At 43.2% G+C, this 72,089-nt stretch overlaps 3 protein-coding genes across 3 annotated transcripts; 2 read left to right on the top strand and 1 right to left on the bottom strand.

Annotated features, from left to right (window-relative positions):
- Positions 1-9,882: 9,882 nt before the first annotated feature.
- LOC115191417 (tripartite motif-containing protein 16-like) lies at positions 9,883-26,801 on the top strand. Its single transcript, XM_029749271.1, has 6 exons — positions 9,883-10,479; positions 12,813-12,908; positions 24,704-24,937; positions 25,654-25,813; positions 25,939-25,998; positions 26,230-26,801. The coding sequence occupies exons 1-6, from the start codon at positions 9,883-9,885 to the stop codon at positions 26,739-26,741; spliced, it is 1,659 nt and encodes a 552-aa protein (XP_029605131.1). The 3' UTR covers positions 26,742-26,801.
- A 3,363-nt stretch (positions 26,802-30,164) lies between these two features.
- On the top strand, positions 30,165-40,072 carry LOC115191441 (tripartite motif-containing protein 16-like). The gene is made up of 7 exons (XM_029749292.1): positions 30,165-31,237; positions 33,115-33,210; positions 34,695-34,696; positions 38,398-38,629; positions 38,992-39,151; positions 39,277-39,336; positions 39,573-40,072. Exons 1-7 carry the CDS (start codon positions 30,641-30,643, stop codon positions 40,070-40,072), a joined length of 1,647 nt encoding a protein of 548 aa, XP_029605152.1. The 5' UTR covers positions 30,165-30,640.
- A 6,634-nt stretch (positions 40,073-46,706) lies between these two features.
- LOC115191413 (tripartite motif-containing protein 16-like) lies at positions 46,707-58,239 on the bottom strand. Its single transcript, XM_029749269.1, has 6 exons — positions 57,593-58,239; positions 54,587-54,682; positions 48,228-48,461; positions 47,637-47,796; positions 47,452-47,511; positions 46,707-47,215 (listed from the first exon to the last, which is right to left on the bottom strand). Exons 1-6 carry the CDS (start codon positions 58,187-58,189, stop codon positions 46,707-46,709), a joined length of 1,656 nt encoding a protein of 551 aa, XP_029605129.1. The 5' UTR covers positions 58,190-58,239.
- Between the last annotated feature and the right edge of the window lie 13,850 nt (positions 58,240-72,089).

Genomic DNA, 72,089 nt, shown 5'->3' with positions numbered 1-72,089 from the left:
CAGTTTTAGAAACTTTAGAGTGTTATCTATCCAAATCTACTAATTATATGCATATTCTCGTTTCTGGAAAAGAGTAGTAACCAGTTTAAATCGTGTACGTTTTTTATCCGGCCGTGCAAATACTGCCCCCTAGCCCCAACAGGTTAAGGGCCTCTCTTCTGCCCTGGATGTCTGCCTAGTTAAGGGCCTCTCTTCTGCCCTGGATGTCTGCCTAGGTATGGATCTCTCTTCTGCCCTGGATGTCTGCCTAGTTAAGGGCCTCTCTTCTGCCCTGTATGTCTGCCTAGTTAAGGGCCTCTCTTCTGCCATGGATGTCTGCCTAGTTAAGGGCCTCTCTTCTGCCCTGGATGTCTGCCTAGTTAAGGGCCTCTCTTCGGCCTCCTCCCGTTACCTGCTGCACTGCTCCCCGCCTGCCCTGGTCTGTCTCTCCCAGTCTGGTACAGGTGCCCTCGACACTCTCTCTCTCCCCGGAGCTTTGCTCGCCTACATCACACATTGCTAACTTGTTTACTGATCTGCTGTTGGACTGTTTGATTAGTGATTGTTGCTATGTTTGTATTATTATTTAGGATTTTTTTAGCTCATTTAATGAGGGCTCAGCGTTGTGTTGGCTACATGTCTTAGATTGCTTAGTGCTGTGTTTCTCTCAGGTCAAACGATGAGGCAATAAAGGAACATGTTGCTGTTGTTCATGTTGCTGCTGTCTACCCTTGGCTTTCACAATGTTGGAGATACTTTTAGAGCCCGTTGCTCTGTGAATGAGGAAATATGACTGTTTCTCCCTCGAGTTTTGGGAGAAACCGAACGCTTGCTCTGTGAATGAGGAAATATATGACTGTTTCTCCCTCGAGTTTAAATAGTGTTGTATCTTGTTGTTATAGACCATCTGCTACTGTTGGCTCTCTGGATTGTATTTTCAAATTGTTATCACAGCATGTCAACTCTGAGCTTGCCCTGATGGGTGATGAATCAGGATTGGTTAACATCTAACTCTGATCAACTCTAAATTCGATGCAATACCTATAATCTCACTCAGATTGTCATCAGTGTAACGGGGTTGAATATAAAGGATCCTCTGAAATCCTCTTTGATTGATTTGATCTTAACCAATACTCCTCATCGTTTTAATGCTTCTGGTGTTTTAGCAAATGACATAAGTGATCACTGGGCTATTGCCTGTGTGAGAGATGGTTAAATTCCTAAGCATTCTCCACGTGTCATTACGAAAAGAAAACGGAAGCTGTTTGATATTGCAGGTTTTTTACATGATGTATCTAGCATTGAATGGAATAGAATGGAATGAATTACTGATGTTGAACTAGCCTTTTCTTACTTCCACAATGCATTCCAGGATGTATGCAATAGGCCCCTTTAAATAAATTCAGGATTAAGGGCAGAGAGAACCCTTGGTTTACTGAGGAACGTACTAAAATCATAAGGGAACTAAATGCTATGTGGGCTAAAGCAAGAGGGTTCTGGTTCGGCGGATGATTGGATGGCTTTTAAACGTCTTCGAAATATGGGTGTGGCTATGATCCGAAAAGTGAAAGCAGACCACTACCTGAAATCTACTTCAGATCTTTTAAATAATTCCTCCACATTTTGACAAGTAGTGAAAGGTTTGGAGTGAAAAGAAGAATCACAGCTTCCCAAACTATTGTTGGTCGACACACAGGTAGTAACTGAGAGAACCTCCATTCTGAAAGCCTTGAATCAGCATTTTATAGAAGCAGGAAGTTTATTTGAAAAGGTCAAAAGGTATAGATGAGCCCCTTATGAATTTACCTGACACCCCTGTGCACTCCTTCACCAGGTTCTCCTTCTCATCCCTGACACCCCTGTGTACTCCTTTACCAGGTTCTCCTTCTCATCCCTGACACCCCTGTGCACTTCTTCACCAGGATCTCCTTCTCCTCCCTGACACCCCTGTGTACTCCTTTACCAGGTTCTCCTTCTCATCCCTGACACCCCTGTGTACTCCTTCACCAGGTTCTCCTTCTCATCCCTGACACCCGTGTGTACTCCTTCACCAGGTTCTCCTTCTCATCCCTGACACCCCTGTGTACTCCTTCACCAGGTTCCCCTTCTCATCCCTGACACCCCTGTGCACTCCTTCACCAGGTTCTCCTTCTCATCCCTGACACCCCTGTGCACCTCTTCACCAGGTTCTCCTTCTCATCCTTCTCTGTTTCAGAAGTGAGTAAAGCCCTGAAAGAAATTGATAGAAAAAAATCCCCTGGCCCTGATGAACTAGACCACTGCTTCCTACACCTAGCTGCTGACATCATTGCTCCCCCCTATATTTGTAACCTCACGCTTGTCGTTAAGGAAATCCCCAAGTTAAAACCTGTTTGGGAAAGGCGTTCCGCTAGCGGCACACCTGGCCAACATCCGGTGAAATTGCAGAGCGCCAAATTCAAAAACAGAAATACCCAAAATAAAAATTCATTAAACATACAAGTGTTATACATCGGCTTAAAGATTAACCTCTTGTTAATCCAGCTGCTGTGTCAGATTTCTAAAAGTCTTTATTGCGAAAGCATACCATGCGATTATCTGAGGACAGCGCCCAGCACACAAAACCATACAAACATTTTCCAGCCAAGTAGAGGAGTCACAAAAGTCAGAAATAGCGATAAAATGAATCACTTACCTTTGATGATCTTCATATGGATGCACTCACAAGACACCCAGTTAAACAATAAATGTTTGTTTTGTTCGATAAAGTCCCTCTTTATATAAAAAAAACTCAGTTTTGTTGGCGCGTTTTGTTCAGTAATCCATTGGCTCAAAGGCGGTCACAATAGGCAGAAGAAAAATCCAAGTAGTACCAGTAAAGTTCATCAAAACATGTCAAACTATGTTTTTAATCAATCCTCAGGTTGTCTTTTGTCCAAATAATTTATAATATTTCAACCGGACAATAGCGTCCACTGTCCACTCATTCAATGTGGTCATTCTTCCTCATTCTTCAGGATACAAGCCTGAAACAATTTCTAAAGACTGTTGACATCTAGTGGAAGCCATGGGAATTGCAATCTGAGTCCTAAGCCATTGGATACTGTGTAGACATTCATTTGAAAACTACAAACATAAAAAAATCCCTTTTCCTGGATGGATATTTCTCAGGTTTTCGCCTGCCATATCAGTTAAATGCTCATTGCTATTTTAACAACAGATCCTAAAATAGATCATGATAGGTTTCTCACAGCCTTTTGCAGGGCTCTAAAATCCAGAGATGTTCAGCTACACAAACGTATGGTTGCTTTACTAAAGCGTCAATACAGTCAATATAAATCCGTAGAACAATGCCCCGCTTGTTAAAAAACTATCTGATTAAAAAAGGCAAAAACAAGCGTTAAAAAACTGTATCTAACATCGATCATTCCAGAATACCACAAGAACACATATCCTTAATTAACCAAATGAATGAGACAGGGCCGACATCTCCACCAATAATTCAGACACTTGAAAAGCTGTTATCACAGATACCGGCAGAACTCAATTCCTTAATTAACCAAATGAATGAGACAGGGGCAACATCTCCACCAATAATTCAGACAGATGAAAACCTGTTAGTGCAGATACCTGCAGAACTCATATCCTTAATTAAGAAGAGTGCGTCTAACTCTCAACTGGGAAGAGAGAACAAAATCAATAAATAGTGGACAAAAGAAGCTATGCAAAGATAGGACATTGATATAATAGTGTGTTAAAGTGACCATTGCGGAATATATAAAACGTGTTAAAAGTATTACACATATAGTATATAACGGGGTGTGAAGTGGGAAAATAAAACATACAGATAAACACAAGCTATACTATATGGTTAAAATAAACTCAGACTATCTAAAATAAACAGTGACAACGAATACATAAGGAACAATACCGTGGTATAGTCTATACTACCGGCTAAAGATATTATAGTACCATGAAGAACCACTAGGAGGAAACAGTGGACAGATAAACACTGTGTAGCAGCAGAACCCTCAGGAGATTACAGTCTGAAGGGAGGACAGAAGTGTAAGGTACAGACACTAGGATAGAGTAGGTTTGGAGAAATTTAGTAAAATAGGAACTGGTGCTGAGAATAGACAGAGTAAATCAGAAACGAAACAATAAGTAACAAAAAGATAGGATATAGTAAATAAAGACAAGAAAGGATAGACATTACAAATAACTAAATTAGAAGGAAAAAGGGTATTAACAAGGTGGAACAATCTGCTGTTCATCCCTTGAGTAAGACCGTTAACCTGTTATGGCTAGGGGGCAGTATTTTCACGGCTGGATAAAAAACGTACCCGATTTAATCTGATTATTACTCCTGCCCAGAAACTAGAATATGCATATAATTATTAGCTTTGGATGGAAAACACTCCAAAGTTTCTAAAACTGTTTGAATGGTGTCTGTGAGTATAACAGAACTCATTTGGCAGGCCAAAACATGAGACGATTCTGTTCAGGAAGTGGCCTGTCTGACCATTTCTTTCCCTTCTTGATTCTCTCTATCCATTACAAAGGATCTCTGCTGTTACGTGACACTTCCTACGGCTTCCATGGGCCCTCAGAGCCCGGGAAAAAGCTGAATGACGTAATTCAAAGCCCTGGCTGAAACACACGAGCGCTTTTGCTAAATGGTCTATCAGAGGACAAAGGGATAAGGCGCGTGGCCGAGTCGACCCCGTGCTGTATTTTCTTTCGGCTGTTTACCTAATTGCAGATTCCCGGTCGGAATATTATCGCTTTTTTACGAAAAAAATGGCATAAAAATTTATTTTAAACAGCGGTTGACATAGTTAGTTTTTTTATCCGGCCGTGTAAATACTGCCCCCTACCCCCGACAGGTTAATGTTATTAAACATAACGGGTTTGTATTGTATTGACATAGATTGAGCATCCTATAATAGCAGTGACTAACTGGAGGGTTGGTCATAGGGGCTAGTCTGTATGGACCGTTTGAGACTGGGTTGATCGCCACTTGTCTCCACTGGTCTCCTCCTTCTCCCTCTTGTTACATCCATCGTGCTCATGCACAGGTCCTGTGCTGTAGGAAAGGGTTTTGGTACAAAGGACACTTTTACAACCGTTGTCATATGGTCCAGCAAACTTGTCATTGAGTTAAAGTGTATATCTGTATCAAGCACAAACCCCGAATTATCAAACGTGACCTTGTATGGTTGTCCTTTTGCTGTTACAATTTCGAAGAGGTATCCACATTCCTCTTCATCCATATAACAGATCGCTGCAGCTGGCTATGGGGTATTCGTCTTCCATCTTTTTTAGGTCCTGTATAACTTCAATGTGCTTTGATGACCTTGGGGAACTGCCCGTTGAAAGCCCCCCACCTCCCTGCATCTCACCAGAGTAGGCCGTGATGGCAATAGCTCCTACAGTGACTTCGGGTCTATTTAGGGATGATATTAGCTGCTCTTTAGAGACGGAACCCCACCACTTCTGAGGCCAGTTGCCATATTTCCTTTACTTAGAGACACGGAGTGAGTCGAATTGTCTTCTCCGAAACATAGGCCATCTTCTAATCAGTAACCTAGTTTGCTATATGTGTGTGTGTGTGTGTGAGGCATCAGTGTCTCTGGAGCCAAGGCATTAGTGTGTGATTAAATGACTCCCTCTCTCAGCCTCATGGCACCTGGCCCTGCCTTTACAATATCTAATCTCTGTACAGGAGATAAGCGGTGTGTGTGTGTGTGTGTGTGTGTGTGTGTGTGTGTGTGTGTGTGTGTGTGTGTGTGTGTGTGTGTGTGTGTGTGTGTGTGTGTGTGTGTGTGTGTGTGTGTGGCATCAGTGTCTCTGGAAGGGAATAAATAGTGCAGCAAAGCACCAGACCCCCAGCAGGTAACAGTAACAGACACATTGAAAGCAATGAATAAGCTTAAACCATTTGATAAAGCACACACACACACACACACACACACACACACACACACACACACACACACACACATATCGCCGTCCTGTAGCTACGACTCCTGAGTTGAAATGGTATCAGCGCTTTCGGCTGAGTCGACCGTTGAATATGATGTGTAGAAAGAATGGTTTCCAGGGTCCCCATCTGCCAATGTATGTTTATTTATTTACTCACTATATCCTATCTTATGGTTAATGATTGTTTTGGTCCTATTGTACTCTATCCTCAGCACTAGTTCCTATTTCACGGCTGGGTAGCCTGAGGCTGTTTTTCTCTACAAAGTTTGTGTTTTATCCGTATGTTTTATCTTCTCACTTCACTCAGCGTATATATATACTATATGTGTTTTGTTTAATACTTTTTATTATGTTCTGTGTATTTCACAGTGGTTACTTTAACACACTATTATGTCAATGTTTTATCTTTCCATAGCTTCTTTTGTCTGTTATCTATTGATTTTGTTCCCTCTTCCCAGTGAGAGCTAGATGCACTCTCTTTAACTTAATTCAATATAACTGCCACAGAGGGGCTGCACAGTCCCTCCTCTGGCCCAAATGACACACACACACACTATTCTTCCTTCCTACTCCGCAACCCTGGCCTGCTCTGATATACTTTCTGAACATAGAGAAACTTCCATTCATTCAAACGTTTATTCGCACTCACACAGGTTTTTATTCACATTCGCTCACTCATACTACGTCTTGCCTAAGACGACCTATAGTTTTTAGCCTGACCTGGGAGACAACATTCTACAGGATTTCACGGTATGATGGTTTTCCTTCATATCCTATTCATGTTTACATCCACGTTTTATCTAAAACGACCTATAGTTTTTATTCACATTCGCTCACTCATACTACGTCTTGCCTAAAACGACCTATAGTTTTTATTCTGACCCGCTTCACTTCCTTAACACGGGAGACAACATTCTACAGGATTTCACGGTATGATGGAAATTCTGGCTAAACGGGTCAGTTTTCCCTCATATCCCATTCACCCCCTCCCTGCTATACTCTGTTCCTCAGAGCAGCAACGCGGTGTGACCTACTGATCCGCCGACCCCGTTAGCTAGACGGAGCGGTTTATCCGTAGGATTTGTTTTGCAGTTGAACCTCGCCTAATCGGGTCGACATTTTCCTGCATCCTATCTATTCACCCAAGCAGATCTCTTTCTAATGTTTAAGAGCGGTATCGTGGACTTGTTTTATTTGTGTTGACATTATGTCCAGGCAGCTGCAGCCCCACACCAGGCCAGGCAGTCCAGCCAGGGAGAGCAAACAAACGCACCAATTGGGCCACACAAGATCCCCAGATGAATGGCCCAGCATTATCTTCCAACCCGAGTTCCTTGCTTGCCTACGCCTGATAACGCACACATCTGTTCCGGTTTTGGATCATAATGGTGGCAGAACCCCCTAGCTTATACAACTAATAATACATTCATTGCATAATTATGCTTCACATGGCTGTCAATTTGCTACCATCTTTCTCCTGTTTTCTCCTGACATTAGTATGTTAGAAGGCGGAAAAGTAATTATGTTTTCAGCTAATGCAATCTTTAGCATGACATCCTACTCAGAGATGGTAATTGTATTACATGCCCCCACCTCTTGTCTACATTAGTGGCTCAGCATATCCGCTGCCCCTAGTTACATTACATTAACTCCCACAAGACTGCCAGAGGTCCGAACAAATCCTTGTCAGTATAACCTCTCTGTCAACAATAACATAACTCTGACCTTACTGTTGACAAATGGAACCAGTCTCCAGTTGGGGGAAAGTTTGTGTCAGTATAACCTCTCTGTCTACAATAACATAACTCTGATCTAACTCCCTCTGCTGAGACGGACCCTCAGTCTGCTGCTCTCTCCCTCTGCTGAGACGGACCCTCAGTCTGCTGCTCTCTCCCTCTGCTGAGACGGACCCTCAGTCTGCTGCTCTCTCCCTCTGCTGAGACTGACCCTCAGTCTGCTGCTCTCTCTCTCTGCTGAGACGGACCCTCAGTCTGCTGCTCTCTCCCTCTGCTGAGACGGACCCTCAGTCTGCTACTCTCTCCCTCTGCTGAGACGGACCCCTAAGTCTGCTGCTCTAGAGACTGAGAGGTATAGAGACATACTGTCAAGGTGACAGGTATCCTAGTGGTTTAGAGACTGAGAGGTATAGAGACTTGTCTCTATAAGACAGTTTCATTTCATCTGGTTTCAGAAATAATGTATAGGATATGTTCATAACCCCGTCCACCTATAAGATGTGGGGGGATCTGTACGACTAAGAAGAGATACAAAGAACTCTGATTGTAAAACATCTTCTCTTTTTAGTCCTAGATATGTCTAGGGTTACTGCTGAATGTAGTACCTCTAACCCTGATCCTAGGCCTAACAGCAATAACCACACTGTAATGTTAGAACACATGTGTGTATTATAAGGCATTATAAAGGTCATTAAAATAATTATAGTATGTACTTCATAGAAACTGTTAACCTTTATATATTCTAACAACTCACATTTTGTTAGATGTATTCCATATTAAGGGTCCTAAACTAGGAACTAAAATATTTGTCTCCCTCTAGACCATGGGTGTCAAACTCTGGGGTAATTATATTTGTCCCGCGAGACAATACCAAATTACTACTAGCCGGTATTATACAGCGCATTCACCGCTAATACTACGAATCCCATAATGCACTGCTGTTGTTTTCGCGCGCCAATCAGGACAGGACCCAGAAACGCCCTCTCCTCTGTGACAGTAGTCATAGCAACATAGACGCTACAACTGTCAGCGCGCTATCCCTTCCCAAAAATGGCGAAAAGAAAGGCAGAAAACAGGAGCTTTCTGGACAAGTGGGAGGCAGAATATCTGTTTACATATGTAAAAGACAAACCTGTTTGTTTTGTTTGTGGAGTCAACGTGGCTGTAAGTAAGGAGTACAGCATTAGACGACACTATGAAACGAAACACCATGACAAATACAAGGACCTGGACATGACTCAAAGGAGCCAGAAAGTAGAGGAGATGAAAAGAAGTTTGGTTTCACAACAGAATATGTTCAAAAAAGCCACATCACAAAGTGAGGCTGCTGTAAAGGCTAGTTATATAGTGGCAGCAGAGATCGCAAAATCAGCCCGGCCCTTTAATGAGGGAGAGGTCGTGAAAAAGTGCATGATGAAAGTTTGTGACCTCGTATGCCCAGAGAAAAAGCAAGCATTTTCAAACGTGAGCCTGAGCAGGAGCACAGTAGCTGATCGCACATGTGATCTTGCCACCAATCTGTTTGACCAGCTGATGGAAAAGGGAAAAGATTTCGTTGCGTTCTCCCTCGCTGTGGATGAGAGCTGCGACGCATCTGATACTGCTCAGCTGTCAGTCTTCATCCATTTTATTTGTAAAATTATTAGCCAGTGGAAAAAGTTTATTTTGGTATTTAAATCAGAAGGCTGCAAATAGAAAAGAGGCATACGATTTTTATTTAAATTATATTTATTTAATAAATGAATGCCATTGATGTGTTTTTTCATTTGAAATTCGATTTTGCGTGTCTCCACTATTAAATGATATATTGTATGGTAATAAGCGATGCTTGTTCCATATTCAATGTTAAAGCAAAACTTGTTTGGGTCCATATTAAAAGGTTCATTTGTTCAATGTTGGCCCGCGACTTTGTTCAGGTTTTACATTTTGGCCCACTGGGTATTTGAGTTTGACACCCCTGATCTAGACGTTGTATGCAGATCTCTCTCTCTCTCCCTCCCTGCACCCCTCCTTCCCTTGTTCCCTCCCTCTAACCCCTCCTTCCCTCTAACCCCTCCTTCCCTCTAACCCCTCCTTCCCTCTAACCCCAGCCATCTGGCAGAACAAGGAAATCCCTCCCCCTCCCACAAACTCTCTTCTGTGGAAACTAAACTGATCTGAGTCTCTGTGTCGTCTGTCTGTGTGAGAGTGAACAACCGTCCAAATGGCTCAGCAGGGAGTTCTGCTGGACCAGGACCAGTTCCGTTGTTCTGTCTGTCTGGATCTACTGAAGGAACCGGTCACCATCCCCTGTGGACACAGTTACTGTAGAAGCTGTATTGAGGGCTGCTGGGATCAGGATGTTCTGAAAGGGGTCTACAGCTGTCCTCAGTGCACAGAGACCTTCACTCCAAGGCCTAATCTGAGGAAAAATAACATGTTGGCTGAGATGGTGGAGAAACTGAGGAAGACAGGACTCCAGGCTGCTCCCCCTCCTGCTCTGTGCTGTGCTGGACCTGGAGATGTGTCGTGTGATGTCTGCACTGGGACCAGAAAGCGGAAAGCCCTCATGTCCTGTCTGCCGTGTCTGGCCTCTTACTGTGAGACTCACCTCCTATCTCACTATGAATCTCCTGCTTTGAAGAAGCACAAGCTGGTCAAAGCCACCGCACAACTACAGGAGAAGATCTGCTCTCATCATGACAAACTGCTGGAGGTTTACTGTCGTACCGATCAGCAGTGTATCTGTTATCAGTGTGTGATGGATGAACATAAAGGCCATGATACAGTGTCAGCTGCAGCAGAGAGGACTGAGAAACAGGTAAGACCAGAACAACTTGTTGGTGACTGTCTGATAAACAAAGAGTTAAAGATACAGTAGGAACTGAGGCTGTTTGAATATGAGACCATTCAAATGAAATGGATCCACAAATATGAACACAACCTTGAGTATATAGATATGTTAACCCAGATTCTTCAAATGTATCACCATTTTCTAAAGTCTGTTAGGTTCTGAACACACAGAGTGAAAACTCAAACCAAGTTTATTCACCCACTGGGTCATACAGCTGCAAAGACAATGTTTGATGACACAAGAACATGTATTTATAACCTCATACTAGGCGGGGTCAACTGTTACACAACTAGACAGCCAATACATCTCTGTTGCTAGGCAGGAACTGAACTGGTTCCTCTCACTGGTGTAGTCATGGCCCTGCCTGATGCTAGAACCTTGGTGGGTGTGGAAGTGTATGTGTGTGAGATAAGACTGTAGTAGGAGGGTCGTTGGGGTGGGCCCCTCTGGCCCCCCTCCCAGAGGCTTCTTCTCACTTCATCTGTTGACTTGAACTCGAGACGAATTCCTGGCTCCTCCCTAGTTCTGCAGCTGGCCTGCCTTATCAGAGACTAACTAGACTGTTGAATTCCTGGCTCCTCCCTAGTTCTGCAGCTGGCCTGCCTTATCAGAGACTAACTAGACTGTTGAATTCCTGGCTCCTCTCTAGTTCTGCAGCTGGCCTGCCTTATCAGAGACTAACTAGACTGTTGAATTCCTGGCTCCTCTCTAGTTCTGCAGCTGGCCTGCCTTATAAGAGACTAACTAGACTGTTGAATTCCTGGCTCCTCCCTAGTTCTGCAGCTGGCCTGCCTTATCAGAGACTAACTAGACTGTTGAATTCCTGGCTCCTCCCTAGTTCTGCAGCTGGCCTGCCTTATCAGAGACTAACTAGACTGTTGAATTCCTGGCTCCTCTCTAGTTCTGCAGCTGGCCTGCCTTATCAGAGACTAACTAGACTGTTGAATTCCTGGCTCCTCCCTAGTTCTGCAGCTGGCCTGCCTTATCAGAGACTAACTAGACTGTTGAATTCCTGGCTCCTCCCTAGTTCTGCAGCTGGCCTGCCTTATCAGAGACTAACTAGACTGTTGAATTCCTGGCTCCTCTCTAGTTCTGCAGCTGGCCTGCCTTATCAGAGACTAACTAGACTGTTGAATTCCTGGCTCCTCCCTAGTTCTGCAGCTGGCCTGCCTTATCAGAGACTAACTAGACTGTTGAATTCCTGGCTCCTCTCTAGTTCTGCAGCTGGCCTGCCTTATCAGAGACTAACTAGACTGTTGAATTCCTGGCTCCTCCCTAGTTCTGCAGCTGGCCTGCCTTATCAGAGACTAACTAGACTGTTGAATTCCTGGCTCCTCCCTAGTTCTGCAGCTGGCCTGCCTTATCAGAGACTAACTAGACTGTTGAATTCCTGGCTCCTCCCTAGTTCTGCAGCTGGCCTGCCTTATCAGAGACTAACTAGACTGTTGAATTCCTGGCTCCTCCCTAGTTCTGCAGCTGGCCTGCCTTATCAGAGACTAACTAGACTGTTGAATTCCTGGCTCCTCTCTAGTTCTGCAGCTGGCCTGCCTTATCAGAGACTAACTAGACTGTTGAATTCCTGGCTCCTCTCTAGTTCTACAGCTGGCCTGCCTTATCAGAGACTAACTAGACTGTTGAATTCCTGGCTCCTCCCTAGTTCTGCAGCTGTCCTGCCTTATCAGAGACTAACTAGACTGTGGAATTCCTGGCTCCTCTCTAGTTCTGCAGCTGGCCTGCCTTATCAGAGACTAACTAGACTGTTGAATTCCTGGCTCCTCCCTAGTTCTGCAGCTTGCCTGCCTTATCAGAGACTGAAACTAGTTGCCCTTTGTCTCCCTCTTTAGGAACATTGATATTCAACAACAACATGTTTGAACAGAATATTTCAGCACTTCCCCTTGTCTCTCTCAGTAACTTTCCAACACCAAGTTCCTATCCACCCTTCATTGACCCCAACATATACATTCCTTATACACGTAAAGTCATCAATACGTTATAGTATAGTAACATGAATAAGTATATTTCTAGCTAGAATCCAACAAGTCAAACATCATTATCATTAGTTATCAAACATCATTATCATTCGTTTTCAAACACCATTATCAGTCGTTATCAAACACCCAATCAACTCCCTGTTAAAACTATAATCATTCACATGACTACATAATGATATAATTTCAGACAGACACTTCCTCAATATTTTGATCCTTATCTTCTATGGGTCCTATGTCACATTACTATACTATTGATCTACTGGACAAATAAAGCTTGATAGCTCATTGAAGAGTGATTCTCCACAGAGGCAGCTGGGGATGAGTCAGCAGAAGGTCCAGCAGAGATTCCAGGAGAGAGAGAAGGAGCTGAAGGAGCTCCAACAGGCTGTGGAGTCTTTCAAGGTGAGTATTGTTGACCAGAGGAGACACACCATTTCACTTATCTCCTCCAGTCAGAGAGAGAGAGAGGGGCCCCTCTCCAATCCCACTGACCCCACTGTTGAGAACAGGCTGTCTGGACACCTTTCAGAGAATTGACTGCTTAATGTAACTGACAGGATATGAACACAGGTCTACCGCGGGAGAAACCAACATCTTGACCATTACACCAAGAGGACATTCCCTATTGGGCCGACACTGATTTAGAAGTCACAGGCGGGGCTACTTCATCACATAACCATGAGTAACCATGACTGACTCATGTCCCCTATACATTAACATGGAGCACTCTCTCTCTCTCAATTTAATTCAAAGGGCTTTATTGGCATGTGAATCATATGTTTACAAATGAACAGAAATGAACAGTAAACATTACACTCACAAAAGTTTCAATGGAATAGAGACATTTCAAATGTTATAAATCAATTGGAAAACAGAGTTTTTTTGTGGTTTCACGGTGGGTGGGACTATCGATATTTGTTTGTGTTTCTTCTGACCAGAGAGAGTGGTTGCTCCGTGTCACGCAACTTGGGTCAAGATCTGTTTCTTGTTTTGCTCTTAGGAACAGGGCACCATTGAAAGGAGTGATTTCTGGGGTAGCGTTAGTGTGGAGGTGGAGCAATTGAAGTTGAAGGCTCTTGGTGTTTGTGATGCCCACCGTTTGGTGTGAAGCAGACCAGGTGGTGAGCGTGGTGAAACAGAGGAGTCACTGTCAGCATTTGAGTCTTTACCCGACAAAGTCATGTTGGGATATATCAGTTATCCTGTTAGAGTCTTTGTGTTGAATCCACTGAGCTGTTTCAGGTGAAACGTTTATGGTCATGTTGCAGCAGTTTGTAGGAGGGAGATTCCAAAATGTGGGAAGTGTGCAGGAGGTCATGGGATAGAGGATTGTGAAGTTTCAGTGGATAAAGTTGCGTCAACTGTAGGGGTGTCCATGTTGCTGGGGATAAGTGGTGTCTGGTGAGAGAGAGGCAGGTTAAGGTGGCTAGAGTCAGAGTAGTGCAGAAGATGGCGTATGCTGAGGCAGTGAAGAAAGTAGAGGAGGATGGGTCAAGGCTGAGGGATCCTGAGAGGATCCCTGTGAGTAGTAGATCTGTGACAGCACAGAGGAATTGGCCAATGAGTGATATAAGCTTCAGTAAGGTTGGCTTCTTAGAGTTCAAAGCAATGATTATCAACTGTACCGCAGAAATGGAACGTAAATCACAGACAATAGATGTTGTGGTGGCAGCTGCAGAAAAGTATTTGGTCATACGAGATTTGACTTCAGAAGAGTTCCAGGGTGTGTTGAGTGGTGGTGTCCCGTCCTCCCAGGTCATTGGCATGGTGCAGGAGCAGATAGGGTCAAAGTAGTGGAACGGGGTAGTGGGTTTTTAATGAGTGTAGGGTTAGTTGGCATGGTGCAGGAGCAGATAGGGTCAAAGTAGTGGAATGGGGTAGTGGGTTTTTAATGAGTGTAGGGTTAGTTGGCATGGTGCAGGAGCAGATAGGGTCAAAGTAGTGGAATGGGGTAGTGGGTTTTTAATGAGTGTAGGGTTAGTTGGCATGGTGCAGGAGCAGATAGGGTCAAAGTAGTGGAATGGGGTAGTGGGTTTTTAATGAGTGTAGGGTTAGTTGGCATGGTGCAGGAGCAGATAGGGTCAAAGTAGTGGAATGGGGTAGTGGGTTTTTAATGAGTGTAGGGTTAGTTGGCATGGTGCAGGAGCAGATAGGGTCAAAGTAGTTGTCGTGACGTTGTATTAGTTAATGTGACGACTGTTGCTCATCGAATGATTAACAGTTTATAATTACGTGATTAAATGAATTAAGCAATGAATCAAGCAATTATTAACTCATTAACCTGGGGCACCATGGGAACATTGTTTTGATTGAGTTTCTATTTCCCAAATTAACTCAAAGGATATCAGAATATCGATTACAACAGTCGCTAAATTAATCAATTTCCTCTACAGTCTCATTATCTGAAAGTCGTATAATCCGGGAATCTGCACGGACCCGGGCTTTACCACTGAATTTACCACACCAATCTTAGTTGATTATTTATTTACTAGCAAGCTAAAATGATGATAAAAATGCACATACACAAAACACAGTCTAGCTATTGATTAGGACTTAGTACAACGGGCCAACACACTCTGGCGCTTGTTACCCAAAATGGGGATTTTAAAGAGAGAGAAAGAAAGGAAGTACACGAGAGAAATATACATTTGGGTTCATTTGTCAGCCATGCTTATTTAAAATTAGCCTTGCCCCGAACTGCCGCTCTTATGGGTCAGAATATAATGATGTAATTACGTGTTGTAGTTCTCAGGTGGGAAGCTCCGCGTGGGTCGTTTAGGCTTCTAAATGACGCAGTTCTACGGCGCAACTCTCCGGTTGTCCTCACGATGTCAGTGTCCTTCTTGGCTAAGTGGTCTGATCCTCACCCTTGATCGGAAAGGGGTCTTCTGAGGACAGACAGCTCTGTAGCTCAGAGCTCACAGCTTCGGCTCGAATGGTGTCGATACCACGATTCAATCGAGAGTGGAGGCTGGGTGGTTCGGCTTGAATTCACCCGCTTAGACACAGCTACTCGTCCGTAGCTCGTGTAGAAAAATATTTCTTTGTCTTCAACCTTGTGTTTCGTTTTGGGGTTCGTCGACTTTGTTAGACCTTCGCTGCAGCTTGGGGTCAATAGTCTTCTATGTTAATTCTCCAATCTCCTGTCTTATACCCTCGGGTCAGAGGTGGGTGTGACAGCCTTTAGGGCGATTCTCTGGGCGGACCAAGTACAGGGGCAAGGCTTAGATTTGGCTAAAAATCCGATTTTAGACACTAACTTCACATTTCATCTTTGCCAAAACATTCTGTTTGATTTGGATATTTTCCAAACAGCGTACAATGTATAAACATCAGGCATATACTGGGAAAACTCTTAAAGGTACAATGTTTTCATAATAACGTCATCTCTTAACCTTTAAAAACCAATACAAAAGTTACATACATTTTAATATTCCACTTTTCGTCATAACCACCATTGTGGCTGACGGAAACCATTGTTCCAAAGTTCCTTTATTGCATGTTTAAGGTTCTGAGGCCAGTTCTCCATTGTTAGGACAAAGGAATTTCTCTGTATTATGGGCATGAGGTGTCATAAAACCCCCACATCTTCAGACCCCTAGATCTCTCCTCCTCTGTTGGGGGTTTGGGAGATAATCTGTAGGGTGGTGGTCTCCTGTATCCTGACCTGATCAGGACAGTCATGACATAGTGGAATGGGGTAGTGGGTTTTTAATGAGTGTAGGATTAGTTGGCATGGTGCAGGAGCAGATAGGGTCAAAGTAGTGGAATGGGGTAGTGGGTTTTTAATGAGTGTAGGGTTAGTTGGCATGGTGCAGGAGCAGATAGGGTCAAAGTAGTGGAATGGGGTAGTGGGTTTTTAATGAGTGTCGGGTTAGTTGGAAGGGTGTTTTTTTATTTAAAAAAATATGAGATGTTCCTTTTCCCATTTTGTATCACAAAGTAAAATAGATTTATATTATAGTCCAGTTGGGGGCGATAATACAACATATTGGATGCCAACCGCCGTTAAACTCCAAAGAAGAAGAAACTTTATATTATGTCTATGTACAGTGTTGTAACGATGTCTCTCTCTCTCATTCCATCACTTTCGTGGTAGTTGGTTGTGTGGGTCTCTGGTTATGAATGGGGTGCTGACAGACAATCGTTGATGGATATTTATAGAGCTCTGATCAGGACGACAATTGATTACGGGTGTATAGTTTATGGAACAGCAGCAAAGACTTAAGCTGGACAGAATCCAGTATATAGCTTTAAGGATATGTTTTGGTGCATTTAAATCAACATCTGTATGTGTCTTACTAGTGGAGGCAGGTGAGATGCCTTTGGGTTTACGACGTAATAAATTGTCATTATCTTATTGGGTTGCAAGGCTGTGAGGTTGAGCATCCCACTGCTACTGTTCTAGATGACTGTTGGGAATATACTAGTAGACAAGGCAGTGGTTTTGGTTGGACAGTTGTAGGTATCAATGTTATTATGGAGAAATGAGAGAATGGGTGTAGTAGTGAGATTCTGCTGGGTCCCAGCACATTCAGGTGTGGAAGGGAATGAAATTGTAGACCAGTTATCTAAAAGAGCTTTACTACAAGATATAATATATATTAATGTTCCACTGGGTAGAGGTGAGGACAAATGTAAGATCAGAGACATTTTGATAGATGTGTGGCAGAAGAGATGGGGACTCTGGGCACAAGGGACGGCATTTATATGTCCTCTAAAGGTCGGTGGACCAAGGTTCAAAGGTCAGATTAGGAAGGAAGAGGTGGTGTTTACTCGATTGTGTTTAGGACATTGTACATTGAACTGGTCCTTACATCTGGTTGGCAGCATGTGAATGGTTTGTGTCTGGAGGGTATTGTCAATGAAACGGTGGACCATGTGTTGTTATATTGTTGTAAGTATGTTGAAGAGAGGGAAAGATTGAAGGGTAGGGTCATTGAGGTTGGATGGGGTGGGGGGGTTGGAAGGGATTTGGGGGATGGAGGAGGGTCTATTAGAAGTTAGTAGGACTCTTTTTTATTTTCTTAGAAGTACTGAGTTAGATAGGAGGATTTAGAAATGGTTTAAACCGTCATTGAACACACTCCAGCACAGTAGGTGGCGCCATGCACCTTAGCGTTGGTTTGAGGACCACCATTATATCATAGAAGAAGAAGGTGTTGTGTGAGGGTTTTGTGGTTCCTGAGGAGGGCTACTATTCTTTTTGCGTATTTTCCAAATGTATTTTGTAGTTGTTAAGGGTTTATATATTAGTTTCCACTGTTTATCGGTTAGAGTTGAGGGGGGAGTAGGGTAGTTTGTTTGGGAGGTGTGATGTCCTCAACCGAGTGGAGAAGAAACGCTGTCTCTTCAGGTGCATTCTGGAGAATGGTGTGGAGGAATTATTGATCATGGTCGGTGAACAAGTGGGAGAGGAACATATACACTCTGTGTCCAGAATGAATAAGACGGTGGTTGTGGTAATGTAAAAGGTGAGTCTTGTTGCCCGGCTAGTTACCAGTATGATTTATGTGAGGGGTGTTGGTGCTGATTTCGATAAGAGTAGTGGTGTCTAATCTGCCTCCATTTATTACGACCGAACAGATCCGCAAAGAGTTGGTTCGTTTTGGTCAATTTACAAGTGCTTTTCGTTTCGTGGCTCTCGGCTGGGTGTCTCTTTTCGTAGACTAGTGTTTGTTTCTTAACTAAATTCAAGGTTAAACAGGGGAGGGGTGGTACACAGGGTTTGTTTAGGGCAGACAAGCGCGACCAGCCAGCAGCGGGGGCTAGGACTAGGCTGGACACTACATTTTTTACCACATTTACTGATAAAACTCGTTCATTGCATCCGCCAAGGAGCCCAGTTATATAATATTACCATATGTCGCAGCTGTTTGGCGTAGTTTTGAAGTTAACGCGAAAAAGCGGGTCTTATTTTAGGTCATGTTTAACCATGCCAGCTCCTATTAGTTGTATTGAACAAACAGGTCTTATTTTAGGTCATGTTTCTCCCTGCCAGCTCCTATTAGTTGTATTGAAAAAACAGGCCTTATTTTAGGTCATGTTTCACCCTGCCAGCTCCTATTAGTTGTATTGAAAAAAACAGGTCTTTTTTTAGGACATGTTTCTCCATGCCAGCTCCTATTAATTGTATTGAAAAAACAGGTCTTATTTTAGGTCATGTTTCACCCTGCCGGCTCCTATTAGTTGTATTGAAAAACACAGGTCTTATTTTAGGACATGTTTCACCCTGCCAACTCCTATTAGTTGTATTGAACACTGTCACAAGTGCTGTACAGAAACTCTAACTGTACGTATAACCTATTTTAGCCTGAACCCTAATTCTAGGGTAGGGTGGCCTACAACTATTTTAGTAATAATATTATTTTAGTAATTACCATTTTAGTACTAAATAGCATTTATTATTTTTTAAATAAAACCTATGTCAGCATTTGCTTTTTATTAGTTAGTTTATTATATGTTTCACCCTGCCAGCTCCTATTAGTTGTATTGAACAAACAGGTCTTATTTTAGGTCATGTCTCACCCGCTTTTTATTAGTTATTTTATTATATGTATTATTGCATGGCAGAACACTTGATAAACAGGACTCATTTGTTTTATATGTTAAATGTGGTTTGAACTGGGTGACATAGTAACCTCTATGTGAAAGTCCAGCAATTGGCGTGGGATAGGTGGGGCAGGTTTGAGACTGATCTCTCGAATTAAATACACTTTATTTCTCAGCTGCCTCACCAATGTCTTTAAGTGAATTAATAACTTTTAATTGGTAAATATTTCCAATAGATGGCAGCATAAGACCACAAAGCATCAGTTATAGGCTACAAGCAGCAATAAGATTGACATAAAATAGCATGCAACCAAAGACTACAGTGAGGGAAAAAATAATTTGATCCCCTGCTGATTTTGTACGTTTGCCCACTGACAAAGAAATGATCTGTCTATAATTTTAATGGTAGGTTTATTTGAATAGTGAGAGACAGAATAACAACAAAACAATCCAGAAAAACTCATGTCAAAAATGTAAATAAGTATTTGACCCCCTCTCAATCAGAAAGATTTCTGGCTCCCAGGTGTCTTTTATACAGGTAACGAGCTGAGATTAGGAGCACACTCTTAAAGGGAGTGCTCCTAACCGCAGCTTGTTACCTGTAAAAAAAGACACCTGTCCACAGAAGCAATCAATCAATCAGATTCCAAACTCTCCACCATGGCCAAGACCAAAGAGCTCTCCAAGGATGTCAGGGACAAGATTGTAGACCTACACAAGGCTGGAATGGGCTACAAGACCATCGCCAAGCAGCTTGCTGAGAAGGTGACAACAGTTGGTGCGATTATTCGCAAATGGAAGAAACACAAAAGAACTGTCAATCTCCCTCGGCCTGGGGCTCCATGCAAGATCACACCTCGTGGAGTTGCAATGATCATGAGAACGGTGAGGAATCAGCCCAGAACTACACGGGAGGATCTTGTCAATGATCTCAAGGCAGCAGGGACCATAGTCACCAAGAAAACAATTGGTAACACACTACGCCGTGAAGACTGAAATCCTGCAGCGCCCGCAAGGTCCCCCTGCTCAATTTAGCACATATACATGCCGGTCTGAAGTTTGCCAATGAACATCTGAATGATTCAGAGGACAACTGGGTAAAAGTGTTGTGGTCATATGAGACCAAAATTGAGCTCTTTGGCATCAACTCAACTCGCCGTGTTTGGAGGAGGAGGAATGCTGCCTATGACCCCAAGAACACCATCCCCACCGTCAAACATGGAGGTGGAAACATTATGCTTTGGGGGTGTTTTTCTGCTAAGGGGACAGGACAACTTCACTGCATCAAAGGGACGATGGACGGTGCCATGTACCGTCAAATCTTGGGTGAGAACCTCCTTCCCTCAGCCAGGGCAATGAAAATGGGTCGTGGATGGGTATTCCAGCATGACAATGACCAAAAACATATGGCCAAGGCAACAAAGGAGTGGCTCAAGAAGAAGCACATTAACCTCTATGGGCTAGGTGGGACGCTAGCGTCCCCCCCGTGGTGCACTCCATCAACAGCAGGTGCATTTCAAGAGCGGCAAATTTGAATCCAAATAAATGTCAAAATTCAAATTTTTCAAACATACAACTATTTTACACCCTTTGAAAGATTAACATCTCCTTAATCTAACCACATTTTCCAATTTCAAAAAGGTTTTACGGCGAAAGCATAAAGTTAGAGTATGTTAGGACAGTACATTGACAATAGCTGTGTGTAATGTTTTGTCAATTCAAAGACAGGCGTCACCAAAACCATAAAATCAGCTAAAATTATGCACTAACCTTTTACAATCTCCATCAGATGACACTCCTAGGACATTATGTTAGACAATGCATGCATTTTTAGTTCTATCAAGTTCATATTTATATCCAAAAACAGCGTTTTACTATGGCGTTGATGTTGAGGGAAATCTTTTCCCTCCAATACCGCCAGTCAAATCAGCACCACAAATTAAATAATTAAAATTAGAAAACATTGGTAAAATATTATATTGTCATTTAAAGAATTATAGATTTACATCTCTTGAACGCAATCAACTTGCCAGATTTAAAAATAACCTTACTGGGAAATCACACTTTGCAATAATCTGAGCACTGCGCCCAGAAAAATACGCGTTGCGATACAGACTAACCGCCATGTTGGAGAGATCTAAAATCGAAAATACTATGTAAATAATCCATTACCTTTGATTCTCTTCATCAGATGTCACTTCCAGGAATCCCAGGTCCATAACGAATGTAGTTTTGTTCAAAAAAGCTCATCATTTATGTCCAAAAATCTCCGTGTTGTTAGCACATGATCTAAGCCCGCCGGACTTCACTTCATGAACGAGGGGAAAAAATATATTTACGTTCGTTCAAACATGTCAAACGTTGTATAGCATAAATCATTAGGGCCTTTTTTAACCAGAACATGAATAATATTCAAGGCGGACGAATGCAAACTCTTTTAAAATGTATTGGAACGAGGGTACCCAACATGACCTCGAGCGCCAGGTGTCTAATGGGCCATCATCGTTCCAGGGCTCTTGTTCGGTCAGATCTCCCTCTAGAAGACTCAAAACACTTTGTAAAGGCTGGTGACATCTAGTGGAAGCAATAGGAAGTGCCAAAACATTCCTCAGCCCCTGTGTTTTTCAATGGCATAGGTTTAAAGGTAATACAACATATCAGGTATCCACTTCCTGTCAGAATCTGTCTCAGGGTTTTGCCTGCCAAATGAGTTCTGTTATACTCACAGACACCATTCAAACAGTTTTAGAAACTTTAGGGTGTTTTCTATCCATATATAATAAGTATATGCATATTCTAGTTACTGGGTAGGATTAGTAACCAGATTAAATCGGGTACATTTTTTTATCCAGCCATGAAAATACTGCCCCCTAGCCCTAACAGGTCCTGGAGTGACCTAGCCAGTCTCCATACCTTAATCCCATAGAAAATCAATGGAGGGAGCTGAAGGTTCGAGTTGCCAAACGTCAGCCTCGAAACCTTAATGACTTGGAGAAGATCTGCAAAGAGGAGTGGGACAAAATCCCTCCTGAGATGTGTGCAAACCTGGTGGCCAACTACAAGAAACATCTGACCTCTGTGATTGCCAACAAGGGTTTTGCCAACAAGTACTAAGTCATGTTTTGCAGAGGGGTCAAATACTTATTTCCCTCATTAAAATGCAAATCATTTTATAACATTTTTGACATGCGTTTTTCAGGATTTTTTTGTTGTTATTCTGTCTCTCACTGTTCAAATAAACCTACCATTACAATTATAGACTGATCATGTCTTTGTCAGTGGGCAAACGTACAAAATCAGCAGGGGATCAAATACTTTTTTCCCTCACTGTATATGTCCCATGATTTTCTAAAATGGTCAATCATGACTTTAGTTAGCTATATACAGTATCTCTTGTTAGTCCTGTGTTGCTTTTGGGAGATCAAAACAATATTAACTATAGCAGGTATTGAACCCTGGTCAAATAACCACTAGTCAGATGTGCTGACCTCAACCCTAGTAAACATGCATTATAACATCATGTTAATATGTCATATTGGGAGTAAACAGCCTCGGAATAGAATAGACGATGCATCTTCCAGCCCGACAATAAATGACATCATGCAGCCCTCACGGTTAGTAAATGTACCTCAACATGCCCCTCTCTTGTGGGAGAAGGCAGAGTGCTCGCTGCTCGCAGATGGAACAAGCTTTTGGAGGGGCTTGTTGAGTTGGACACTTGAACTTGACCTAAACTAATCTGAACTGTCTTATGCTGCCATCTATTGGAATTATTTAGCAACTGCAGCAGTACTGAATAAAGTGGATATTCTTACTGAAGTAGTAATTACTCAGAATTACAAAATATAAAGTGTTATAGTTCATTTTATCACTAACAACCATAAAATATCCATCTATAGCATAATAAAACTGACATAAACCAAAAACATCATACATTTAGTTAATTATATTAAAATGTATATATTTAAATGGGTGACATTATCTGCCAAAGTAAAAACCCCTTAACATATAAACACAGACACTGGACACAGACACTGAAAATTTGCTTTTTTAATATAAATCTGGTAGATCTCAAAAGAGCCTTTGCTTTGCTGAGCAGTTTTCAGGAGAGTCTGTCTGTGAATAATGAAAAGTTAATGCCACGCTTTTTATATTTTAAATGTAACCTTTATTTAACTAGGCAAGTCAGTTAAGAACAAATTCTTATTTACAATGATGGTCTACCAGGGAACAGTAGGTTAACTGCCTTGTTCAGCGGCAGAACGACATATTTTTACCTTGTCAGCTTGGGGATTCAATCCAGCAACCTTTCGGTAACTGGCCAAATACTCTAACCACTAGACTACCTGCTGCGCGGTCTAAAGCTCTTACCACTAGACTACCTGCTGCCCGGCCCAATGCTCTAACCACTAGGCTTCCTGCTGCCTGGCCAAACGCTCTAACCACTAGGCTACCTGTTGCCCTTTCACAGAGGTCTAGTTCACGTTTACATGTGAGTCATTTAGCAGACACTCTTATCCAGAGCCACTAGGGTTAAGAGCCCAAATCTGCCAAAAAAAAGCGATTTACAGATTTTTCACCTAGTCTGCTCGGGGATTGGAACCAGCCACCTTTCAGTTACTGCCCAACGTTCTTAACCACTAGATTACAAACCACTAAATGTTAAACACAAAGTCAAATGGTCGTAGATAAATGGTAAGCTGGTTAATTAAAAGACTGCTGTTATAACTTTCAGACAGCCATTGTTTTGGGGAAATAGGGAAATGTTTATTTCTCCAATTATCTGTAATAGATGTATTTATTTTAATGGTTTGAAGTTCTACAACATTTTAATCAGGATAACTTATTATTTCTAATGATGTAAGTTTGAGTAGCTTAGTTATGGTTTTTCTGTTTGTTTCACTAAATATCTCACAATGTGTAAATTTAGATGTTTTCATGTCGGACACCATTTTAATCAGGAGAATCTCCTCTTTCTAATGACATAAGGTTGGGCAGCGTCCTCTGCTGTCATCGATCGCTAGACCAGAAATAGTCAGAAGTTGCCCGTTTTTTCCTACTTCCTGGTAATTCAGACATAAACACACTTGGCACCATCGAGGTGCGGGTGATTACTTTCTACACCAGTTGTTATTTTTCAATTTGGTCCTAAGAACAGGTTTTAGTGGTAAAATAAGAAGGTAGACATTTTTTGGTGCCATTTAGGGGAAATGGAATTCTAAGGATCATTCCAGTCAGAAGAGGCTCTGTGAAGGTTCGTTTCAATTCATTTGCTATGGCCTCGCTAGTGTTCCAGCTCAGACAACGTTCTTTGGCCGTTTTGACTCGTTCTATTGTCCAGCCTACTAGGACTCAGGGGGCAGAGGCTGGGTCTAGCTCTGCTACGGGGCAGGCTACTGGAGGGGGTACCAGGAGGGAGGAGAGTAGAGCAGGGCCAAGCGGTGTTCTGTACCTGCCTGTCCAGGAGGGGGGACAAGGCCTGGTGGACATGGAGAGCAGGGTGGCAGCATTCTGACTCAATGAGGTGCAGAGGCTACTGTACCTACTGTCTCTCTCTCTCTCTCTCTCTCTCTCTCTCTGTCTCTCTCTCTGTCTCTCTGTCTCTCTCTCTCTCTGTCTCTCTGTCTCTCTCTCTCTCTTAACAGCGCTCTGCACAGGCAGCAGTGGAGGACAGTGATCAGATCTTTACTGAGCTGATCCGCTCTATTGAGAGAAGGAGCTCCGAGGTGAAGGAGCTAATCAGAGCCCAAGAGAAGGCTCAAGTGAGTCAAGCTGAAGGACTCCTGGAGCAACTGAAAAAGGAGATAGCTGAGCTGAGGAAGAGAAGCACTGAGCTGGAGCAGCTCTCACACCCAGAGGATCACATCCATTTCCTCCAGGTAACTAAACTGCCTTGTTAAATGTGATATGAAATTAACTTAATGTGAAACTATTCATCTCAATCATTATGTTGTCATGTCTGTCTCCCTCTCTCTGTCCGTCCCTCTCTCTTCTCTCTCTGTCCGTCCCTCTCTCTCTCTCTCTCTCTCTGTCTCTCTCTCTGTCTCTCTCTCTCTTTGTCTCTCTCTCTCTTTGTCCCTCTCTGTCTCTCTCTCTGTGTCTCTCTCTCTCTCTGTCCCTCTATCTCTCTCTCTCTCTGTCCCTCTCTCTCTCTGTCTCTCTCTCTCTCCCTCTCTCTCTGTCCCTCTCTCTCTCTCTCTCTGTCCCTCTCTCTCTCTATCTCTCTCTGTCCCTCTCTCTCGCTCTGTCCCTTTCTCTCTGTCTCTCTCTCCCTCTCTCCCTCTTAATCTCTCTCTGTCCTTCTCCCTCTCTCTCTCTCTCTCTCTCTCTCTCTCTCTGTCCCTCTCTCTCTCTCTCTGCCCCTTTCTCTCTCTCTGTGTCTCTCTCTCTCTATCACTCTCCCTCTCTGTTTCTCTCTCTATGCCCTCTCTCTCTCTGTCCCTCTCTCTCTCTCGCTCTCTCTCTCTGTCCCTCTCCCTCTCTGTTTCTCTCTCTGTCCCTCTCTCTCTCTCTCTCTCTCTCTCTCTGCCCCTCTCGCTCTCTTTTTCCCCTTGTCTCTCTCTCTCTCTTTCTCTCTCTCTCTTTCTCTCTCCAGAGTTATCAGTCTCTCTCCAGTATCAGTGTATCTTCAGACTTACCCAGCATCGTTGTCCGTCCTCTTCAGTACTTTGGAGATGTGAGTAAGACTGTGTCTGAACTGAGAGAGAAACTAGAAGACTTCCTTAAAGGAGAATGGACCAAGATCTCCACTACAGGTGTGTTGAAAACAATAAGAACATCAACTTTAGACCAATGAAAGTTCCCTACTAGTCATATACATGTGGAATATGGTATGATGATAACATTCCCTCTCTCTGTCAATGTGTTTGTGTGTCTGTAGTGAATTTAGTGGATGTTGTACTGCCTCCAGAGCCCAAGACCAGAGAACAGTTGTTACAATGTGAGTCTCTTTATTGTGAAGTAACTAACAGTCTCTTTTTACTGACACTCCTAACAATCCCTCTAGAAATATATAGCAATAGTAGATCTAATCAAAGACTGGGTATCTATCTGACTCCTCATATTTCTCTGATTTGATCTCTGCTGTGCTCTAATCAAAGACAGGGTAGACACAGTATCTGACTTAACTTATTGTTCTGACTCCCCTCATTGGTCTCTGCTCTTCTCCCAGATTCCTGTCAGCTCAGACTGGACCCAAACACAGCATACACACTCCTCTCTTTGTCTAAAGGGAACAGAAAGGTGACCTATACAAGCCAAGTCCAACCATATCCTGACCATCCAGACAGATTCACTAACCATTACCAGGTTCTGTGTAGAGAGGGTCTGTCTGGACGCTGTTACTGGGAGGTGGAGTGGACTGGTAATGTTATTACAGCAGTCTCATATAAAGACATCAGCAGAACAGAGAGAGGTAATATATTTGGAGACAATAACAAGTCCTGGAGTTTACAGTACTATAGAGGTGGTTATTGGTTCAGACACAATAATGTTGAGACTAAAGTATCAGGCCCTCAGTCCTCCAGAGTAGGAGTGTACCTGGATCACAAGGCAGGTACTCTGTCCTTCTACAGTGTCTCTGACACAATGACCCTCCTCCACAGAGTCCAGACCACATTCACTCAGCCCCTCTATCCTGGGTTTAGTCTCTATTATAGTACTGCTAAGCTGGTTAAACTGTAGTTGGGTACACATAGATACTAGTCATGCTGGTGTAGTCAATAGCTGAGCTGGTTAAACTGTAGTAGGGTCCACATCGATACTAGTCATGCTGGTGTAGTCTATAGCTGAGTTGGTTAAACTGTAGTAGGGTCCACATAGATACTAGTCACGCTGGTGGTGATGGTCCCCAGATGTGATGATTCATTCTACTCTGTTTCATGTACAATGATTTAACTGATTTGATCTTCAGATGATCTGAATTAAAATAAACATTCAATGTATTCATATTTATTTAAGTGCAACGTTTTAATATTGTACATTTCCATGAATCATGATGTATGGTGTTGATGTATATTGGTTGTCATTCAGAACCATTGATATGTTTTCTCAATTGAGAATTCAGGACTAGTCAGCCCACTACAAGCTGGAATCTCTTACTTTCTACTAAAGTATATGTTCTGGTTTCCCAGACACAGATTAATCCTAGTCCTGGACTAAAAAGCATGTTCAATGTAGATGTCCAGGAAACCGGCCCTAAATGTGTCATCTTTCATCCTCCATTACTTCTCAGTCCAGCAACATTAAACCTGTCCAGCAGGTGGTGGTATTGACCAAACAATAAAACCAGCAGATATCTTGACTTGCCACTCAGTATATCAGTAATGTTCAGAATAGTACTTTAATATCATTGGAGATTGATGGTCTTTTTAATCCACTATCCAGAGTCAGGAACAGATGAAGTTAGGTCTGCTACTGTTCAGTGATTAAATATGATTTATGGTGATGGGAAATGAAAAATACAACACTAAACTTCATCTAGTAATAGTGTTCCTTTGTTATTTATTCCAAGGTGTGTCTTTAACTTGTAAATGGATTGTGTGGAGGTGAGCTAGTGGTGTGGGTGATAGAATAGAATGAAAAGGGAGGAGGGGAGGAAGAGGGGAGGAGTGAAGGGCTGTTCAAGAAACCAGATGAGGAAGAGAAAGATGTTCAGGGGAATTACTGTCTCTGTTCCAAATGGTTCACTATTCCCTACGTAGTGCACTACGGTGCTTCTGACCAGGTCTAAAGTAGTGTTCTACATAGGGAATAGGGTGTAGATTTATTACCATATCATGCTTTAGTGTTTGGCACAAAAAAATATTAGATCTCCACCCTCCCACTTCATGTCTGTCATCCCCCAGTTCTGTTAAGACTTCCTCTCATTGAACTGGGCCTCAATCTAAATGGTCACTTTGTATTGATAGTCCATACTGGGCTTTACTATGGTTCTACATACAGTATCTGTATTGATAGTCCATACTGGACTTTACTATGGTTCTACATACAGTATCTGTATTGATAGTCCATAGTGGTCTTTACTATGGTTCTACATACAGTATCTGTATTGATAGTCCATACTGGGCTTTACTATGGTTCTACATACAGTATCTGTATTGATAGTCCATACTGGGCTTTACTGTGGTTCTACATACAGTATCTGTATTGATAGTCCATACTGGACTTTACTATGGTTCTACATACAGTACCTGTATTGATAGTCCATACTGGTCTTTACTATGGTTCTACATACAGTATCTGTATTGATAGTCCATACTGGTCTTTACTATGGTTCTACATACAGTATCTGTATTGATAGTCTATACTGGGCTTTACTATGGTTCTACATACAGTATCTGTATTGATAGTCCATACTGGGCTTTACTGTGGTTCTACATACAGTATCTGTATTGTTAGTCCATACTGGTCTTTACTATGGTTCTACATACAGTATCTGTATTGATAGTCCATACTGGGCTTTACTATGGTTCTACATACAGTATCTGTATTGATAGTCCATACTGGACTTTACTATGGTTCTACATACAGTATCTGTATTGATAGTCCATACTGGGCTTTACTATGGTTCTACATACAGTATCTGTATTGATAGTCCATACTGGTCTTTACTATGGTTCTACATACAGTATCTGTATTGATAGTCCATACTGGTCTTTACTATGGTTCTACATACAGTATCTGTATTGATAGTCTATACTGGGCTTTACTATGGTTCTACATACAGTACCTGCATTGATAGTCCATACTGGGCTTTACTATGGTTCTACATACAGTATCTGTATTGATAGTCCATACTGGGCTTTACTATGGTTCTACATACAGTATCTGTATTGATAGTCCATACTGGGCTTTACTATGGTTCTACATACAGTATCTGTATTGATAGTCTATACTGGGCTTTACTATGGTTCTACATACAGTACCTGCATTGATAGTCCATACTGGGCTTTACTATGGTTCTACATACAGTATCTGTATTGATAGTCCATACTGGACTTTACTATGGTTCTACATACAGTATCTGTATTGATAGTCCATACTGGGCTTTACTATGGTTCTACATACAGTATCTGTATTGATAGTCCATACTGGGCTTTACTATGGTTCTACATACAGTATCTGCATTGATAGTCCATACTGGGCTTTACTATGGTTCTACATACAGTACCTGTATTGATAGTCAATACTGGGCTTTACTATGGTTCTACATACAGTATCTGTACCTGGAGGGTTTCTGCTCACATATTCCTTTATCTCAAGAACTTTATCTGATTCTCTCTCTCTCCCACTTCCCTTCATGTATTTAAAAGGAAATGACTGGTATATGTAAACTCCCTCTACTCCATGTCAACACCAATCCAATGATTTTACATTTGTGAGGAGTAGAGAAGGAAAGCTACACTTCAGGAGGAAGAAGAGATTATTGGGACGCCCCCATGGAGAGATGATAGAGGGATGTGAAAGAGGAGAGAGGTAATGGTTGTACTCCCCCATGGAGAGGGATATGAAATTGTACTCCCCCATGATAGAGGGATATGAAAGAGGAGAGAGGTAATGGTTGTCTCACAGAATCTATTCACTCCTTCCCATGATGGCCATTTCTATAGACCAGGAAGAGTTGTGTTAGGACAGTGAAATCAGAGCTACAAACAATATAGGATATAAACTATGACATAATTTGTAAACTTTCAATGTATTCCTCTGGGTGGCCTGGTGAGTTCTGTTCCTAGATGGAGTTCTATCAGCCTGGTGAGTTCTGTTCCTAGATGGAGTTCTATCAGCCTGGCGAGTTCTGTTCCTAGATGGAGTTCTATCAGCCTGGCGAGTTCTGTTCCTACATGGAGTTCTATCAGCCTGGTGAGTTCTGTTCCTAGATGGAGTTCTATCAGCCTGGTGAGTTCTGTTCCTAGATGGAGTTCTATCAGAGTGGATGAACTCTGTATATGGGTCACAGTGATGTCAATCACTTTGTACCTGAACACTGATAGCAACAACAACCACAGCAGAGAAGTTGGCTGTGTCTACAGCAGGCAGGCAGGCAGGCATGCAGGCAGGCAGGCAGGCAGGCAGGCAGGCAGGCAGGCAGGCAGCGTTGTTTACTATGACAGTAATAACCACCCTGTAATGTAAAGTATTACCTTATTCTCAATGATCAGTCAACACATACAGTATTCAGTTCACCTACAGTACATTGTATCACTATCAAAGCCCCCCCCTCATTACCACTTATGAATTATTATAGACACTTATAATCGCTGTTATAACACATAACTGTATTATAAGGCATTATAAAAGTCATTAAAATAATTATAATTTGTACTTCATAGAAACTGTTACCCTTTATATATTCTAACAACTCACATTTGTTAGATTTATTCCATATTAAGGGTCCTAACCTGGGAACTAAAATATTAGTCTCCTCGATGTTGCATGCTGTTCTCTCTCCCTCCCTTCCTATAACCCCACCCATCTGGCAGAACCAGGAAGTCCCTCCCCCTCTCACAAACTATTTTCTGAGAAAACGAAACTGATCTGAGTCTCTGTCTCGTCTGTCTGCGTGAGAGTGAACAATCGTCCAAATGGCTCAGCAGGGAGTTCTGCAGGACCAGGACCAGTTCTGTTGTTCTGTCTGTCTGGATCTACTGAAGGAACCAGTCACCATCCCCTGTGGACACAATTACTGTAGAATATGTATTGAGGGCTGCTGGGATCAGGATGTTCTGAAAGGGGTCTATAGCTGTCCTCAGTGCAGACAGACCTTCACTCCAAGGCCTAATCTGAGGAAAAATAACATGTTGGCTGAGGTGGTGGAGAAACTGAAGAAGACAGGACTCCAGGCTGCTCCCCCTCCTGCTCTGTGCTATGCTGGACCTGGAGATGTGGTGTGTGATTTCTGCACTGGGACCAGAAAGCAGAAAGCCCTCATGTCCTGTCTGCCGTGTCTGGCCTCTTACTGTGACACTCACCTCCAATCTCACTACGAATCTCCTGCTTTGAAGAAGCACAAGCTGGTCAAAGCCATCGCACAACTACAGGAGAAGATCTGCTCTCATCATGACAAACTGCTGGAGGTTTACTGTCGTACCGATCAGCAGTGTATCTGTCTGATGTGTACAATGGATGAACATAAAGGCCATGATACAGTGTCAGCTGCAGCAGAGAGGACTGAGAAACAGGTAAGACCAGAACAACTTGTTGGTGACTGTCTGATAAACAAAGAATTAAAGAAACAGTAGGAACTAAGGCTGTTTGAATATGAGATCATTCAAATGAAATGGATCCTCAGCAGAACAAATATGAACACAAACCTTGTTGATATAGATATGTTAACTTCTATGGGCTACGTGGGCACCCCCGGTACACACTATCAACAGCCGGTGAAATATTAGACCGTCAAATTTGAAAACTATTAAATATCATAATTCAAATTTCTCAAACATACAACTATCTTAAACCCTTTGAAAGATAAACATCTCCTTAATTTAACCACGTTGTTCGATTTCAAAAAGGCTTTACGGCGAAAGCATAAAGTTAGATTATGTTAGGACAGTACATTGAAAATGGCTGTACGTAATGTTTTGTCAATGCAAAGACAGGCGTCACCAAAAGCAGAAAACCAGCTAAAATTATGCACTAACCTTTGACAATCTTCATCAGATGACACTCCTAGGACATTATGTTAGACAATACATGCATTTTTTGTTCTATCAAGTTCATATTTAGATCCAAAAACAGCATTTTACAATGGCGGTGATGTTCAGAAAATATTTTCCGTCCAATACCGCCAGTGAATCAGCACAACAAATAAAAAATTACTATTCGAAAACATTGGTAAAATATAATATTGTCATTCAAAGAATTATAGATTAACATCTCGTGAATGCAACCGCATTGCCAGATTTAAAAATAACTTTACTGGGAAATCACACTTTGCAATAAACGAGGTACTACGCTCAGAAAAATAGGCTAGGCGATACAGGGTAGCGCCATCTTGGAGTCATCTAAAATCAAATATAGTATTGTAAATATTCACTTACCTTTGATTATCTTCATCAGAAGGCACTTCCAGGAATCCCAGGTCCACAACAAATGTTGTTTTGTTCAAAAAAGCTCATAATTTATGTACAAATAGCTTCTTCTTGTTAGCGCGTTCCGAAGGCTACTCCAAATGTACGAAGCGCGCGGAACATGTCGCCACGAAAGTGCAAAAAAATAATATTTACGTTCGTTCAAACATGTCAAACGTTGTATAGCATAAATCTTTAGGGCCTTTTTCAATCAGAACTTCAATAATATTCAAGGCGGACGATTGCATTGTCTTATAAAACGTTTCGGAACGAAAGAGTCCCCACATGCACACGCATCATAGTAGTATAGGCCATCAGCTTATGACAAACTTTCCAGGCTTCTCGTTCGGTCAGTTTTTACCGGAGAAGACTCAAACCACTTTGTAAAGACAGTTGACATCTAGTGGAAGCCTTAAGAAGTGATACATGAATTCTAACTCACAGTGTGTTTCATAGGCAAAGGCTTGAAAGTGATTCCACACATCAGATTTCCACTTCCTGTTAGGATTTGTCTCAGGGTTTTGACTGCCATGTGAGTTCTGATATACTTACAGACACCATTCAAACAGTTTTAGAAACTTCAGAGTGTTTTCTATCCAAATCTAATAATAATATGCATATCCTAGCTTCTGCGTTTGTGTAGGAGGCAGTTTAATATGGGCACATATTTTTTTTCAAAATTCTCAATACTGCCCCCTAGCCCCAACAGGATTTAACCCAGATTCTCCAAATGTATCACCATTTTCTAAAGTCAAACACTATTATCATTCTGAATGGCCTTTTATGAGTCCAAAGTTCAGTCTCAACTCATTGATACATGTAGGCTGACTGTAAAACTATAATCATTCACATAGCAACATATACATATAATTTCATACCAATACATTTGAATCCTTCCTCTCTATGGGCCCTATGTCACATTACTATACTATTGATCTACTGGACAAATAAAGCTTGATAGCTCATTGAAGAGTGATTCTCCACAGAGGCAGCTGGGGATGAGTCAGCAGAAGGTCCAGCAGAGATTCCAGGAGAGAGTGAAGGAGCTGAAGGAGCTCCAACAGGCTGTGGAGTCTTTCAAGGTAAGTATTGTTGACCAGAGGAGACACACCATTTCACTTCTCTCCTCCAGTCAGAGAGAGGGAGAGGGGTCCCTATCCAATCCCACTGACCCCATTGTTGGGAACAGGCTGTCTGGACCCCTTTCAGAGAATACACTGCTTAATGTAACTGACTGGATATGAACCCAGGTCTACCGCGGGATAAACCAACATCTTGACCATTACACCAAGAGAACATTCCCTATTGGGCCGACACTGATTTAGAAGTCGCAGGCGGGGCTACCTCATCACATAACCATGAGTAACCATGACTGACTCATGTCCCCTATACATTAACATTGAGCTCTCTCTCTCTAAATTCAATTCAAAGATCTTTATTGGCATGGGAAACATATCTTTACTATGCCAAAGCAAGTGAAGTAGATAATAAACAATCATGAATGAACAGTAAAAATTACACAACATTTATTTTCAAAGGAATAGAGACATTTCAAATGTTATAATTCAAGAGCAAACAGAGAGAGCCGTGCACCAGACTGAGTTCTGGAGGTGAAATGGAAATGAATGAGGGAGAGTTAAGTGAGGTAGAAGGTGTGGAGAAGAGCTCAGAACCAGAGAAGTATTTGGTCAAATGAGATTTGACTTCAGAAGAGTTACAGGGTGTGTTGAGTGGTGGTGTCCCGTCCTCCCAGGTCGTTGGCATGGTGCAGGAGCAGATAGGGTCAAAGTAGTGGAATGGGGTAGTGGGTTTTTAATGAGTGTAGGGTTAGTTGGAATGGTGTTACTTAGTATTTTCATAATTTCCCCTTTTCCCGTTTTGTATCAGAAAGTAAAATAGATTTATATTATTGTCCAGTTGGGGGCGGTAATTCAACATATTGGATGCCAACCGCCGTTAAACTCCAAATAAGAAACGTTATATTATGTCTATGTACAGTGTTGTAATGATGTCTCTCTCTCATTCCATCACTTTCGTGGTAGTTGGTTGTGTGGGTCTCTGGTTGTGAATGGGATGCTGACAGACAATCGTTGATGGATATTTATAGAGCTCTGATCAGGACGACAATTGATTACGGGTGTATAGTTTATGGAACAGCAGCAAAGACTTAAGCTAGACTTAATCCAGTATATAGCTTTAAGGATATGTATTGGTGCATTTAAATCAACATCTGTATTTGTCTTACTAGTGGAGGCAGGTGAGATGCCTTTGGGTATATGGCGTAATAAATTGTCATTATCTTATTGGGTTGCAAGGCTGTGAGGTTGAGCATCCCACTGCTACTGTTCTAGATGACTGTTGGGAATATACTAGTAGACAAGACAGTGGTTTTGGTTGGACAGTTGTAGGTATCAATGTTATTATGGAGAAATGAGAGAATGGGTGTAGTAGTGAGATTCTGCTGGGTCCCAGCACATTCAGGTGTGGAAGGGAATGAAATTGTAGACCAGTTAGCTAAAAGAGCTTTAAAACAAGATATAATATATATTAATGTTCCACTGGGTAGAGGTGAGGACAAATGTAAGATCAGAGACATTTTGATAGATGTGTGGCAGAAGAGATGGGACTCTGAGCACAAGGGACGGCATTTATATGTCCTCTAAAGGTCGGTGGACCAAGGTTCAAAGGTCAGATTAGGAAGGAAGAGGTGGTGTTTACTCGATTGTGTTTAGGACATTGTACATTGAACTGGTCCTTACATCTGGTTGGCAGCATGTGAATGGTTTGTGTCTGGAGGGTATTGTCAATGAAACGGTGGAGCATGTGTTGTTATATTGTTGTAAGGATGTTGAAGAGAGGGAAAGATTGAAGTGTAGGGTCATTGAGGTTGGATGGGGTTGGGGGGTTTGGAAGGGATTTGGGGGATGGGGGAGGGTCTATTAGAAGTTAGTAGTTCTTTTTTTATGTTCTCAGAAGTACTGAGTTAGGTAGGAGGATTTAGAAATGGTGTAAACCGTGATTGAACACACTCCAGCACAGTAGGTGGCGCCATGCACCTTTAACGTTGGTTTGCGGACCACCATTATATCATAGAAGAAGAAGGTGTTGTGTGAGGGTTTTGTGGTTCCTGAGGAGGGCTACTATTCTTTTTGCGTACTTTCCAAATGTATTTTCTAGTTGTTAAGGGTTTATTTATTAGTTTCCACTGTTTATCGGTTAGAGTTGAGTGGGGAGTAGGGTAGTTTGTTTCTGAGGTGTGATGTCCTCAACCGAGTGGAGAAGAAACACTGTCTCTTCAGGTGCGTTCTGGAGAATGGTGTGGAGGAATTATTGATCATGGTCGGTGAACAGGTGGGAGAGGAACATATACACTCTGTATCCAGAATGAACAAGGCGGTGGTTGTGGTAATGTAAAAGGTGAGTCTTGTTGCCCGGCTAGTTACCAGTATGATTTATGTGTGGGGTGTGTTGGTGCTGATTTCGACAAGAGTAGGGGTGTCTAATCTGCCTCCGTTTATTACGGACGAACAGATCCGTAAAGAGTTGGTTCGTTTTGGTAAATTTACAAGTGGTTTTCGTTTCGTGGCTCTCGGCTGGGTGTCTCTTTTCGTAGGCAAGTGTTTGTTTCTTAACTAAATTGAAGGTTAAACAGGGGAGGGGTGGTACACAGGGTTTGTTTAGGGCAGACAAGCGCGACCAGCCGGCAGCGGGGGCTAGGACTAGGCTGGACACTACATTTTTAACAACATTTACTGATAAAACTAGTTCATTGCATCCACCAAGGAGCCCAGTTATATAATGTTACCATATGTCCCAGCTGTTTACCGTAGTTTTGAAGTAAACGCGAAAAAACAGGCCTTATTTTAGGTCATGTTTCACCCTACCAGCTCCTATTAGTTGTATTGAAAAAACAGGCCTTATTTTAGGTCATGTTTCACCCTGCCAGCTCCTATTAGTTGTATTGAATAAACAGGTCTTATTTTAGGTCATGTTTCACCCTGCCAGCTCCTATTAGTTGTATTGAACAAACAGGTCTTATTTTAGGTCATGTCTCACCCGCTTTTTATTAGTTATTTTATTATATTTATTATTGCAAGTCAGAACACTTGATAAACAAGACTCATTTGTTTTATATGTTAAATGTGGTTTGAACTGGGTGACATAGTAACCTCTATGTGAACGTCCAGCAATTGGCGTGGGATAGGTGAGGCAGGTTTGAGACTGATCTCTGGAATTAAATACACTTTATTTCTCAGCTGCCTCACCAAAGTCTTTACATGAATTAATAACTTTTAATTGGTTAATATTTCCAATAGATGGCAGCATAAGACTATAAGTCCTATGATTTTCTAAAATGGTCACTCATTACTTTACAGTTAGCTATATATCTCTTGTTAGTCCTGTGTTGCTTTTGGGTAATCAAAACAATATTAACTATAGCAGGTATTGAACCCCGGTCAAATAACCACTAGTCAGATGTGCTGACCTCAACCCTAGTAAACATGCATTATGACATCATGTTAATATGTCATATTGGGAGTAAACAGCCTCGGAATAGAATAGACGATGCATCTTCCAGCCCGACAATAAATGACATCATGCAGCCCTCACGGTTAGTAAATGTACCTCAACATGCCCCTCTCTTGTGGGAGAAGGCAGAGTGCTCGCTGCTCGCAGACGGAACAAGCTTTTGGAGGGGCTTGTTGAGGTGGATACTTGTACTTGACCTAAACTAATCCGAACTGTATTATGCTTCCATCTATTGGAATTATTCAGCAACTGCAACAGTACTGGATAAAGTGTATATCCTTACTAAAGTAGTAATTACTCAGAATTGCAAAATATAAAGTGTTATAGTTCACTTAGGATATGTGGACAACTACAAATACCTAGGTGTCTGGTTAGACTGTAAACTCTCCTTCCAGACTCACATCAAACATCTCCAATCCAAAGTTAAATCTAGAATTGGCTTCCTATTTCGCAACAAAGCATCCTTCACTCATGCTGCCAAACATACCCTTGTAAAACTGACCATCCTACCGATCCTCGATTTCGGCGATGTCATTTACAAAATAGCCTCCAATACCCTACTCAATAAACTGGATGCAGTCTATCACAGTGCCATCCGTTTTGTCACCAAAGCTCCATATACTACCCACCACTGCGACCTGTACGCTCTCGTTGGCTGGCCCTCGCTTCATACTCGTCGCCAAACCCACTGGCTCCAGGTCATCTACAAGACCCTGCTAGGTAAAGTCCCCCCTTATCTCAGCTCGCTGGTCACCATAGCAGCACCCACCTGTAGCACGCGCTCCAGCAGGTATATCTCTCTGGTCACCCCCAAAGCCAATTCCTCCTTCGGCCGCCTCTTCTTCCAGTTCTCTGCTGCCAATGACTGAACTACAAAAATCTCTGAAACAGGAAACACTTATGCTTACGTATGTTTGTTTTACTCCATGTGTAACTCTGTGTTGTTGTATGTGTCGAACTGCTTTGCTTTATCTTGGTCAGGTCGCAATTGTAAATGAGAACTTGTTCTCAACTAGCCTACCTGGTTAAATAAAGGTGAAATAAATAAAATTGAAATTTTTGTCACTAACAACCGTAAAATAACCATTTATAGCATAATGAAACTGACATAAACCAAAAACAATATACATTTAGTTAATTATATACAAATGTATATATTTAAATGGGTGACATTATCTGCCAAAGTAAAACCCACTTAACATATAAACTCAGACACTGGACACAGACACTGAAAATGAGTTTTTTTAATATAAATCTGGTTGCTCTCAAAAGAGCCTTTGCTTTGCTGAGCAGTTTTCAGGAGTGTGCTGCCTGCCTGCCTTCAGAGGAGTCTGTCTGGGAATAATGAAAAGTTAATAAGTTACTGCCACGCATTTTAGATTTTAAATGTAACCTTTATTTTTACTAGGCAAGTCAGTTAAGAACAAATTCTTATTTACAATGATGACCTACCAGGGAACAGTAGGTTAACTGCCTTGTTCAGGGGCAGAACGACATTTTTAACTTGTCAGCACAGGGATTCAATCCAGCAAACTTTCGGTTTCTGTCTCTCTCTCTCGCTCTCTCTCTGCCCCCCTTCTCTCTCTCTCTCTCTCTCTCTCTCTCTCTCTCTCTCTCTCTCTCTCTCTCTCTCTCTCTCTCTGTCTCTGTCTCTGTCTCTGTCTCTCTGTCTCTGTCTCTGTCTCTCTGTTTCTCTGTCTCTCTCTGTCTCTCTCTGTCTCTGTATCTCTCTCAACAAGCTCTGCTCAGGCAGCAGTGGAAGACAGTGATCAGGTCTTTACTGAGCTGATCCGCTCCATTGAGAGAAGGAGCTCTGAGGTGAAGGAGCTGATCAGAGCCCAAGAGAAGGCTCAAGTGAGTCAAGCTGAAGGACTCCTGAAGCAACTGAAGCAGGAGATAGCTGAGCTGAGGAAGAGAAGCACTGAGCTGGAGCAGCTCACACACACAGAGGATCACATCCATTTCCTCCAGGTAACTAAACTGCCTTGTTACATGTGATATGAAATTAACTTAATGTGAAACTATTCATCTCAATCATTATGTTGTCCTGTCTGTCTCTCTGTGCCTGTCTCTCCCTCTCTCTGTCTGTCCCTCTCTCTCTGTCCATCCCTCTCTCTCTCTGTCCATCCCTCTCTCTCTCTGTCCGTCCCTCTCTCTCTCTGTCCGTCCCTCTCTCTCTGTCCGTCCCTCTCTCTCTCTCTCTCTCTCTCTCTCTCTCTGTCCATCCCCCTCTCTCTCTCTCTCTCTCTCTCTGTCCATCCCTCTCTCTCTCCCTCTCTCTGTCCATCCCTCTCTCTCTCTCTCTCTGTCTCTTTCTCTCTCTCTCTCTCCAGAGTTATCAGTCTCTCTCCAGTATCAGTGTATCTTCAGACTTACCCAGCATCGTTGTCCGTCCTCTTCAGCACTTTGGAGATGTGAGTAAGACTGTGTCTGAACTGAGAGAGAAACTAGAAGACTTCCTTAAAGGAGAATGGACCAAGATCTCCACTACAGGTGTGTTGAAAACAATAAGAACATCAACTTTAGACCATTGAAAGTTCCCTACTAGTCATATACATGTGGAATATGGTATGATGATAACATTCCCTCTCTCTGTCAATGTGTTTGTGTGTCTGTAGTGAATATAGTGGATGTTGTACTGCCTCCAGAGCCCAAGACCAGAGAACAGTTGTTACAATGTGAGTCTCTTTATTGTGAAGTAACTAACAGTCTCTTTTTACTGACACTCCTAACAATCCCTCTAGAAATATATAGCAATAGTAGATCTAATCAAAGACTGGGTATCTATCTGACTCCTCATATTTCTCTGATTTGATCTCTGCTGTGCTCTAATCAAAGACAGGGTAGATACAGTATCTGACTTAACTTAATGTTCTGACTCCCCTCATTGGTCTCTGCTCTGCTCTTCTCCCAGATTCCTGTCAGCTCACACTGGACCCAAACACAGCACGCACACGCCTCTCTCTGTCTAAAGGGAACAGAAAGGTGACCATTACAGGCCAAGTCCAACCATATCCTGACCATCCAGACAGATTCACCAACTACTGTCAGGTTCTGTGTAGAGAGGGTCTGTCTGGACGCTGTTACTGGGAGGTGGAGTGGAGTGGTGATGTTTACACAGCAGTCTCATATAAAGACATCAGCAGAACAAAGAGAGGTGGTGACAATTACAAGTCCTGGAGATTACTGTGCTATGGTGGTGGTTATTGTTTCATACACAATAATGTTGAGACTAAAGTATCAGGCCCTCAGTCCTCCAGAGTAGGAGTGTACCTGGATCACAAGGCAGGTACTCTGTCCTTCTACAGGGTCTCTGACACAATGACCCTCCTCCACAGAGTCCAGACCACATTCACTCAGCCCCTCTATCCTGGGTTTAGTCTTACTGGTACTGCTGAGCTGGTTAAACTGTAGTAGGGTCCACATAGATACTAGTCATGCTGGTGTAGTCTATAGCTGAGCTGGTTAAACTGTAGTAGGGTCCACATAGATACTAGTCATGCTGGTGTAGTCTATAGCTGAGCTGGTTAAACTGTAGTAGGGTCCACATAGATACTAGTCATGCTGGTGTAGTCTATAGTTGAGCTGGTTAAACTGTAGTAGGATCCACATAGATACTAGTCATGCTGGTGGTGATGGTCCCCAGATGTGATGATTCGTTCTACTCTGTTTTTTGTATGTACAATGATTTAACTGATTTGATCTTCAGAAGATGTTATAAATTAAAATTCAATGTATTCATATTTTTGTAATTGCAATGTTTGGACATGGAACAGATAGTAACTAAACTATATGGACTGGTTTCCTGGACATGGAACAGATAGTAACTAAACTATATGGACTGGTTTCCTGGACATGGAACAGATAGTAACTAAACTATATGGACTGGTTTCCTGGACATGGAACAGATAGTAACTAAACTATATGGACTGGTTTCCTGGACATGGAACAGATAGTAACTAAACTATATGGACTGGTTTCCTGGACATGGAACACATAGTAACTAAACTATATGGACTGGTTTCCTGGACATGGAACAGACAGTAACTAAACTATATGGACTGGTTTCCTGGACATGGAACAGACAGTAACTAAACTATATGGACTGGTTTCCTGGACATGGAACAGATAGTAACTAAACTATATGGACTGGTTTCCTGGACATGGAACAGATAGTAACTAAACTATATGGACTGGTTTCCTGGACATGGAACAGATTAAGTGTGAAAAAAGAATGTTCAATGTAGATGTCCAGGAAACCGGCCCTAAATGTGTCATCTTTCATCCTCCCATACTGCTCAGTCCAGCAACATTAAACCTGTCCAGCAGGTGGTGGTATTGACCAAACAATAAAACCAGCAGATATCTTGACTTGCCACTCAGTATATCAGTAATGTTCAGAATAGTACTTTAATATCATTGGAGATTGATGGTCTTTTTAATCCACTATCCAGAGTCAGGAACAGATGAAGTTAGGTCTGCTACTGTTCAGTGATTAAATATGATTTATGGTGATGGGAAATAAAAAATACAACACTAAACTTCATCTAGTAATAGTTTTCCTTTGTTATTTATTCCAAGGTGTGTCTTTAACTTGTAAATGGATTGTGTGGAGGTGAGCTAGTGGTGTGGCTGATAGAATAGAATGAAAAGGGAGGAGGGGAGGAAGAGGGGAGGAGTGAAGGGCTGTTCAAGAAACCAGATGAGGAAGAGAAAGATGTTCAGGGGAATTACTGTCTCTGTTCCAAATGGTTCCCTATTCCCTACGTAGTGTACTACGGTGCTTCTGACCAGGTCTAAAGTAGTGTTCTGCATAGGGAATAGGGTGTAGATTTATTACAATATCATGCTTTAGTGTTTGGCACAAAAAAATATCAGATCTCCACCCTCCCACTTCATGTCTGTCATCCCCCAGTTCTGTTAAGACTTCCTCTCATTGAACTGGGCCTCATTCTAAAATGGTCACTTTGTGTTGATAATCCATACTGGGCTTTACTATGGTTCTACATACAGTGTCTGTGTTGATAATCCATACTGGGCTTTACTATGGTTCTACATACAGTATCTGTATTGATAGTCCATACTGGGCTTTACTATGGTTCTACATACAGTATCCGTATTGATAGTCCATACTGGGCTTTACTATGGTTCTACATACAGTATCTGTATTGATAGTCCATACTGGGCTTTACTATGGTTCTACATACAGTATCTGTATTGATAGTCCATACTGGACTTTACTATGGTTCTACATACAGTATCTGTATTGATAGTCCATACTGGGCTTTACTATGGTTCTACATACAGTATCTGTATTGATAGTCCATACTGGTCTTTACTATGGTTCTACATACAGTATCTGTATTGATAGTCCATACTGGGCTTTACTATGGTTCTACATACAATATCTGTATTGATAGTCCATACTGGGCTTTACTGTGGTTCTACATACTGTCGTGTCTTTGGCATCATTAAACTGAAGACATGTTTATCAAATAACTCTCTGTAATTATTAATACATTAATACACGATTAACTGATTAATCGTGTAACTGTAATTAACTAGGAGGTCGGCACCAAGGAAAATATTCAGATTACAAAGTTGTAATTTTCCTAATATAACTTTCAGATATTATAATATCTGATCGGTTAGTCTTCAAATTTAATGATGTATTTTTACCTCACGCAAGTCTCATTCCAAACGTCTTAAATTGTTGTTATCTGCACAAACCCAGTCTTCACTAAGTTATCCATACATCAATTGTCTTAGACTCCAAAGGGAATTGGAGTTTCCTTCATTAAAAGTTATAGATAGTTATATAACTTTATCTGGGCGTGATTAAAGAAGAGGTATTTGGCCTTGGTAAACGGAGGCTTTCCCTACCGGAACCCTTAAAGGATGAAGAGAATAGAGAGAGCCATGCCCCTGTAATGCCTGGAGCGGAGACCTTAAAAGGTATAGATCAAATAGATGTTGAAGATAATGTTATGCATGACATGTTGACACATGTTCCGGCACGTAACAGGAAAAATGATAGATACATTATGAACAAGATAAAAGACTCAAAGGGGGCCGTTACTTGGAATGACAAAGGAGAGTTTATCTTTCAGGGGGGTGTTGTCAGGGGTTCTCATATGATGGACTTGTTTAAAAGTACCACAGCAGCCCACCAGGTTGCTGATGACAGAAGACCTCCTGGATGGCGTCAGTTTCTTAAAGCCCTGGCAATCCTCAACATTCCCCTCTCAGGTGTTCCAAACTATAAGCTTCACCAACAGATTCAATCTCTAAAATAAAACCTTCCCTGTGGCTCAGTTGGTAGAGCATGGTGTTTGCAATGCCAGGGTTGTGGGTTCGATTCCCACAGGGGGCCAGTACGAAAAAAGAAAAAGAAAATGTATGGAAGGAAATGTATGCATTCATTACTGTAAGTTGCTCTGGATAAGAGTGAAATGACTAATATGTAAATGTAAACCTTCAAAGGGCTACAGCTACTCTCTCAGATGTTCCAAACTATAAGCTTCACCAACAGATTCAATCTTTGAAACAAAACCCTTCAAAGCCCTACAGCACCCCTAAAGATGTTCTTGAAACCCCTCCCCCTTTCAAAATGGTTAATAATACCTCCTTTATGGATGAGTCCTCACCCCTGAACACCTCCAGACCTTTTGAAATGGTTAATAATACCTCCTTTATGGATGAGTCCTCACCCCTGAACACCTCCACACCTTTTGAAATGGTTAATAATACCTCCTTTATGGATGAGTCCTCACCCCTGAACCCCTCCAGACCTTTTGAAATGGTTAATAATACCTCCTTTATGGATGAGTCCTCACCCCTGAACACCTCCAGACCTTTTCCTAATCCTGATCCCTCAGCATGGTTAGACTTTTGATTAAATTCAATACATTTTATTTCAATAAAATGATTCAATTTAATATTTGTGACATTCTTTAAACATTTGATGTGAGCATTCACATTTATTATAATGTACTGTGTCTGTACTACAACCCACCAGAGACGTAGAGACAGCAGGATGACTATAGGGTTACCACCACACAGTCCTGTATATATTAATGTACTATACAATGCATATAATCTCCCACAATTATTAAAATAGCTTTTCGGATGAAGCACATTTTGCAATAATCTAAGTACATAGCCCGGCATTACAGGGCTAGCTATTTAGATACCCACCCAGGTCAGCCTCCACCAAAATCAAATTTCCTATAAGAAAAATGTTCTTACCTTGCTTGTTCTTCATCAGAATACACTGCCAGGACTTCTACTTCAATAACAAATGTTGGTTTGGTCCCAAATAATCCATCGTTATATTCCAACAGCGACGTTTTGTTCGTGAGTTCTAGACACTATCAGAATGCTTCTTCACGGTCCCGCGCGTGGCGCATTGGCGTGTCAAAAATGTCTAAATATTCCATTACCGTACTTCGAAGCATGTCAACCGCTGTTTAAAACCAATTTTTATGCCATTTATGTCGTAGAGAAGTGATAATATTCCGACCGGGAGTATGCATTGAGCCTAAACAGCCGAATAAAATTTCTCCTCAGAAGCGACTCATGCACGCGCATCATTCAAAGGTCCTCTCAGCATCCACTTACAAAAGGCGATAATCTGTTTCAACCTGAGGCTCCCTCGTAAACCTTCAGGGTTTTCGCGGGCTCTGAGAGCCTATTGGAGCCCTGGGAATTGTCACGTTACAGCTAAGATCCTTACTTTTCAATAAAAAGATGCAAGACGCACGACTCCTTGTCAGACAGGGTACTTCCTGCTTGAAACCTTGTCAGGTTTTTGCCTGCCATAGGAGTTCTGTTATACTCACAGACACCATTCAAACAGTTTTAGAAAATTCAGAGTGTTTTCTATCCAAACCTGAACAATAATATGCATATTCTAGCTTCTGAGTTGGTGTAGGAGGCAGTTAAAAATGGGAACATATTTTTTCCAAAATTCTCAATACTGCCCCCTAGCCCAGACAGGTTAAAGACACACCTTGGAAAAAATTACAAAGGAAAACTATTACTAGATGAAGTTTAGTGTTGGATTTTTTTTCTTCCCATCCCCATAAATCATATTTAACTAGTATGGGCTATGTGGGACGCTAGCGTCCCACCTGCGGGACACACTCCCAACAGCCAGTGAAATAGCATGGCGCGAAATACAAAACATCAAAAATACCATAATTCAAATTTTTCAAACATAAGACTATTTTACATCATTTGAAAGATACACTTCTCCTTAATCCAACCACATTGTCCGATTTCAAAAAGGCTTTACGGCAAAAGCAAAACATTAGATTATGTTAGGACACCACCTAAACACAGCCATTTTCAATGCAAGGACAGGCGTCAACAAAAGCAGAAAACCAGCTGAAATTATGCACTAACCTTTGACGATCTTCATCAGATGACACTCCTAGGACATCATGTTAGACAACACATGCATTTTTTGTTCTATCAAGTTCATATTTATATCCAAAAACCCCATTTTACATTTGCACATGACGTTCAGAAAATGTAGTCACCCCAGAAACACTCATCATAAACATTGACAAAATATATAACAATTAATTAAAGAATTATAGATAAACTACTCCTTTATGCAACCGCTTTGTCAGATTTCAAAATAACTTCACGGAGAAAGCACATTGTTCAATATTCTGAGTACTGAGCCTCACCGTCAATGCAAGCTATACAGTTAGCCGTCCAGCCACGGCATCGACAAAACTCTAAAATATGTTAGAAATATTTTCTTATCTTTGCTGATCTTTGGCTGAATGCACTCGGAAGGACTCCCACTTCCACAAGAAATGTTCATTTGTTCGATAAAGTCCATCATTTATGTCGAAATAAATCAGTTTGTTGGCGCGTCCAGATCACCATTCCAAAATGCATGAAGCGCGTCTGTCTACCGTTGATGAAAAGTTATAAAGTTCCCTCAGCATCTTTAGGGTGTTTTTAATGTAAAACTTAGATAATATTCCAACCGGAAAATAGCAGATTCATTACAGAAGAAAAAGAAAAATGGCGTCCCCGCACATGAGGTAAGTGACCCCAGCCAGACCACTGTTCCGGGTGTTACTCAATCAAATTGCATAGTAGAATCCTCAAATAAAGGTTCTAATGACTGTTGACATCTAGTGGACGCCTTAGGAAGTGCAAAATGACCCCACAGACACTGTAGTTTGGATAGAAAATAATTTGAAAAGACTACAACCGTCAGAGTTCCCAGTTCCTGGTTGGACACCTCTCAGGTTTTTGCCTGCCATATGAGTTCTGTTATACTCAGACATCATTCATACGCTTTTAGAAACTTTAGAGTGTTTTCTATCCAAATCTACTAATAATATGCAAATATTTGACTCTGGGCCCGAGTATTAGGCAGTTTACTCTGGGCACGCTTTTCATCCAAAAGTGAAAATACTGCCCACTATACCTAAAGAAGTTAATCCCTGAACAGTAGCAGACCTAACTTCATCTGTTCCTGACTCTGGATAGTGGATTAAAAAGACCATCAATCTCCAATGATATTAAAGTACTATTCTGAACATTACTGATATACTGAGTGGCAAGTCAAGATATCTGCTGGTTTTATTGTTTGGTCAATAGAGACAGAGAACCAACTGAGAAAACATATCAATGGTTCTGAATGACAACCAATATACATCAACACCATACATCATGATTCACGGAAATGTACAAGATTAAAACATTGTATTTGATAAAAATAAGTATATTACATTTTAATTCAACTGTACAGTCAGACAAATTATTGTACAGAAAAACAGACCATTATATCTGGGGACTGTCACCACCAGCATGACTAGTATCCATGTGGACCCTACTACAGTTTAACCACCTCAGCTATAGACTACACCAGCATGACTAGTATCTATGTGGACCCTACTACAGTTTAACCAGCTCAGCTATAGACTACACCAGCATGACTAGTATCTATGTGGACCCTACTACAGTTTAACCAGCTCAGCTATAGACTACACCAGCATGACTAGTATCTATGTGGACCCTACTACAGTTTAACCAGCTCAGCAGTACCAGAGAGACTAAACCCAGGATAGAGGGGCTGAGTGAATGTGGTCTGGACTCTGTGGAGGAGGGTCATTGTGTCAGAGACACTGTAGAAGGACAGAGTACCTGCCTTGTGATCCAGGTACACTCCTACTCTGGAGGACTGAGGGCCTGATACTTTACTCTCAACATTATTGTGTCTGAAACAATAATCACCACTACAATACTGTAAACTCCAGGACTTGTTATTGTGTCCAAATATATTACCTCTCTCTGTTCTGCTGATGTCTTTATATGAGACTGCTGTATAAACATCACCTCTCCACTCCACCTCCCAGTAACAGCGTCCAGACAGACCCTCTCTACACAGAACCTGACAGTAGTTGGTAAATCTGTCTGGATGGTCAGGATATGGTTGGACTTGGCGTGTAGTGGTCACCTTTCTGTTGCCTTCAGACAGAGAGAGGTATGTGCCTGCTGTGTTTGGGTCCAGTGTGAGCTGACAGGAATCTGGGAAAAGAGCAGAGCAGAGACCAATGAGGGGAGTCAGAACAGTAAGTTAAGTCAGATACTGTATCTACCCTGTCTTTGATTAGAGCACAGCAGAGATCAAATCAGAGAAATATGAGGAGTCAGATAGATACCCAGTCTTTGATTAGATCTACTGTTGCTATATATTTCTAGAGGGATTGTTAGGAGTGTCAGTAAAAAGAGACTGTTAGTTACTTCACAATAAAGAGACTCACATTGTAACAACTGTTCTCTGGTCTTGGGCTCTGGAGGCAGTACAACATCCACTATATTCACTACAGACACACAAACACATTGACAGAGAGAGGGAATGTTATCATCATACCATATTCCACATGTATATGACTAGTAGGGAACTTTCAATGGTCTAAAGTTGATGTTCTTATTGTTTTCAACACACCTGTAGTGGAGATCTTGGTCCATTCTCCTTTAAGGAAGTCTTCTAGTTTCTCTCTCAGTTCAGACACAGTCTTACTCACATCTCCAAAGTACTGAAGAGGACGGACAACGATGCTGGGTAAGTCTGAATATACACTGATACTGGAGAGAGACTGATAACTCTGGAGAGAGAGAGAGGGACAGAGAGAGAGAGGGACAAATAGGGACAAAAAGAGAGAGGCACAAAGAGGGACAGAGAGAGACAGAAAGGGACAGAGAGAGAGGGATAGAGAGAGACAGAAAGGGAGAGAGACAGAAAGGGAGAGAGACAGAAAGGGAGAGAGACAGAAAGGGAGAGAGACAGTGAGAGGGACAGAAAGAGAGAGAGAGAGACAGAGCGAGAGAGAGAGAGAGAGAGAGACGGACAGAGACAGAGAAAGGGAGAGAGACAGAGAGAGAGCGGACAGAGAGAGAGAGGGACGGACAGAGAGAGAGAGGGACGGACAGAGAGAGAGAGGGAGAGACAGGGACAGAGAGACAGACAGGACAACAATGATTGAGATGAATAGTTCACATTAATTTAATATCACATGTAACAAGGCAGTTTAGTTACCTGGAGGAAATGGATGTGATCCTCTGTGTGTGAGAGCTGCTCCAGCTCAGTGCTTCTCTTCCTCAGCTCAGCTATCTCCTGCTTCAGTTGCTCCAGGAGTCCTTCAGCTTGACTCACTTGAGCCTTCTCTTGGGCTCTGATCAGCTCCTTCACCTCAGAGCTCCTTCTCTCAATAGAGCGGATCAGCTCAGTAAAGATCTGATCACTGTCCTCCACTGCTGCCTGTGCAGAGCGCTGTTAAGAGAGAGAGAGAGAGAGAGAGACAGAGAGAGACAGAGAGAGACAGAGAGAGAGAGTGAGACAGTAGGTAGTATAGGTCATATGTAGGGTTAGAGTTTTTGTACAGCACTTTGTGACATCTGCTGATGTAAAAAGGGCTTCATAAATACATTTGATTGATTGTTAGGTTCAGGGTATTTAAAGAGAAAAACTGTATGGGTTTATATCTCTCTTGCTCTTCCCTGTGGTCAGCTGTGGGTACTACATACCTCATAATCTGAGGTAGCAACTGTGTCAGAGCTACAAATCAATGAGCTCCACCTATCCATTTGGTTTACAACTAAGTGAACCTGCGCAGCATTCTCTCTATTTGATGCCTACGAACCAACAGATTTCAACAATTATCATATTACCCAGCAGCCATTTAGAAACAACAAATCTGTTTAAATCGGCCACATCTTGAAAAAGAGAACATGGACATACGTTTTGTTAAGGTTTTAAACCTTTTTCTGAAACAAAATATGGTTAAACATGTTTAACGTTTGATGTCTTTGCAGCAACCATCTGTTCTACTCACTAACACTGTAGGTCACTACAACGTGTAACCAGGTGAACAGTGAGCTTCCTCACCAAGTAGCTGTAACCTAGTTAATAATAAGTTACCTGAGGTAAACCTACAAGGTTAACACGGGCTGGTCTCATTGATAACAGTAGTGAAGCTGACATTGTGACGCAGAACAATGGACTGGGAATAGAACTTTCAGAAGGTGAGTTGGTGCCACAGTGTTCAATACAACTAATAGGAGCTGGCAGGGTGAAACATGACCTAAAATAAGACCTACTTTTTTTAAATACAACTAATAGGAGCTGGCAGGGTGAAACATGACCTAAAATAAGACCTGTTTTTTCAATATAACGAATAGGAGCTGCAGGGTGAAACATGAACTAAAATAAGACCTGTTTTTTCACGTATACTTCAAAACTACTGCAAACAGCTGGGACATATGGTAACATTATATAACTGGGCTCCTTGGAGGATGCAATTAACTAGTTTTATCAGTAAATGTGGTTAAAAATGGAGTGTCCAGCCTAGTCCTAGCCCCTGCTGCCGACTGGTCGCGGTTGTCTACCCTAAACAAACCCTTTGTACCACCCCTCCCCTGTTTAACCTTGAATTTTGTTAAGAAACAAACACGTGTCTACGAAAAGAGATACCCAGCCGAGAGCCATGAAACAAAAAACACTTGTAAATTGACCAAAACGAACCAAATCTTTACGGATCTGTTCGTCCGTAATAAACGGAGGCAGATTAGACACCACTACTCTTGTCGAAATCGGGACCAACACACCCCTCACAAAAATCATACTGGTAACTAGCCGGGCAACAAGACTCACCTTTTTCAATACCACAACCACCGCCTTGTTCATTCTGGATACAGAGTGTATATGTTCCGTTCCCACCTGTTTGCCGACCATGATCAATAATTCCTCAACACCATTCTCCAGAACGCACCTGAATAGACAGCGTTTCTTCTCCACTCGGTTGAGGCCATCACTCCGCCCAAACAAACTTCCCTACTCCCCCCTCAACTCTAACCGATAAACAGTGAAACGAATAAATAAACCCTTAACAACTGGATAATACATTTGGAAAATACGCAAAAAGAATAGTAGCCCTCCTCAGGAACCACAAAACCCTTCTTCTTTTATGTTATATTGGCGGTCCGCAAACCAACGTTAAAGGTGCATGGTGCCACCTACTGTGCTGGAGTGTGTTCAATCACGGTTTACACCATTTCTAAATCCTCCTATCTAACTCAGTACTTCTGAGAAAATAAAAAAGAGCCCTACTAACTTCTAATAGACCCTCCCCCATCCCCCAAATCCCTTCCAACCCCCCCAACCCCATCCAACCTCAATAACCCTACACTTCAATCTTTCCCTCTCTTCAACATCCTTACAACAATATAACAACACATGCTCCACCGTTTCATTGACAATACCCTCCAGACACAAACCATTCACATGCTGCCAACCAGATGTAAGGACCAGTTCAATGTACAATGTCCTAAGCACAATCGAGTAAACACCACCTCTTCCTTCCTATTCTGACCTTTGAACCTTGGTCCACCGACCTTTAGAGGACATATAAATGCCGTCCCTTGTGCCCAGAGTCCCCATCTCTTCTGCCACACAACTGGTCTACAATTTCATTCCCTTCCACACCTGAATATGCTGGGACCCAGCAGAATATCACTACTACACCCATTCTCTCATTTCTCCATAATAACATTGACACCTACAACTGTCCAACCAAAACCACTGCCTTGTCTACTAGTATATTCCCAACAGTCATCTAGAACAGTAGCAGTGGGATGCTCAACCTCACAGCCTTGCAACCCAGTAAGATAATGACAATTTATTACGTCGTATACCCAAAGGCATCTCACCTGCCTCCACTAGTAAGACACGTACAGATATTGATTTAAATGCACCAATACATATCCTTAAAGCTATATACTGGATTCTGTCCAGCTTAAGTCTTTGCTGCTGTTCCATAAACTATACACCCGTAATCAATTGTCGTCCTGATCAGAGCTCTATAAATATCCATCAACGATTGTCTGTCAGCACCCCATTCATAACCAGAGACCAACACAACCAACTACCACGAAAGTGATGGAATGAGAGAGAGACATCGTTACAACACTGTACATAGACATAATATAACGTTTCATCTTCTTTGGAGTTTAATAACGGCGGTTGGCATCCAATATGTTGAATTACCGCCCCCAACTGGACAATAACAAAAATCTATTTTACTTTGTGATACAAAATGAGAAAAGGGGAAAGGAACATTTAACAAAATAATATATATAATACTGAAAAACACCTTTCCAACTAACCCTACACTCATTAAAAACCCACTACCCCATTCCACTACTTTGACCCTATCTGCTCCTGCACCATGCCAACTAACCCTACACTCATTAAAAACCCTACTACCCCATTCCACTACTTTGACCCTATCTGCTCCGGTACCATGCCAACGACCTGGGAGGACGGGACACCACCACTCAACACACCCTGGAACTCTTCTGAAGTCAAATCTCATATGACCAAATACTTCTCTGCAGCTGCCACCACAACATCTATTTTCTGTGATTTACATTCCATTTCTGCGGTACAGTTGATAACCATTGCTTTGAACTCTAAGAAGCCAACCTTACTGAAGCATATATCACTCGTTGGCCTATCACTCTGTGCTGGCACAGATCTACTACTCACAGGGATCCTCTCAGGATCCCTCACCCTTGACCCATCCTCCTCTACTTTCTTCACTACCTCAGCATACGCCACCTTCTGCATGACTCTGACTCTAGCCACCTCAACCTGCCTCTCTCTCACCAGACACCTCTGATCCCCGGCAACATGGACACCCCTACAGTTGACACACACAACCTTATCCACTGAAACTACACAATCCTCTATCCCATGACCTCCTGCACACTTCCCACATCTTGTAATCTCCCTCCTACAAACTGCTGCAACATGACCATAAATGTTGCACCTGTGTAACGGCCATCGGAAGAGAGAGTAGACCAAGGTGCAGCGGAGTTAGTGTTCATCTTCAGGAATTTATTAAACAACGTGAACACTATACAAAAACAAGAAAACCGACAGCCAAACAGTACTGTCAGGTGCAAACAGGAAACAGAAACAATCCCCCACAAAACCCAAAGGAAAAACAGGCTCCTTATGTGTGACTCTCAATCAGCAACAATGAACTACAGCTGTGCCTGATTGGGAGCCACACACGGCCCAAAACAAAGAAATACAAAAACATAGAAAAATTAACATAGAACGCCCACCCAATGTAACACCCTGGCCTAACCAAAATAAAGAACAAAAACCCCTCTCTATGGCCAGGGCGTTACAGTACCCCCCCCCAAAGGTGTGGACTCCGGCCGCAAAACCTGACTCTGAAGGGGAGGGTCTGGGTGGGCCTTCTTACGGCGGCAGCTCAGATGTGGGACGTGGCCTCCACTCCACTCTCGGCGTCGCCCACTTAGGTGGCACCCCTGGCCGCGCCGGAGGACTGGTAGGCGACCCTGACTGCGCCCGCCTGGCGGGCGATTCTGGCTGCGCCCGGCTGGCGGGCGACCCTGGCTTCGCCCGGCTGGCGGCGTCCCTGGCTGCGCCCGGCTGGCGGGCGACCCTGGCTGCGCCCGGCTGGCGGGCGACCCTGGCGGCTCCGGGCTGGCGGGCGGCCCTGGGGGCTCCGGGCTGGCGGTTGGCCCTGGCGGCTCCGGGCTGGCGGGCGGCCCTGGCGGCTCTGGCCCAGGATTCACCAGGCTGGGGAGACATGAAGGAGGCCTGGCCCTGGGCGCAGGCACAGGACTCACCAGGCTGGCGGGCGACTCTGGCGGCTCCGGGCTGGCGGGCGGTTCTGGCAGCTCTGGCGGCTCTGGCGGCTCTGGCCCAGGATTCACCAGACTGGGGAGACATGAAGGAGGCCTGGCCCTGGGCACAGGCACAGGACTCACCAGGCTGGGGAGACATGAAGGAGGCCTGGCCCTGGGCGCAGGCACAGGACTCACCAGGCTGGCGGGCAGCTCTGGCGGCTCCGGACAGGCGGGCGGCTCTGGCGGCTCCGGACAGGCAGGCGGCTCTGGCGGCTCCGGACAGGCGGGTGGCTCTGGCGGCTCCGGACAGGCGGGCGGCTCTGGCGGCTCCGGACTGGCGGGCGGCTCTGGCGGCTCCAGACTGGCGGGCGGTCTGTCGGCTCTGGACTGGCGGGCGCCTCTGGCGGCTGCGGACTGGCGGGCGGCTCTGGCGGCTCCGGACTGGCGGGCGGCTATGGCGGCTCCGGACTGGCGTGCGGCTCTGGCGGCTCCAGACTGGTCCTAGGAGGAGGCACAAGACTGACCAGGATGGGGAGACCCACTGGAGGCCTGGTCCTAGGAGGAGGCACAGGACGGACCAGGATGGGGAGACCCACTGGAGGCCTGGACCGAGGAGGAGGCACAGGATAAACCGAGCTGTGGGGGAGCACTGGAGATATGGTACTTAGGCTATTTACCCACACTCCAGGCTGAATGCCCACTTTGGCCCGGCATGGGCGGAGCGCAGGCATTGGGTGAACTGGACCCTCCCAGCGCCCTGGAGACACAGTGCGCAGAGCCGGTGCAGGATAACCTGGACCGAAAAGGGGCACTGGAGACCAGACGCGCTGAGCCGGCACAATCCGTCCTGGCTCGATGCCTGCCCTCGCATGACACTTGCGGGGGGCTGGCCTATAGTGCACCGGGCTATGCATGCGCACTGGAGACACCATGCGCTTCACAGCATAACACGGTGCCTTACCAGTATCACACTGCCTGCCGTAAGCACGGGGATTTGGCCCAGAATTCCTTCCTGGTTCCGCCATACTCCCCGTGTGCCCCCCCAAAAAAATGTTTGGGGCTGCCTCTCGTGCCTGTCACGCTCCCTTGCCTCATACCAGCGCCTCTCCGCTCTCGCAGCCTCGATCTCCCACTGCGGGCGGCAATACTCCCCAGCTTGAGCCCATGGTCCTTTACCGTCCAATATCTCCTCCCATGTCCACGAGTCCTGAACGCTCTTCTCATGGTGCTGCTCCTTCCTCCGCTGCTTGGTCCTTTTCTGGTGGGGGATTCTGTAACGGTCGTCGGAAGAGAGAGTAGACCAAGGTGCAGCGGAGTGTTCATCTTCAGGAATTTATTAAAACCACTCTGGGCTAGGTGGGACGCTTGCCAGTGGAATCCCGTGGCGCGTTATTCAAATACCTTAGAAATGCTATTACTTCAATTTCTCAAACATATGACTATTTTACAGCATTTTAAAGACAAGACTCTCGTTAATCTAACCACACTGTCCGATTTCAAAAAGGCTTTAGAACGAAAGCAAAACATTAGATTATGTCAGCAGAGTACCCAGCCAGAAATAATCAGACACCCATTTTTCAAGCTAGCATATAATGTCACATAAACCCAAACCACAGCTAAATGCAGCACTAACCTTTGATGATCTTCATCAGATGACAATCTTAGGACATTATGTTATACAATACTGGAGGAGAGAAGTGAAATGGTATGTCTCCTCTGGTCAACAATACTCACCTTTAGAGATTCCACAGCCTGTTGCAGCTCTTTCAGCCTCTTCTCTCTCTCCTGGAATCTCTGCTGGACCTTCTGCTGACTCATCCCCAGCTGCCTCTGTGGAGAATCACTATTCAATGAGCTATCAAGCTTTATCTGTCCAGTATATCAATAGTATAGTAATGTGACATAGGGCCCATAGAATATAAGGATACAAATATTGAGGATGTGTCTGTGTGAAAATATATTATTATGAAGTCGTGAATGATTATAGTTTTAACAGAACACATATCAGGGCGCTGATTGGGTGTTTGATAAGGAATGATAATGGTGTTTGATAACAAATGATAATGAAGTTTGATAACAAATGATAATGGTGTTTGACTTGTTGATTTCTAGCTAGAAATATACTTATTCATGTTACCATACTATAACTTATTAATGACTTTACATGCATAAGGAATGAATATGTTGGGGTCAATGAAGGGTGGATAGGAACTTGGTGTTGGAAAGTTACTGAGAGAGACAAGAGGAAATGCTGAAATATTCTGTTCAAACATGTTATTGTTGAATATCAATGTTCCTAAAGAGGGAGACAAAGGGCAACTAGTTTCAGTTTCTGATAAGGCAAGCCAGCTGCAGAACTGGAGAGGAGCCAGGAATTCAACAGTCTAGTTAGTCTCTCACGCCTAGTATGAGATTATAAAAATATGTTCTTGTGTCTTTGTCTTTGCAGCTGTCTGAGCCAGTGGGTGAATAAACTTGGTTTGAGTCTTTAAAAAAACTGTGATAAATGTTTTGTTTTTTTTACCTTTATTTAACTAGGCAAGTCAGTTAAGAACAAATTCTTAATATCTTTTTAACCCCCTTTTTATAGTATCCAATTAGTAGTAGTTACAGTCTTGTCGCTGCAACTGGTCAGGAGATGTGAAGGTCAAGAGCCATGCGTCCTCCAAAACACAACCAAGCCACACTTGACACAACACACATCCAACCCGGAAGCCAACTGCACCGGAGGAAACACCGTGCAACCTGGTCAGCATGTACTGCACCCAGCCCGCCACAGGAGTAGCTAGTGTGCAATGAGACAAGGATATCCCTGCCAGCCTAACCTTCCCTAACCTGAACAACACTCAGCAAATTGTGCACCGCACCATGCTCCTCCCAGTCACAGCTGCAACAGAGCCTGGGCTCAAACCCAGAGTCTCTTGTGGCACAGCTAGCACTGCCTTAGACCCCTGTGCCACCCGGGAAGCCCATAGAAATTCTTATTTTCAATGACAGCCTAGGAACAGTGGGTTAACTGCCTTGTTCAGGGGCAGAACAACAGATATGTACCTTGTCAGCTCGGGGATTTGATCTTGCAACCTTTCGGTTACTAGTTCAATGTTCTAACCACTAGGCTATGCTGCCACCCTGGAATCTGGGTTAACATATCTATAAACTCAAGTTGTGTTCATATTTGTTCTGCCCTGGATTGATTTCACTTGAATGATCTCATATTCACACAGCCTTAGTTCCTACTGTATCATTAACTTCTTCGAGTTACCCTAGGATAGGGGGCGCCACAGCGCGGTTTGGAATAAAATCGTGCCCATTTTAAACGGCCTCCTACTCAATCTCAGAAGCTAGGATATGCATATAATTAATACTGGTGGATAGAAAACACCCTAAAGGTTCTAGAACTGTTTGAATGGTGTCTGTGAGTATAACAGAACTCATATGGCAGTCAAAACCCTGAGACCGATCGAAACAGGAAGTGGAATTCTGAATTGCGGACTCAACTTCAGCGCTGTGTCTATAAATCACACCGTGAGCAATGGTTCATTGAGCACTTCCTATTGCTTCCACACGATGTCCCCAGTCTTTACAAAGTGATTTGAGCCTTCTACAGTCAAAACTGAATGAATGAGACGCTGTGGAACAAAGTGACGTAGGGAAGGCCATCACCATTATGACGCCGGCGTCCCTCGTTGCCCCCACCTTTGGAAACGTTTTGCAAGACAAAGCAGCCGTTCCCATTGAATGCTATTGGATCTGTGGTCGAAAACGGCACGAAAGATTTATGTTATACAGCGTTTGACATGTTTGAACGAACCTAAATGACCAAAAAATACGTTTTAGTAAAACAGTTTGGCCGCGGACGACGCTAGTTCTGGTTTAGCTTTCAGAACGCGCTGACAAGAACACGCTATTGGGACATATTGGATTAACTTTTTCAAACGAAAATACATTTGTTGTGGACCTGGGATTCCTGGAAGAGCATTGTGATGAAGATAATCGAAGGTAAGGAAACATTTTCAAAAATATACAAATATATATTTCAGACGCGATTGTTCCAAGATGGCGCCGAACTGTAATGTTAGCCTATTTTTCTGAGTATCGCATCCCCTTTCATCGCAAAGTATGATTACCCAGTAAAGTTATTTTTAAATCTGACATGACAGGTGCTTTGAAGACATGTTAATCTTTAAATCTTAGATTGACAATATTACATTGTAAAAATGTTTTCGAATAGTAATTCAGTAAATTGTAGCGCTGTTTCAAATGACACATCTGAGGAGAAATAGTTAGTCAACGTTACGCACCGATGTAAAATGCTGTTTTTATATATAAATATGAACTTTATCGAACAAAAGAATGTATGTGTTGTATAACATGATGTCCTAGGACTGTCAACTGATGAAGATTGTCAAAGGTTAGTGCTGCATTTAGCTGTTTTTTGGTTATTTGTGATGCATGTGGTTGGTCGGAAAATGGCTATGTGGCTACTTTTACGATATACTCCTCTAACATAATGTAAAGTTTTCCTTTTCATGTAAAGCCTTTTTAAAAATCGGACAACGTGGGTCGATTCAGGAGAGGTGTATCTATAAAACGATATGAGACAGTCCTATATTTGAAAAAAAAATATATTAAATTTCGTTATGCTAATGTCATAGGAGTTTTTCGCTGGATGTCCGTCCCGCTCACGGGGGTTAATTCCTTGTTTATCAGACAGTCACCAACACCTTGTTCTGGTCTTACCTGTTTCTCATTCCTCTCTGCTGCAGCTGACACTGTATCATGGCCTTTATGCTCATCCATTGTACACAGCATACAGATACACTGCTGATCGGTAAGACAGTAAACCTCTAGCAGTTTGTCATGATGAGAGCAGATCTTCTCCTGTAGTTGTGCGGTGGCTTTGACCAGCTTGTGCTTCTTCAAAGCAGGAAATTCATAGTGAGGTTGGAGGTGAGTCTCACAGTAAGAGGCCAGACACACCAAACAGGACATGAGGGCTTTCTTCTTTCTGGTCCCAGTGCAGAAATCACACACCACATCTCCAGGTCCAGCATAGCACAGAGCAGGAGGGGGAGCAGCCTGGAGTCTTGTCTTCTTCAGTTCCTCCACCATATCAGCCAACATGTTATTTTTCCTCAGATTAGGCCTTGGAATGAAGGTCTCTCTGCACTGAGGACAGCTATAGACCCCTTTCAGAACATCTTGATCCCAGCAGCCCTCAATACAGATCCTACAGTAATTGTGTCCACAGGGGATGGTGACTGGTTCCTTCAGTAGATCCAGACAGACAGAACAACAGAACTGGCCCTGGTCCAGCAGAACTCCCTGCTGAGCCATTTTGATGGTTGTTCACTCTCACACAGACAGACGACACAGAGACTCAGATATGTTTTGTTTCCACAGAAGTTAGTTTTTGGAAGGTATGGACTTTCTGGTTCTGCCAGAAAGGTGAGTTTAGAGGGAGGGAAGGAGGGAGGGGTTAGAGGAAGGGAGAGAGAGAACTGCATGCAACATTGAGAAGGAGACAAAATATTTTAGTTCCTAGGTTAGGACCCTTAATATTAAATAGAGTGGTTAGAATATATAAAGGGTAACAGTTTCTATGAAGTACATATTCTAATTATTTTAATGACCTTTAAAATGTCTTATTATACACTTATGTGTTATAACACTGATTATAAGTGTCTATAATAATTCTTAAGTGGTTGTAATGAGGGGACTTGATATTGAGCCAATGTTTTGTAGTTGATATTAATACTGTATATATTGACTGATCATTGAGAATGAGTTAATACTTTACATTACAGTGTGATTATTACTGTTAGGCCTAGGGTCAGGGTTAGAGGTACTACATTCAGCAGTAACCCTAGACATATCTAGGACTAAAAAGAGAAGACGTTTTACAATCAGATTTCTTTGTATCTCTTCTTAGTCATACAGATCCCCCGCACATCTTATAGGTGGACGGAATTATGAACATATCCAATACATTATTTCTGAAACCAGATGTAATGAAACTGTCTTTCAGCAGGAAAAGCTTCTCTAATAATCCTAACCATGGCTGGGTGTCTTCAGAGACTGAGAGGTATAGAGACACACTGTCAAGGTGGCAGGTAGCTTTGTGGTTTAGAGACTGAGAAGGATAGAGACACACTGTCAAGGTGACAACTATCCTAGTGGTTTAGAGACTGAGAGGTATAGAGACACACTGTCAAGGTGGCAGGTAGCCAAGTGGGTTATAGCGTAGGGACAGTAACTGAAAGGTCGCTGGTTTGAATCTCTGAGCGGACAAGGTGAAAGCTCTGTCTTTGTACCCTTGAGCAAGGCACTTAACCATAATTCTCCTCTAAGTTGCTCTGGATAAGAGCTTCTGCTAAAGGACTAAAACATCTGGCTGTGCTTTCATGTCAAAACTGTTCTTCTCTTCTAGTCCTTATATTGTATTATATGATAATATTATCAGGTATGAAGGTAAGACCCAGATGCAGACAACGTTGAATTATCAATGGTTTAATAATCCAACAGGGGCAATAGACAGGTCAAGGCAGGCAGGGGTCAGTAAACCAGAGGTGGGGCAACGGTACCGGACGGCAGGCAGGCTCAGAGTCAGGGTAGGCAGAGGTCAATAATCCAGAGGTGGGGCTAGGGTACCAGACGGCAGGCAGGCTCAGGGTCAGGGGCAGGCAGAGGTCAATAATCCAGAGGTGGGGCAAAGGTACCAGACGGCAGGCAGGCTCAGGGTCAGGGGCAGGCAGAGTGGTCAGGCAGGACGGCTCAGAGTCAGGGGCAGGCAGAGTGGTCAGGCAGGCGGGCTCAGTCAGGACAGGCAAGGGTCAAAACCTGGAGGGCGAGAAAAAGAGAGACTGGAAAAGGCAGTAGCTGAGACACAAAAACGCAGGTCGACTTGACAAACAAGACGAACTGGCAACAGACAAAACAGGTATAAATACACAGGGGATATTTATTTATTAATTTTTTTACGTCATTTAGCAGACACTCTTATCCAGAGCAACTTACAGTCATTTCATTTCATGCATTTTTTAAATATTTTTTTTTGTTCTGGCCCCCCATGGGAATCGAACCCACAACCCTGGCGTTACACACACCATGCTGGCATTGCAAACACCATGCTCTACCAACTGAGCCACAGGGAGCCAGGGAAGATGGATGGGGAAGATGGATGACAACTGGAGGAGGGTGGAGACAATCACAAAGACAGGTGAAACAGATCAGGGTGTGACAGTACCCCCATTCTAGGGTGCCACCTGTTGTCCTACCTGGGCACATACCTGGTAGACTGGGGTGCCGGCAGTGGAAGTCGTCAATGAGGGCTGTGTCCAGGATGTCTCTAGTGCTGACCCAGCACCTCTCCTCCGGGCAATAACCCTCCCAGTCAACCAGGTACTGGAAACCCCTGCCCCGTGGTCGAACACTCAGGAGGCGTCTCACGGTGTGCGCCGGATGGCCATCGATGACACAGGGAGGAGGGGTGGGCCAGGAAACAGAAGACAAAGGGCTGTGAGACACGGGCTTAATCCTTGACACATGGAAAGTAGGTTGTATACGGAGGATACGGTAACAAAAGATGAACAGCAGTGGGGCTAATGACTCTAGAGATGGGGAACGGGATGATTTTTTTATTTCACCTTTATTTAACCAGGTAGGCAAGTTGAGAACAAGTTCTCATTTACAACTGCAACCTGGCCAAGATAAAGCAAAGTAGTTCGACACATACAACAACACAGAGTTACACATGGAATAAACAAAGATACAGTTAATAATACAGTAGAAAAACAAGTCTATATACAATGTGTGCAAATGAGATAAGATAAGGGAGGGAGGTAAAGCAATAAACAGGGGGAAAGTTTATGGGACTCTACCTGGAGGGAGGGTCCCGGGTGGAGAGCCATACCCTCTGCCCGAGTCGATAGCGTGGAGCAGGGGTCCAGTGGTGATCCGCTTGTCGCCTATACCTGGAAGTGGTCTTCAACAGAGCGGCCCGGGCTCTCTTCCAGGTACGGCGACAGCGGCGGAAGAACATCTGGGCAGAGGGATTGCTGACTTCCTCCTCTTGCTCGGGGAAGAGCGGCGGCTGACATCCCAAGGAACACTTGAAGGGCGAGAGACACGTGGCAGAGCAAGGAAGGGTTTTGCGAGCGTACTCAACCCATACCAGTTGCTGACTCCAGCTGGTAGGGTTGGCGGAGACTAGGCAGCGAATAGTTGTCTCTAAGTCCTGGTTGGCTCACTCCGACTTGCCGTTGGACTGGGGGTGGAATCCGGAGGACAGGCTGGCCAACGACCCAATGAGCGTGCAGAATGCCTTCCAGAACCGGGACGAGAACTGCGGACTCTGGTCAGAGACCATGTCCACCGGGAGTCCGTGGATCCGGAATACGTGCTGCACAATAAGCTGGGTCATCTCCTTGGCCGAGGGTAGTTTGGGGAGAGGAATGAAGTGGGCAGCTATGGAATATCGGTCGACCACAGTCAGGATGGCAGTGTTGCCCTCAGATGGGGGGAGACCCGTGACGAAATCCAGGGATATATGGGACCAGGGACGGTGAGGGACAGGCAGGGGTTGGAGAAGACCAGCCGGAGCTTGCCGAGGAGTCTTGTTCTGTGCGCAGACCGTGCAGGTGGCGACAAATGCGGCAACATCCGGAACCATAGCAGGCCACCAAAAGCATTGTCACACGAAGGCCAGAGTCCGACGAGAGTGACAGGCAAGCCTGGTGGAATGGGCCCACTCCAGGACCGTGGAGCGGACAGTGTCAGGCACGAGGTGGGAAGGATGGTCTAGGGCTCTGGGGATGTAACCGTGGGGTTAAAGCGGCGAGACAGGGCATCCGGCTTGACGTACTTGGACCCCGGCTGGTAGGAGAGGAAAAGTTGAACCGGGTGGAAAGGTAGGCTTTCTCTGTCTGGGGTGGAAAGGTAGGCCTGCACTGTCTGGGATGTAAAGGTAGGCCTACTCTGTCTGGGTTGGAAAGGTAGGCCTACTCTGTCTGGGGTGGAAAGGTAGGTTTCTTTTCCCCAAATTAACTCTTAAATATATAAGTATCTCTTACATGCCATCAGAAGAGTGTTTTGGAGATTCTCTTCCACATGTTGCAATCTGAGTGACTACTATCTCCTCTGTCACTGTTATCAATAGCAATTTGACTTGTGAGCTCTTTATCCTTCCTACTGATTGTGGCTGGACTGACTGTGCTGGCATTGGTACTGGTACTCAAGGGGACCAGTTATCCTACTGATTTATTCTGAAATATTATCCTGAGCATTTATTAGAGCATTTTACTATTTGCATTGTAGTTGAAACTACACATGGCGAGGAATGATTATTGTTGTCATTTGTTTTGGAGGTGGAAAGTGTTTTGGAGGTGGACTTCTTTTACGACCAGTGCGGGTACACCTGTCCGCTCCTCTCTGTTTTCATGGGGAAGTTTACAACTAGATTTGTTTTCTGCTCTGGCGGCCTCGTGCAGTGTTGCATGTAGCCTTGACCCCTCCACCGGCCTCGACGAGGCTCATCATGGGTCTGGGCTAGTATTCCCCCCCTTTGTGTCTCGGAAAACCCCCACCAGCGGTTGGTGTTGGTATCTGAGGCACAAACGAAAAGGTCGGACCCTTTGTACAAGTTGTCAGCAGCCGCGTTGGTATTAGATTAGCTGTAACCTTTCAACCTAATCTTCTGGTGATTGTGCTTCAAAACACTCAGTGGCTGTCGAGGCCTGTCAGTCACCACAGCGTCTGCATGTGGCAACCGTTCCAGCAACCGTTCACCAAGAGGTTTGGAAAAGTATTTTTCCCAAGGGGTGCTGTCGACAGATAACCCTTGTGAATGACTGTGTTGCAGCTAGGATTAGGAGTAGACAGTGTGGTCAGTGGAGAAGAAAGTTACCTGTGATCATACTTGGTTGGTTCTCCAATCCATAAGTGGGAGTAAACAATCCAAGTCTGCTCTGAGAAGCAGGGGTTCAGATTCGATGCTGGTAACTTACACAGGGTGAACAAACGATACGTCCTGGAAGTGTAGTTTCAGCATGAGTCTCAATGTGAGAGGCGAGGTAGTCTGAGTGAAACCTCAAAGTATAGGGCTCTTAGTGTTCCGTACTTTTGGTGCCTCAAAAGCTGTGCTTGCAAGCTCTCTGAGTTGTAAGATTGGCAATCCAACGTGGGCTGTAGGTCCCAAGTAGGTAATGAAGGTGGGATACATGTTCGACAGAAACATTTGTTTGAATGGTAACAGCTCTTCCATTCCTGTTTCAGTGAGTAGGCCAAAGTAAGCTGAAGAAGCCTATGATAGTAAGCTTGTGGGTGTTCATTCCGAGCTTGTTTGACAGTGTTAGCCAGTGAGCTGTCGTTGCGAGTGAGAGCCACTGAATTCTATTTTCAAAGCTGTGGCAAGTTTAGCGAAGTCATTTTGCACGTGTTGCTGTTGTATACGAATGAACCTTGTCACGTGTCTATTCTACGTTCGCTTCAACAGGTAAAGCCTGTCAGAACCTGTAGCGTTCGGGTAGCCATCCAATGAGTCCTCTATGTCAGCTAGGAACATCTCAGTGTCGTTTGGTTTACCGGGGTCAAAGGTGCGTAAGGTTTTGACGAGTTTGTCAAGGCGTTCCATGCCAAGAGGGCGGACAGGGTTGGCTTCATCTTGTGGGGAAATTGGGGCCGAAAGGCCAGGAGGAGAAGCAAAGCTTTGGCTTTCTGCTCTATCTAGGTTAATTCAGAAAAGTTTAAATTGTCTCATTTGTAGAAACCAATCAATTTGGATATTATTCAAAAGATCCACCTGAAAAGGTAAGTCTGGCATTTTGATCTTTAGTTAAAATTGAATTAGAACAATATCCAATCAGTTGATATTGGTTGGATAAGATACAGTGTACCCCACGATTCGCAGAAATCTGAAATCAAACGGGAGTTGAAAGGAGGCGGAACTTCCGTTTTCCCCGGCACAGGAGTTGCCGTGTGAACAAAGGAGAAGAAGAAATGGCTGCTCTCCCTTTGATAGCTGCAGCCTGGGGATGTTACAGTCTAGTGAGTTTCTTCTTCATGTGTAGAGAGTTTCAGAGGGCATTGCCATTTTCTGGTCTGGAAGTTTTAAAACCATTTGTAACATATTCAGCTAGAACCACTTCATACATCAGCAGCAACCCGGCTTGTTTTGGTCTAATTTAAATTTCGTTAGCTGTCCTTTATAAGCACTCTGGCAAAAGGGGGCGTTCTATCAAGTTGCCAATGTCTGTGCTCACGTGGGCGTGATTACTGATTTGGCAAAGTTTATATGAAACAGTATCTCATTTAGAAGGCTAACATCACATTTCATCTTCTCACCAAGAGTTTTATATTTAACCATATACATTTTACAACATTTAGATGTAAATCTGATAACTGGGACATGTACATTTGTAGATCCTATATTATTTACGTTAGAAATATTGTTTCAATGTCCAACCTTCTGAAGGTTGGAGTTTTGGCGGGAGGACTCCTTTGTTCCACCAGAGTTTCTCTCCCTTAATACTGCGTGGCCAGGAAGAGAAAGTCTGCCCGGTATTTACGACCGGTCATAAAACTGGTGTTCAAACTTTTGCCTAGACGGCATCTCTGATCCAAGTCATCCAAGTCATGACTGGCAATTGGAAGGGGGAAAGTGTTTTCAAACACTTGTTTTTCACAAGGGCTATTAGCAGACAATAGACAAGATGTGGTCCCAAAAACACCTCTCTGACAGAGGGTCCAGCATGTCTCTTGATGATGTCCTTGAATGTCTCGCCAGCTTTGATCCATGCTTGGGCCTGCAGCACGCAAATGTCTTTGTTTGTCCAATGAATCATTCGGTCGAAACTACAGAACAGTACAAAACAAGAGAACACACATGGTTAATGTTCTGAAAAAAAAGATATATCAAATTTCTGACGGCGCCTTTCCATAAGTCCACTCAAGTTTCTTCAACTGTCTTCTGACTGTGATTAGAGCGATGTTGATGTTGTGCCGTGATGCCAGTAGATTCCAGATGGCCTTTGCCGATCGCTCATCATCTTCATTCATCAGTGAGTCGATGGCTTGAATAGTCTCACTGGAAATGGAATACAATGTAAAAATGTGCAGCAGACAGTAAAGACCAGCAGTCGATTCATTGAAGCATTATTTTTAGCATTATTAGACCTACAGTACAGTCTTGTAGCCTACTGTACCTGTTCATTTTCCTGGGCTTTCGCGTTCGGCGTAACACAGGAGAATAGCACTGTGTAGCCCTGTCCGTGACCATAATCCCCAAGTCTAACAGCATTTTACTGACATGTTTAATTATTCAAGGCTCTGTTCTCTTCTCTGTGCTGGAGTTCTTTAAAGAGTACTTACTGGAACACCCAAAGTCATCCAATTGTTATAATAGGATTTGAAGCGCACTGTGGTCAACTATTTCAGCATCGTTTCACTCTGCTCTGAGACAAGTATGGGGACTGGTCTTGATAAATAAATGACATTTTTATTTTCACTGAATCTCCGTTTGGTTATTGGTTAGGCTACAATTAGCGTATGGAAATGTTAGGATTATTTTGCTCTTCACTCGAAGTCACTTAGTAGCCTACTCCTGACCGGTCATGTTGTACAGCGCCATATTTTCCTAACGGAAACCCTGAGGGTTTTGTTTTTTGCTTTTCTTGGAATAGAAACACCATAATATTAATCAAATTAACTAAGCTACATTTCTTAAAATCAATATCCCATATATTATGTTTATACAATATAAGGTTTTAAATTCTCTAGTACAGCCAATATTAAAAACAGTCAAATGCTTCTCAAAGATGCCCTCTGGTGGTCAAACTAGCACTAACTAGCATTAATGGCAGCAATGGCTGACAATTAAATAACATGCCATAGAATTCTGCGGCAGCCTGCAAGCTGTGTTGCAGTACGACACAACTTTTAAAGGAAGAACCACTGTTTCTCTCTGTCCATTCTTAGCCTGGAATTTCGGTAATTTCTGTGGTATTAAAAAATAATCTGCTAAGGTCTCTAGTCATGTGAAATGACATACAATTGCATAAAATGCTCATAAAAGGCCATTTCTTCTCAGATATGCAAATACAATGATCGATTCAAGCAATGCTTTTATTATAAAGAAGATATTTCCACCCCCATCCTTGTACATGGTGGTCTGACAACCCTCAACCTTTTGGCCTGCGGCCCTGTGTGCTATCAGAATTCATGCAAATGCTTACAGGACGAAGAACAGTTTATAAAGCTGCAGAGACCAATCACAGTTTCTGGTCTGTCCTAGAAGTATGGGTAAACAGTAGGCATGTTTTCTGCTATCCACTTAATGTGTCTCTCTGCCAAGTAGGTCTATCAATGAATCATATCATCTCTACCCATTATGTTAAGCCTACTACTAACTTCAATGTCTACATTGTCATCCAACTGAACTCAACCCTGTTGATGCGGCCCTCTATTGATGTTCTCTATTGAAGCTGGGTTGTGGTCATTTGAGCACACACCAAAATAAAATGTGTTGCAAAACTAAACAGGCATTTGATATTTCACAAATTCTAGCTCCTGTGTTTTCTTCTGTGTTGTGCCTTCTAAACATGACCCTGTTTTATTGACTTCTTCTCTGTCCGTCTCTGTAGTGGTCTGTTGTTGTTCTTGTTGTATTGACCATGTTGTCCTCTGTTCTTATTTCCCCCAGGGTCCTGGCTGTGTTGGGCCAGGCTGGGAGGGGGTGGTGGTGGTCTCTGGGTGCTGGTATAGCTGGAGAGGCAGAGGCAGAAGGAGCCTGCAGTGGAGGAGTGGCTGTGGGTGTTGAGGTGGTGCCCGTGCCAGGCCATGCCTGGGGGCCAGAGAGGACAGAGTAGATAGCAGCTGAGCCGCTCTGCCCTCCCTAGAGACACTGGTAGGAGGCAGCCTCAGCAATGGCAACGGACCCAGAAACAGGTGAGGAATGGATGAGGGGAGACGACACACAGACAGATACACACACACACTGACGTGGTACAGTACTGTACTACAACAAGCAGGCTTAGCAACCCCTAACCAAACACACACACACAGACGTGGTACAGTACTGTACTACAACAAGCAGACTTAGCAACCCCTAACCAAACACACATACACAGACGTGGTACAGTACTGTGCTACAACAAGCAGGCTTAACATCCCCTAACCAAACACACATACTTTACTTACTAACGCAAGGCTCCATGGGAAATGAAATGTCAAGACTATTTGATCAGACTCCCTTTTGAGAACATGTTTGAAGTTGACTTTAAGTCTACAACTATCATAAGACAGTCATATCTTCTTCCTTTCATCCTGACTGGGATTTACATTTACATTGTAGTCATTTAACAGACGCTCTGATCCAGAGACTTACAGGAGCAATTAGGGATAAGTTCCTTGCTCAAGGGCACACTGGCAGATTTTTTACCTTGTGGGCTGATTTATAGTAGAGGTTAGGTTAGTCAGATAAATCACTGATGTGACTGAGGGGGAGTAGAGATTATTTACCTGAAATATTTCCCCTGAGGGGCAAGAAGGTATGAAACACAGATAAGAGGAGAGATGTCTTCCACTGTTCAGTTCTCACCACAACATGCTCTTCCACATTCTCACACACATTCCTCACTGCTGCAGACCTCAGCCTGAGTCCCAGTCTATTTGTGTCATCATGCCAACTCCTTGTCACTCATGGTGATGCCAAATGTTTGGCTTGAGAATGACAGCAATGGAGTTGGCAAGAACACAAATCTATGACCAGGTTACAGACACTTGGGATTATTACTGTAGTCAACTCACACTGCACCACAAACACACACTAACCCACTACCTGTATGTCCCCTCTGTCTAGGATCAGTAACACACACTAACCCACTACCTGTACATCCCCTCTGTCTAGGATCAGTAACATACTAACCCACTACCTGTACATCTCCTCTGTCTTGAAATAAAATGTATTAAATTTAATCAAAAGTCTAACCATGCTGAGGGATCAGGATTAGGAAAAGGTCCGGAGGCGTTCAGGGGTGAGGACTCATCCATAAAGGAGGTATTATTAACCATTTCAAAAGGTCTGGAGGTGTTCAGGGGTGAGGACTCATCCATAAAGGAGGTATTATTAACCATTTCAAAAGGTCTGGAGGCGTTCAGGGGTGAGGACTCATCCATAAAGGAGGTATTATTAACCATTTCAAAAGGTCTGGAGGTGTTCAGGGGTGAGGACTCATCCATAAAGGAGGTATTATTAACCATTTCAAAAGGTCTGGAGGTGTTCAGGGGTGAGGACTCATCCATAAAGGAGGTATTATTAACCATTTCAAAAGGTCTGGAGGCGTTCAGGGGTGAGGACTCATCCATAAAGGAGGTATTATTAACCATTTCAAAAGGTCTGGAGGCGTTCAGGGGTGAGGACTCATCCATAAAGGAGGTATTATTAACCATTTCAAAAGGGGGGGTTCCAAGAACATCTTTAGGGGTGCTGTAGGTCTTTGAAGGGTTTTGTTTTAAAGATTGAATCTGTTGGTGAAGCTTATAGTTTGGAACACCTGAGAGGGGAATGTTGAGGATTGCCAGGGCTTTAAGAAACTGACGCCATCCAGGAGGTCTTCTGTCATCAGCAATCTTGTGGGCTGCTGTGGTACTTTTAAACAAGTCCATCATATGAGAACACCTGACAACATCCCCCTGAAAGATAAACTCTCCTTTGTCATTCCAAGTAATGGCCCCCTATGTGTCTTATCTTGTTCATAATGTATCTATCATTTTTCCTGTTACGTGCCGGAACATGTGTCAACATGTCATGCATAACATTATCTTCAACATCTATTTGATCTATACCTTTTAAGGTCTCCGCTCCAGGCATTACAGGGACATGGCTCTCTCTATTCTCTTCATCCTTTAAGGGTTCCGGTAGGGAAAGCCTTCGTTTACCAAGGCCAAATACCTTTGCAAGAGGTTTGTGTATTTTTGGACTTTATCATAGGGATTCAATCATTTTCTGTTCAAAATATCCTGCCCAAGCCTGAAGCGGGGTTGGTACGCATACAGTCCACACTCAAGGTTTCCAAACGGCCAAACATTCAATGACATCCAGGGATATGGTGCAACACAAATGTTTATTCTTAACAGAAAAATGATTATCCAATCAACTTAAAGCATAGATTACTTGATATGGAAGATACATAATATGACCTGTCTGTATGGTCAAAAAACTATACCGCTCCGGCGTTTAGCAAGGACTCCTCCCCCCCGAAGGCCCAACTTCCTGCCTTTATCATAACACACTTACCACAGTACAGAGGGGGGGGGGGGGGGGGGTAAAAACTAAGTTACACTAACAACAAATTAATATATCTCAATCAGGTAAAAATAAATCATAAAAGGTACATACCTAATATTTCATCATATACATTCATATTTATATATTTACACAAATGTACATGGAGCTCGGAATGTTCAGTCTTTTATACAAATATGTCCGAATCGGCTCAAACAACTATACAGTATATAGTGCTGTACCTGTACCTGAATAGATTATAGTATATAGTGATGTACCTGTACCTGAATAGATTACAGTATATAGTGATGTACCTGAATAGATTACAGTATATAGTGATGTACCTGAACAGTATACAGTATATAGTGATGTACCTGTACCTGAATAGATTACAGTATATAGTGATGTACCTGAACAGTATACAGTATATAGTGCTGTACCTGAATAGATTACAGTATATAGTGATGTACCTGAATAGTATACAGTATATAGTGCTGTACCTGAACCTGAGTAGTATACAGTATATAGTGATGTACCTGAATAGTATACAGTATATAGTGCTGTACCTGAACCTGAGTAGTATACAGTATATAGTGATGTACCTGAATAGTATACAATATATAGTGATGTACCTGAATAGTATACAGTATATAGTGCTGTACCTGAATAGTATACAGTATATAGTGATGTACCTGAATAGTATACAGTATATAGTGCTGTACCTGAATAGTATACAGTATATAGTGTTGTACCTGAATAGTATACAGTATATAGTGATGTACCTGAACCTGAATAGTATACAGTGTATAGTGATGTACATGTACCTGAATAGTATACAGTATATAGTGCTGTACCTGAATAGTATACAGTATATAGTGCTGTACCTGTACCTGAATAGTATACAGTATATAGTGATGTACCTGAATAGTATACAGTATATAGTGCTGTACCTGAATAGTATATAGTGCTGTACCTGTACCTGAATAGTATACAGTATATAGTGATGTACCTGAATAGTATACAGTATATAGTGATGTACCTGAATAGTATACAGTATATAGTGCTGTACCTGAACCTGAATAGTATACAGTATATAGTGCTGTACCTGAACCTGAATAGTATACAGTATATAGTGATGTACCTGAATAGTATACAGTATATTGTGATGTACCTGAATAGTATACAGTATATAGTGCTGTACCTGAACCTGAATAGTATACAGTATATAGTGATGTACCTGAATAGTATACAGTATATAGTGATGTACCTGAATAGTATACAGTATATAGTGCTGTACCTGAATAGTATACAGTATATAGTGATGTACCTGAATAGTATACAGTATATAGTGCTGTACCTGTACCTGAATAGTATACAGTATATAGTGCTGTACCTGAATAGTATACAGTATATAGTGATGTACCTGAATAGTATACAGTATATAGTGATGTACCTGAATAGTATACAGTATATAGTGCTGTCCCTGAATAGTATACAGTATATAGTGATGTACCTGAATAGTATACAGTATATAGTGCTGTACCTGTACCTGAATAGTATACAGTATATAGTGCTGTACCTGAATAGTATACAGTATATAGTGCTGTACCTGTACCTGAATAGTATACAGTATATAGTGCTGTACCTGAATAGTATACAGTATATAGTGCTGTCCCTGAATAGTATACAGTATATAGTGCTGTACCTGAACATACTCGTTCCCATTAATAATAAAATACTCGGCCTGCAGTTGTTTCACCTGGTCGTTGTTTCTCAAAGGCACCAGGTAAATGTGTTTCATAGATACCTGGTGTCTCTTCAAAAGGCGGGAGATTGATGGTAGGCTGATGGATGCCACGTTGGCAAAGGTGTCTTCGTTCTCCTCAATGGCCTGCTTTATTTCAGACAGCCGTAGGTCATTCCTGGCCCTCACCATTTCCTCCACTGTCCACTCCTGCTGGTCAGTAGGTCATTCCTGGCCCTCACCATTTCCTCCACTGTCCCGTCCTGCTGGTCAGTAGGTCATTCCTGGCCCTCACCATTTCCTCCACTGTCCCGTCCTGCTGGTCAGTAGGTCATTCCTGGCCCTCACCATTTCCTCCACTGTCCCGTCCTGCTGGTCAGTAGGTCATTCCTGGCCCTCACCATTTCCTCCACTGTCCCGTCCTGCTGGTCAGTAGGTCATTCCTGGCCCTCACCATTTCCTCCACTGTCCACTCCTGCTGGTCAGTAGGTCATTCCTGGCCCTCACCATTTCCTCCACTGTCCACTCCTGCTGGTCAGTAGGTCATTCCTGGCCCTCACCATTTCCTCCACTGTCCACTCCTGCTGGTCAGTAGGTCATTCCTGGCCCTCACCATTTCCTCCACTGTCCCGTCCTGCTGGTCAGTAGGTCATTCCTGGCCCTCACCATTTCCTCCACTGTCCACTCCTGCTGGTCAGTAGGTCATTCCTGGCCCTCACCATTTCCTCCACTGTCCCGTCCTGCTGGTCAGTAGGTCATTCCTGGCCCTCACCATTTCCTCCACTGTCCCGTCCTGCTGGTCAGTAGGTCATTCCTGGCCCTCACCATTTCCTCCACTGTCCCGTCCTGCTGGTCAGTAGGTCATTCCTGGCCCTCACCATTTCCTCCACTGTCCCGTCCTGCTGGTCAGTAGGTCATTCCTGGCCCTCACCATTTCCTCCACTGTCCACTCCTGCTGGTCAGCAGGTCATTCCTGGCCCTCACCATTTCCTCCGCTGTCCCGTCCTGCTGGTCAGTAGGTCATTCCTGGCCCTCACCATTCCCTCCACTGTCCCGTCCTGCTGGTCAGTCAGCACACGACCACCACCATGGGGTCTTCTGTCTATTCTGAGGGTAGAACAGAGTTTACTGTCAATAGATCATACTGGAACAATACTGGAACATGTTTAGTGAATTTACATGCATTACAAAATGTCATTTCCTGTAAATGTAAT

This window comes from Salmo trutta, chromosome 4 (assembly GCF_901001165.1).
Source record: "Salmo trutta chromosome 4, fSalTru1.1, whole genome shotgun sequence".
Classification (NCBI taxonomy): domain Eukaryota; kingdom Metazoa; phylum Chordata; class Actinopteri; order Salmoniformes; family Salmonidae; genus Salmo; species Salmo trutta.
Note: the sequence above shows the minus strand (reverse complement) of the source record. Positions and strands in the feature narration are given on the sequence as shown.

Coding starts and splice junctions, on each gene's coding strand:
- LOC115191441 (XM_029749292.1), top strand. CDS start 30,641: ATGGCTCAGCAGGGAGTTCTGCAGGACCAGGACCAGTTCTGTTGTTCT. Junction 38,630..38,991: donor ATCACATCCATTTCCTCCAG/GTAACTAAACTG, acceptor CTCTCTCTCCAG/AGTTATCAGTCTCTCTCCAG. Junction 39,152..39,276: donor GACCAAGATCTCCACTACAG/GTGTGTTGAAAA, acceptor GTGTGTCTGTAG/TGAATATAGTGGATGTTGTA.
- LOC115191417 (XM_029749271.1), top strand. CDS start 9,883: ATGGCTCAGCAGGGAGTTCTGCTGGACCAGGACCAGTTCCGTTGTTCT. Junction 12,909..24,703: donor AGGCTGTGGAGTCTTTCAAG/GTGAGTATTGTT, acceptor CTCTCTTAACAG/CGCTCTGCACAGGCAGCAGT. Junction 25,814..25,938: donor GACCAAGATCTCCACTACAG/GTGTGTTGAAAA, acceptor GTGTGTCTGTAG/TGAATTTAGTGGATGTTGTA.
- LOC115191413 (XM_029749269.1), bottom strand. CDS start 58,189: ATGGCTCAGCAGGGAGTTCTGCTGGACCAGGGCCAGTTCTGTTGTTCT. Junction 48,462..54,586: donor AGGCTGTGGAATCTCTAAAG/GTGAGTATTGTT, acceptor CTCTCTTAACAG/CGCTCTGCACAGGCAGCAGT. Junction 47,797..48,227: donor ATCACATCCATTTCCTCCAG/GTAACTAAACTG, acceptor CTCTCTCTCCAG/AGTTATCAGTCTCTCTCCAG.